The 72,089-nt window shown below is 33.4% G+C and overlaps 3 protein-coding genes across 3 annotated transcripts in view; all 3 read right to left on the bottom strand.

The window, feature by feature from the left end:
- Positions 1 to 28,101: 28,101 nt before the first annotated feature.
- LOC134839380 (gamma-aminobutyric acid receptor subunit pi-like) lies at positions 28,102 to 49,025 on the bottom strand. Its single transcript, XM_063854910.1, has 10 exons — positions 47,975 to 49,025; positions 44,960 to 45,165; positions 34,174 to 34,241; positions 33,641 to 33,858; positions 31,983 to 32,065; positions 31,523 to 31,657; positions 29,851 to 30,003; positions 29,325 to 29,467; positions 28,819 to 28,968; positions 28,102 to 28,512 (listed from the first exon to the last, which is right to left on the bottom strand). The coding sequence occupies exons 1-10, from the start codon at positions 48,031 to 48,033 to the stop codon at positions 28,198 to 28,200; spliced, it is 1,530 nt and encodes a 509-aa protein (XP_063710980.1). The 5' UTR covers positions 48,034 to 49,025; the 3' UTR covers positions 28,102 to 28,197.
- A 682-nt stretch (positions 49,026 to 49,707) lies between these two features.
- LOC134839234 (innexin unc-9-like) lies at positions 49,708 to 53,995 on the bottom strand. The gene is made up of 6 exons (XM_063854718.1): positions 53,497 to 53,995; positions 52,862 to 53,005; positions 52,528 to 52,627; positions 51,301 to 51,791; positions 50,593 to 51,003; positions 49,708 to 50,124 (listed from the first exon to the last, which is right to left on the bottom strand). The coding sequence occupies exons 1-6, from the start codon at positions 53,672 to 53,674 to the stop codon at positions 49,892 to 49,894; spliced, it is 1,557 nt and encodes a 518-aa protein (XP_063710788.1). The 5' UTR covers positions 53,675 to 53,995; the 3' UTR covers positions 49,708 to 49,891.
- A 16,564-nt stretch (positions 53,996 to 70,559) lies between these two features.
- Positions 70,560 to 72,089, bottom strand: part of LOC134840748 (COP9 signalosome complex subunit 2-like) — a 545,309-nt gene continuing 543,779 nt past the window's right edge. Inside the window, exons 8-10 of the mRNA XM_063856769.1 lie at positions 71,709 to 71,940; positions 71,138 to 71,377; positions 70,560 to 70,893 (exon numbers count right to left, since the gene is read on the bottom strand). Of these exons, the coding sequence (XP_063712839.1) occupies positions 70,743 to 70,893; positions 71,138 to 71,377; positions 71,709 to 71,940 (623 nt within the window). The 3' untranslated portion in view covers positions 70,560 to 70,742. The remainder of the gene's footprint in view (positions 70,894 to 71,137; positions 71,378 to 71,708; positions 71,941 to 72,089) is intronic.

The following is a 72,089-nucleotide window of genomic DNA, read 5'->3' as shown; positions in this document are numbered from 1 at the left end:
TTTTGTTCCATTAGGGTTTTTTTGTGTGTTTAAAAATATTGAATTCAAACTATTTCCTTTTCTATCATTGAACCGTGTGTTATAAATTAAAGGTGTTGCATCAAACGTAATTGGAGTAACTCTTACATAAGTTTTATGCAGAGAAACAGTGGTAATTGCTGCACTTGAAATATCAGTGGTTATATTAATAAATTATGGATGAGACCATTCAGGGTCCCAAACATAATGTGTTTGGTCGGTTAATACAGTTTCATCGTCTGAGGTTTGTTGTCGAAATTTTTAAATTGATGTTGAAAAGAAATCTTGAAAATGAACAAAATAATCTATTATGAACCATGCTGATTCGTTGATAATCATGTTTTACGTTTTGTGATGTTTCCTTAATAGTGAGGTTTTTGCGTATTAAAAGCGTATTTTCTGTTTCACTATCAATTACTGTAGTTTCACAATGTATGTGATTTAACTGTAATTCCCAGTTTTCTGTATTGTCAATACCGGGAGGTTCTGGTTAGGTAGTTTCTGTTGACTGCACTTGATTAATTTGGCTTTGATGTTTTGGTGCACTACTTCTTTAGTTTTGACTCTGGGAACTTAAATATTGAGCATTGTTTCTAATTTGTGACTGAAAATGATTTCTTTGTCTCTTTGGGTAGTTGTTGTTTGGATTCCTAGAGTTATCTCGTGATCGATTATTGTTATTGTTGTAAAGAGGTCTAATGTTAGAGTAGCTTCGTGATCTTCTATTAGAATAATTTCAATTCGTATCGTTTGAGTTATTTTGGTTCCGATTGTATGATGAATTTCTTGAACGTTCTTTAGAATAGTATCTGTTTCGCGAATTTGAATAAAAACGATTCCTACTATACTTCGAGTATTTACTTCTATTTGAGTTTGATCTTGAGTAACTATTGCGATATTGGTTATTTTGACTACTTGATCCACTATATCTGTCTTGTGATTAATTTCGTGAATTTTTCTGTTCGGAGATCTTTTGCGAAAATCTTTACGATAAGGAGATTGTGATCTGTAATTGTTGTAGCTATATGAATGTGGTTTTCCTGAACTTTTAATTCATTGAAACTTTTTATTTGGTAGATTTAGATCTTTTTACAAGCATTGGTAAAAAGATTTATTTGATTCTCTGTGCTATTGTGGTTTATTTTGGTTGTTCTGCTGTTTTTGTCTGCATTCAGCGATGCTGTGTCCATATCTACGACACTAGGTGCACCATCTTTTGAATGATGGCTCACCTTTACAATTTGGATTCGTTTCATAAATGTTAAGTTTCTGGGTAATTTTTTTGTTAAATTGTTATCAGAGTCTTGAAAATTATTATTTTGTGTGAAGTTTTTCTCGATATTGTTTTCATAATGAAGTTTTAAGTTTTCTGTTTCTTCTAATTTCATAGTGATTTCAGCTTGTTCTACTTTATCTTCTAGCTTTCGAAAATCTATGTCGGGTCCTCGAATTGATGATGGATGTGATGCTCTCTTTTTTATCGCAACGTTGCGTAGTTGTGATGATAGAGCTATCATCAAAATTTCAGTCAATTTCGAAATTTTGTGGTCATGCGTATTGAGGGAGTATGCTTTTCTTAGTAAAATTTCATCATTTACTGCGAGTTGTTTTATTGTTCCGTTGGGGAGTCTACGGATTTGGTTACATAAAGTTCTTTGGTGTTTTTTTTTTTCAGAGTCGAACGTTTTTGAAAAACCTTGTGTGAATATTTTTCCAGTCTTTTTCACTTTATTTCTTGAGTGAATCTTTTCTTGTGTGAAGCTTTCCAGGTCTTAATGTCTTAGGTACAATTTAAAACCATTTTTGAGCTGCACCATCAAATGTGGTTTAGATTACAGCTGTACGTCTATGGATCCAATTTTGATGGAGTGGTGTAATTATTGTTTCTGGGCCTATATTGAGAATTAAGTTTGCTGTGGATGCATTTAAATAATCTTCTACTGAGTATTCAGGGTCTGTCCCTGTGAATACCCTGAGTGTTTTATTTGAAGATATAGATGATCCACCCTTAAGGTAGAGATACATAGTAATTTAAAAAAATTCTGCTGTTTTTGGTGTTTGTGAAAAACTTGTAACTTGAGTCTTTGTAATTTCAAAATGTTGAGGATAATATGGCAAAGATATTTCATTTGCATTTGAATTAGTTGATAACCATGTGTATTTGTAGGATTTTGTGATTGTAATTCATTATTATAAGATGCTGAATTTTTTTGTTCTTGAAATAATCAAAAATACAGAAGCGGCTACAGAGGCGGCTACAGAAGCTGCTACTCCTAATTTATTTTAAAAATTTCATGCATTTTGGTGCATTGCAATTTCTCAAAAAATTTCACTGTTTTGATTTATTTCAGCTGAGAAACAGTTTTAGGCAAATTCCAATTTTTGAAATTGCCCATTTCAGCACGCATTAACGTAATGAATTCAAAAAACTTGAAATAGCTACCTCCGGCGTCAGCACCTTGTTAGTTTTTATCGCATTTTGAAACTCCGTTTTGAAAAACCCCGCTTTTTATTTTCTGCTTATTGGAATTGGTCAAACAAACGAATGGGAGAAAGTGATTGTGGCGGATTGTTGTAGATAATATGGTAATCGAAATTCGTTTTGCATTTGAGTTTGTTGATAACTTTGTGTTTTTATAGGATTTTGTGATTGTAAATTATGATTATAAGATGCTGAATTTCTTCTTGAAAGGTTCAAAAACATCTGGTTGCTAAAAAAAATCTGGTTAATCAGTCTTCCAGTTGTTATTTCGTATAATGATATTTCTGATTAAAATAATCTTCTTCTACTGAATAGTGTGGTTGATTCCTTGTAAATTGCTTGTTTGTTATAATTTGTTTTGTTGAAAAAATTGATAATTTTACTACGATCTGTTGTAGTTCATTGTTGGTCATTAAAAAACTGAGCAGCGGGCTTGTTACGGTACTTTACCGGTTGTAATTTTGTTCTTGTGATAGAATTTGATGACGTGTGTAAGTGTTTTGTTGTTGGTTTGTTTATAATGTTATTGCCAAAAAAAATCATAAATGCAATTTGAAAAACTGTTTTGCTTTGGAGGCTTTTGCTTGTTTGATTGTCGTGTTTTGGTTGTTGGTTTATATGTTTGATAATCTTTTTTTGGATATTTTGGGACAGCAGTTGGTTATAGTGTTGATTGAATGGTTGTTTGCGGGAATGGAGTAATTTTATTATGTGCTGTAGGATGAATAGGATAAATGCTTTGTTGTGTTGTTGTTGGCCTTGTTTCAACTATTTCCTCGTTAACAATTGTGATGGGGTTTGAATATTTTGTTGTCTAACATTTTTTGTTCCATTAGGGTTTTTTTGTGTGTTTAAAAATGTTGAATTCAAACTATTTCCTTTTCTATCATTGAACCGTGTGTTATAAATTAAAGGTGTTGCATCAAACGTAATTGGAGTAACTCTTACATAAGTTTTATGCAGAGAAACAGTGGTAATTGCTGCACTTGAAATATCAGTGGTTATATTAATAAATTATGGATGAGACCATTCAGGGTCCCAACCATAATGCATAATGTGTTTGGTCAGCTAATACAGTTTCATCGTCTGAGGTTTGTTGTCAAAATTTTTAAGATGATGTTGAAAAGAAATCTTGAAAATGAACAAAATAATCTATTATGAACCATGCTGATTCGTTGATAATCATGTTTTACGTTTTGTGATGTTTCCTTAATAGTGAGGTTTTCGCGGATTGTATCCAGAAATTTTGAGTAAAGATGAATTTCTTGTCTTACAAATGAGTGTCGAGATGTCTGCGCTGGTGATTAGTTTGGGTTTTCTTTTAGTTCTGAAAGAGATAACTACAAATAACAGCGAAAAATTTGTTTGTAAAGATTGAATTTGCTCTTTGTGAAATTTGATGTTAAATATTTTTTATTTAACTTGTGAAGATTTTTGAAAATTATTGGTCTATGTTATCTGTTTGTATTTGATGCGTTGTTTGACTTGGTTGTGATGGTAAACTTTCAATTGTGAATATTCCGTAATATGAAGCAATATTAAAAATGCCTTTTACATAGTGATCAAGTGTTTGTCTTTTAATTTTTATTTCGGGAAATTCCTGTGTGCACGGACTATTTCCTTTGTCGAATATATTTGCAATTAAGTTTACAATTCGGGCCGAATCACTTTGTGGATGAAAAACCAAGAAAAGTATAGAGTCATCATCAAAAATTTTGTCGTATTGCATCATTTTTGTATCTTAAAACTGTTAATGCGTAACTTTCAATGTGTCTTATTGGCTGATTCCATTTATATAGTCGTCCCGGTTTTTTAATGTATGGTTTTTTACTTCTTCGCTTATTTTTTATTGATGATGGTGACGGAGATTCTGAGTCAGAGAAATATATCTGTTAGTGGATTATTTTTATCTATCGAATCCTTTAGGTCCTGAAGTTCTTGTACTGTAGTTGTGTCTGTTTCCGAAACTGCTTTAGGTTTTATTAAAAAACTTGTTTTTGTTTTGCTATAATTGCCTTTTTCCGTGTTTGTCTTTTTGATTTTATGCATTCTAAAGTTTGTTTATGTGGTGTAATTACAAGATCGTATCTTTCGACTTTGATTAAACAACTGTGTAATTATAGTATTTGCTTACTGCCTAAATTATATTGTTTTGTATTTTCTTGGTAATTAATTTTAAATTTGAGAAAAACTTACTTAATCTTACTTAAGGTTTTGTTTTGTGATCGAGCGTTGGAGAATTATAAATCATTCCACTGTTTTAAGGGTTTTAGTCTAGGTCAACTAAGAGGGGGGGCTCAAATGAAGGATGGATAACCGAAGTTCTTCACTGTTTTTCTTAATTATACTGGTTGGTTTTCCTAAAATATTCTATTAGTCCTGGTTGTTTGATAAGGGTTGGAGGGTGGAGAGAGTGAATTGACGTTTGAGATCGTTAGACACTTTAAATTATGAGGTGATTCCTTGTAAATTGCTTGTTTGTTATAAATTGTTTTGTTGAAAAAATGGATAATTTTACTACGATTTGTTGTAGTTCATTGTTGGTCATTAAAAAAAACTGAGTGGCGGGCTTGTTACGGTACTTGATGGTTGTAATTTTGTTCTTGTGATTGATTTTGATGACGTGTGTAAGTGTTTTGTTGTTGGTTTGTTTATATTGTTATTGCCAAAAAAATCATAATTGCGATTTGAAAAACTATTTCGCTTTGGAGGCTTTTGCTTGTTTGATTGTCGTGTTTTGGTTGATGGTTTATATGTTTGAAAATCATTTTGTGGATATTTTGGGACATCAGATGGTTATAGTGTTGATTGAATGGTTGTTTGCGGGAATGGAGTAATTTTGTTATGTGCTGATGTAAGTGAAGGATGAATTGGATAAATGCTTGGTTGTGTTGTTGTTGGCCTTGTTTCAACTATTTCCTCGTTAACAATTGTGATGGGGTTTGAATATTTTGTTGTCTACTATTTTTTGTTCCATTAGGGTTTTTTGTGTGTTTAAAAATGTTGAATTCAAACTATTTCCTTTTCTATCATTGAACCTTGTGTTATAAATTAAAGGTGTTGCATCAAAAGTAATTGGAAAAACTCTTACGTAATTTTTGTGCACAGAAACAGTGGTAATTGCTGCACTTGAAATATCAGTGGTTATATTAATAAATAATGGATGATACCATTCAGGGTCCCAAACATAATGTGTTTGGTCGGTTAATACAGTTTCATCGTCTGAGGTTTGTGGTCAAAACTTTTTAATTGATGTTGAGAAGAAATCTTGAAAATCAACAAAATAATCTATTATGAACCATAATGATTCGTTGATAATCATGTTTTACGTTTTGTGATGTTTCCTTAATAGTGAGGTTTTCGCGGATTGTATCCAAAAAATTTGAGTAAAGATGAATTTCTTGTCTTACAAATGAGTGTCGAGATGTCTGCGCTGGTGATTAGTTTGGGTTTTCTTTTAGTTCTGAAAGAGATAACTACAAATAACAGCGAAAAATTTGTTTGTAAAGATTGAATTTGCTCTTTGTGAATTTTGATGTTAAATATTTTTTATATAACTTGTGAAGATTTTTGAAAATTATTGGTCTATGTTATCTGTTTGTATTTGATGCGTTGTTTGACTTGGTTGTGATGGTAAACTTTCAATTGTGAATTTTCTGTAATATGAAGTAATATTACAAATTGCTTTTACATAGTGATCAAGTGTTTGTCTTTTAATTTTTATTTCGGGAAATTCCTGTGTGCACGGACTATTTCCTTTGTCGAATACATTTGCAATTAAATTTGCAATTCGGGCGGAATCACTTTGTGGATGAATAACCAAGAAAAGTATAAAGTCATCATCAAAAATTTTGTCGTATTGCATCATTTTTGTATCTTAAAACTGTTAATGCGTAACTTTCAATGTGTCTTATTGGCTGATTCCATTTATATAGTCGTAACTGTTTTTTAATGTATGGTTTTTTACTTCTTCGCTTATTTTTTATTGATGATGGTGACGTAGATTCTGAGTCAGAGAAATATATCTGTTAGTGGATTATTTTTATCTATCGAATCTTTTAGGTCCTGAAGTTCTTTTACTGTAGTTGTGTCTGTTTCCGAAACTGCGTTAGGTTTTATTAAAAAACTTGTTTTTGTTTTGCTATTATTGCCTTTTTCCGTGTTTGTCTTTTTGATTTAATGTATTCTAAAGTTTGTTTATGTGGTGTAATTACAAGATCGTATCTTTCGACTTTGATTAAACAACTGTGTAATTTTAGTATTTGCTTACTGCCTAAATTATATTGTTTTGTATTTTCTTGGTAATTAATTTTAAATTTGACAAAAACTTACTTAATCTTACTTAAGGTTTTGTTTTGTGATGGAGCGTTGGAGAATTATAAATCATTCCACTGTTTTAAGGGTTTTTGTCTAGGTCAACTAAGAAGGGTGGGGGCTCAAATGAAGGATGGATAACCGAAGTTCTTCACTGTTTTTCTTAATTATACTGGTTGGTTTTCCTAAAATATTCTATTAGTCCTGGTTGTTTGATAAGGGTTGGAGGGTGGAGAGAATGAATCGACGCTTGAGGTCGTTAGACACTTTAAATTTTGAGGTGATTCCTTGTAAATTGTTTGTGTGTTATAAATTGTTTTGTTGAAAAAATGGATAATTTTACTACGATTTGTTGTAGTTCATTGTTGGTCATTAAAAAAAACTGAGTGGCGGGCTTGTTACGGTACTTGATGGTTGTAATTTTGTTCTTGTGATTGATTTTGATAACGTGTGTAAGTGTTTTGTTGTTGGTTTGTTTTGATTGTTATTGCCAAAAAAATCATAATTGTGATTTGAAAAACTATTTCGCTTTGGAGGCTTTTGCTTGTTTGATTGTCGTGTTTTGGTTGATGATTTATATGTTTGAAAATCCATTTGTGGATATTTTGGGACATCATATGGTTATAATGTTGATTTAATGGTTGTTTGCGGGAATGGACTAATTTTGTTATGTGCTGTTGTATGTGAAGGATGAATTGGATAAATGCTTGGTTGTGTTGTTGTTGGCCTTGTTTCAACTATTTCCTCGTTAACAATTGTGATGGGGTGTGAATATTTTGTTGTCTAACAATTTTTGTTCCATTAGGGTTTTTTTGTGTGTTTAAAAATGTTGAATTCAAACTATTTCCTTTTCTATCATTGAACTTTGTGTTATAAATTAAAGTTGTTGCATCAAAAGTAATTGAAAAAACTCTTACGTAATTTTTGTGCACAGAAACAGTGGTAATTGCTGCACTTGAAATATCAGTGGTTATATTAATAAATAATGGATGAGACCATTCAGGGTCCCAAACATAATGTGTTTGGTCGGTTAATACAGTTTCATCGTCTGAGGTTTGTGGTCAAAACTTTTTAATTGATGTTGAGAAGAAATCTTGAAAATCAACAAAATAATCTATTATGAACCATAATGATTCGTTGATAATCATGTTTTACGTTTTGTGATGTTTCCTTAATAGTGAGGTTTTCGCGGATTGTATCCAAAAAATTTGAGTAAAGATGAATTTCTTGTCTTACAAATGAGTGTCGAGATGTCTGCGCTGGTGATTAGTTTGGGTTTTCTTTTAGTTCTGAAAGAGATAACTACAAATAACAGCGAAAAATTTGTTTGTAAAGATTGAATTTGCTCTTTGTGAATTTTGATGTTAAATATTTTTTATATAACTTGTGAAGATTTTTGAAAATTATTGGTCTATGTTATCTGTTTGTATTTGATGCGTTGTTTGACTTGGTTGTGATGGTAAACTTTCAATTGTGAATTTTCTGTAATATGAAGTAATATTACAAATTGCTTTTACATAGTGATCAAGTGTTTGTCTTTTAATTTTTATTTCGGGAAATTCCTGTGTGCACGGACTATTTCCTTTGTCGAATACATTTGCAATTAAATTTGCAATTCGGGCGGAATCACTTTGTGGATGAATAACCAAGAAAAGTATAAAGTCATCATCAAAAATTTTGTCGTATTGCATCATTTTTGTATCTTAAAACTGTTAATGCGTAACTTTCAATGTGTCTTATTGGCTGATTCCATTTATATAGTCGTAACTGTTTTTTAATGTATGGTTTTTTACTTCTTCGCTTATTTTTTATTGATGATGGTGACGTAGATTCTGAGTCAGAGAAATATATCTGTTAGTGGATTATTTTTGTCTATCGATTCTTTTAGGTCCTGAAGTTCTTTTACTGTAGTTGTGTCTGTTTCCGAAACTGCGTTAGGTTTTATTAAAAAACTTGTTTTTGTTTTGCTATTATTGCCTTTTTCCGTGTTTGTCTTTTTGATTTAATGTATTCTAAAGTTTGTTTATGTGGTGTAATTACAAGATCGTATCTTTCGACTTTGATTAAACAACTGTGTAATTTTAGTATTTGCTTACTGCCTAAATTATATTGTTTTGTATTTTCTTGGTAATTAATTTTAAATTTGACAAAAACTTACTTAATCTTACTTAAGGTTTTGTTTTGTGATGGAGCGTTGGAGAATTATAAATCATTCCACTGTTTTAAGGGTTTTTGTCTAGGTCAACTAAGAAGGGTGGGGGCTCAAATGAAGGATGGATAACCGAAGTTCTTCACTGTTTTTCTTAATTATACTGGTTGGTTTTCCTAAAATATTCTATTAGTCCTGGTTGTTTGATAAGGGTTGGAGGGTGGAGAGAATGAATCGACGCTTGAGGTCGTTAGACACTTTAAATTTTGAGGTGATTCCTTGTAAATTGTTTGTGTGTTATAAATTGTTTTGTTGAAAAAATGGATAATTTTACTACGATTTGTTGTAGTTCATTGTTGGTCATTAAAAAAAACTGAGTGGCGGGCTTGTTACGGTACTTGATGGTTGTAATTTTGTTCTTGTGATTGATTTTGATAACGTGTGTAAGTGTTTTGTTGTTGGTTTGTTTTGATTGTTATTGCCAAAAAAATCATAATTGTGATTTGAAAAACTATTTCGCTTTGGAGGCTTTTGCTTGTTTGATTGTCGTGTTTTGGTTGATGATTTATATGTTTGAAAATCCATTTGTGGAAATTTTGGGACATCATATGGTTATAATGTTGATTTAATGGTTGTTTGCGGGAATGGACTAATTTTGTTATGTGCTGTTGTATGTGAAGGATGAATTGGATAAATGCTTGGTTGTGTTGTTGTTGGCCTTGTTTCAACTATTTCCTCGTTAACAATTGTGATGGGGTGTGAATATTTTGTTGTCTAACAATTTTTGTTCCATTAGGGTTTTTTTGTGTGTTTAAAAATGTTGAATTCAAACTATTTCCTTTTCTATCATTGAACTTTGTGTTATAAATTAAAGTTGTTGCATCAAAAGTAATTGAAAAAACTCTTACGTAATTTTTGTGCACAGAAACAGTGGTAATTGCTGCACTTGAAATATCAGTGGTTATATTAATAAATAATGGATGAGACCATTCAGGGTCCCAAACATAATGTGTTTGGTCGGTTAATACAGTTTCATCGTCTGAGGTTTGTGGTCAAAACTTTTTAATTGATGTTGAGAAGAAATCTTGAAAATCAACAAAATAATCTATTATGAACCATAATGATTCGTTGATAATCATGTTTTACGTTTTGTGATGTTTCCTTAATAGTGAGGTTTTCGCGGATTGTATCCAAAAAATTTGAGTAAAGATGAATTTCTTGTCTTACAAATGAGTGTCGAGATGTCTGCGCTGGTGATTAGTTTGGGTTTTCTTTTAGTTCTGAAAGAGATAACTACAAATAACAGCGAAAAATTTGTTTGTAAAGATTGAATTTGCTCTTTGTGAATTTTGATGTTAAATATTTTTTATATAACTTGTGAAGATTTTTGAAAATTATTGGTCTATGTTATCTGTTTGTATTTGATGCGTTGTTTGACTTGGTTGTGATGGTAAACTTTCAATTGTGAATATTCCGTAATATGAAGTAATATTACAAATTGCTTTTACATAGTGATCAAGTGTTTGTCTTTTAATTTTTATTTCGGGAAATTCCTGTGTGCACGGACTATTTCCTTTGTCGAATACATTTGCAATTAAATTTGCAATTCGGGCGGAATCACTTTGTGGATGAATAACCAAGAAAAGTATAAAGTCATCATCAAAAATTTTGTCGTATTGCATCATTTTTGTATCTTAAAACTGTTAATGCGTAACTTTCAATGTGTCTTATTGGCTGATTCCATTTATATAGTCGTACCTGTTTTTTAATGTATGGTTTTTTACTTCTTCGCTTATTTTTTATTGATGATGGTGACGTAGATTCTGAGTCAGAGAAATATATCTGTTAGTGGATTATTTTTATCTATCGAATCTTTTAGGTCCTGAAGTTCTTTTACTGTAGTTGTGTCTGTTTCCGAAACTGCGTTAGGTTTTATTAAAAAACTTGTTTTTGTTTTGCTATTATTGCCTTTTTCCGTGTTTGTCTTTTTGATTTAATGTATTCTAAAGTTTGTTTATGTGGTGTAATTACAAGATCGTATCTTTCGACTTTGATTAAACAACTGTGTAATTTTAGTATTTGCTTACTGCCTAAATTATATTGTTTTGTATTTTCTTGGTAATTAATTTTAAATTTGACAAAAACTTACTTAATCTTACTTAAGGTTTTGTTTTGTGATGGAGCGTTGGAGAATTATAAATCATTCCACTGTTTTAAGGGTTTTTGTCTAGGTCAACTAAGAAGGGGGGGGGCTCAAATGAAGGATGGATAACCGAAGTTCTTCACTGTTTTTCTTAATTATACTGGTTGGTTTTCCTAAAATATTCTATTAGTCCTGGTTGTTTGATAAGGGTTGGAGGGTGGAGAGAATGAATTGACGCTTGAGGTCGTTAGACACTTTAAATTCTGAGGTGATTCCTTGTAAATTGTTTGTGTGTTATAAATTGTTTTGTTGAAAAAATGGATAATTTTACTACGATTTGTTGTAGTTCATTGTTGGTCATTAAAAAAAACTGAGTGGCGGGCTTGTTACGGTACTTGATGGTTGTAATTTTGTTCTTGTGATTGATTTTGATGACGTGTGTAAGTGTTTTGTTGTTGGTTTGTTTTGATTGTTATTGCCAAAAAAATCATAATTGTGATTTGAAAAACTATTTCGCTTTGGAGGCTTTTGCTTGTTTGATTGTCGTGTTTTGGTTGATGATTTATATGTTTGAAAATCCATTTGTGGATATTTTGGGACATCATATGGTTATAATGTTGATTGAATGGTTGTTTGCGGGAATGGACTAATTTTGTTATGTGCTGTTGTATGTGAAGGATGAATTGGATAAATGCTTGGTTGTGTTGTTGTTGGCCTTGTTTCAACTATTTCCTCGTTAACAATTGTGATGGGGTGTGAATATTTTGTTGTCTAACAATTTTTGTTCCATTAGGGTTTTTTTGTGTGTTTAAAAATGTTGAATTCAAACTATTTCCTTTTCTATCATTGAACTTTGTGTTATAAATTAAAGGTGTTGCATCAAAAGTAATTAGAGTAACTCTTACGTAACTTTTGTGCACAGAAATAGTGGTAACTGCTGCACTTGAAATATCAGTGGTTATATTAATAAATTATGGATGAGACCATTCAGGGTCCCAAACATAATGTGTTTGGTCGGTTAATACAGTTTCATCGTCTGAGGTTTGTGGTCAAAATTTTTTATTTGATGATGAGAAGAAATCTTGAAAATGAACAAAATAATCTATTATGAACCATGATGATTCGTTGATAATCATGTTTTACGTTTTGTGATGTTTCCTCAATAGTGAGGTTTTCGCGGATTGTATCCAAAAAATTTGAGTAAAGATGAATTTCTTGTCTTACAAATGAGTGTCGAGATGTCTGCGCTGGTGATTAGTTTGGATTTTGTTCTAGTTCTGAAAGAGATAACTACAAATAACAGCGAAAAATTTGTTTGTAAAGCTTGAATTTGCTCTTTGTGAATTTTGATGTTAAATATTTTTTATATAACTTGTGAAGATGTTTGTATTTGATGCGTTGTTTGACTTGGTTGTGATGGTAAACTTTCAATTGTGAATATTCCGTAATATGAAGCAATATTACAAATTGCTTTTACATAGTGATCAAGTGTTTGTCTTTTAAATTTTATTTCGGGAAATTCCTGTGTGCACGGACTATTTCCTTTGTCGAATACATTTGCAATTAAATTTGCAATTCGGGCGGAATCACTTTGTGGATGGATAACCAAGAAAAGTGTAGAGTAATCATCAAAATTTTTGTCGTATTGCATCATTTTTGTATCTTAAAACTGTTAATGCGTAACTTTCAATGAGTCTTATTGGCTGATTCCATTTATATAGTCGTACCGGTTTTTCAATGTATGGTTTTTACTTCTTCGCTTATTTTTTATTGATGATGGTGACGTAGATTCTGAGTCAGAGAAATATATCTGTTAGTGGATTATTTTTATCTATCGAATCTTTTAGGTCCTGAAGTTCTTGTACTGTAGTTGTGTCTGTTTCCGAAACTGCGTTAGATTTTGTGGAAAAACTTGTTTTTGTTTTGCTATTTTTTCCTTTTTCCGTGTTTGTCTTTTTGATTTAATGTATTCTATAGTTTGTTTATGTGGTGTAATTACAAGATCGTATCTTTCGACTTTGATTAAACAACTGTGTAATTTTAGTATTTGCTTACTGCCTAAATTATATTGTTTTGTATTTTCTTGGTAATTAAATTTAAATTTGAGAAAAACTTACTTAATCTTACTTAAGGTTTTGTTTTGTGATCGAGCGTTGGAGAATTATAAATCATTCCACAATTTTAAGGGTCTTAGTCTGGGTCAACTAAGAGGGGGGCTCAAATGAAGGATGGATAACTGAAGTTCTTCACTGTTTATCTTAATTATACTGGTTGTTTTTCCTAAAATATTCTATTAGTCCTGGTTGTTTGATAAGGGTTGGAGGGTGGCGAGAATGAATCGACGTTTGAGGTCGTTACACACTTTAAATTATGAGGTGGAGAGAACAAAGTTGTTCTCATTGATCCAAGGGCAGCCTTGATGATCAGTTGATTTAAGTGAAAAAAAAGTTCATCTAAAGTACAAATAAAGATCCAAGGAAAGCCTTGATAATCTGTTTTAAAGAGAAATTTAAATTATCAAGGGGTAAGAATGAGCATTGAGAAAAAAAATTTAATAAAAAATTTAAGTTTAAGAAAAGTTATAGATTTAAAATTATTTTTACGGTTGAAGTTTTGATTGACGTTAGTTTTTGAATAAATTTGGTTATGTTTTAGGTGTAGAAGCGGGTACGAAGAAAAAATGGTTCCCTGAGAAGCAATAAATTTGTTTATAATTTAAAATAAACTCGACGTTAAAAGTCCCTACTAAATATTTTTGTATTTTTTGTTCAATAAAATTCAGGTATAAATAGAAGGCAAAAAGATTTTCAATAAAATTTTAGATCCTACTAAATCTAGGTATTTTTAAGCCTATGTCAATTAAGAAGAGGGGCATAAAAGAAGGATGAGTAAACGAAGTTCTTCATTCTTTATCTTACTTAAAATAGTTAGTTATTCAAAAATTTCCATTAGTCTTGGGTCGTTGATAAGGCTGGAGAGTGAATCGACGTTTGATGTCGTTACACACTTTTATCAAGAGGAGGGCAGAATAAAATTGTTCTAAATGATCCAAGGGAAGCCTTGATGATCAAATGTTTTCAAATGAATTAAAATTTAGTTTTAAGATTGAAACTAAAGATCCAAGGATAGCCTTGATGATCTGGTTTGAAGAAAGTTTAGTTTCTTACAAAACAAGGATAGGCCTTGACAAAATTTTAGGCTAAGGTGTATGTTTTTTAGAAAAAGGTCATAAAATTAAGAAAGGGTTGATTTGAAAATTAGTGATTTGAAGTATATTATTTTTTGAGCGACTATGATTATGTTTTAGATGGAAGAAAAAGGAAGCTGGATTGTGCGAAGATGAAAATCTGAGTACTTTAGAAACAAGAATTTTTTTTCTAAAGTTTTTTAAAACTAACTTTAAGTTATTTTACTAAGTAATTTGTGTTTTTTTTGTTCAACCAATTTTGTTTTTGGAAATTTTCAAAAATTTTGCAGAATTGTTGAAAATGAACGATATTATTAAATTTTCATCAGTCGTTATTATGTTATATAAAATGGTTAAACATCATTGAGAGGTATATGGCTTGAAAATGAATTTTACTGCTCCACGTAATTTTTATTTCATAATTGTCAATGAAAATCTACTGCATTGAGAACTTTGTAGATAAAAAATTTGTTGCAGCCTGCGTGTTTTCACGATATACGGGCTCAGTTTGTTGTTTTGATTTTGACCTGCTGTCAGCTGTATCGTTTTGTTGATATGGTTAGACTTATCGAGACATAGAGATATACTCATTAAATTTCTAATACAATCGAACATTTTGTGGTGTGCTTTTGATCTTAATTATATTTAGAATTTGCTAAATCTAAAGCTGTTGAGGTCTTGTTCGAGACTCTTGGTCACACCAGATGAGTTTAAGTCCGGTGTGGCTCAATCATAAAGTATTTTCAGAAAATAATCACCGTCTGTTCGTCACGCTATCTTATTTTTGGCCGGACAGACTCGTCCAACTTCTTAGTCTAATGCCAATTTTAATCTTACTCTTATATCTCCTAGTCTTAATAGATCCAGTGTATACTGGTATTTGCGATGTTGTTTATCTGGTTTCGAAAAAATGCCTATTGAGTGCAGGTCTATGTTTGGCTTACGAGCGATTGCGCGTATGCTTTCAGGTGAGAATTTCCTTAAAGGCAGTATTAAAGTAGGGTATGGAACGAGAAGATAAATTTTTTCGTCATTTGGGTTAATATGTACTAAAATGTGGCTATTTTCAGATCCACATGGAACAATTGTATCCTATGAGTATGTTCGGCGTGATAGGATATTTATAAAATGTACTTTATTTTTTAAAGAGTATTGGTATGCCTTGGTAGCATCTTTTGTCTTCAAAAACGTAAAGTGGTGAAATACTTAGCGCAGGTAATTTACTAAAAAATGTTTCCTTCATAATCAATGAAGTTAAGGCGGCTACCTGATAATAGATATCCTGCGTAAGGTAATTTGAGGACTGATAATGCCACAGATTTTAATATTTGAACTCTTTCTAATTCACATAGGTGATTGAGTTTTGATGGCTTGTGGTGCCAAATTTTAGTTTCAATAAGGGTTTACTGTGTATTGACGAATGATGAAGTTAAGCTGTTATTGCTTGCTCTATCAGTAAACTCTCTTTTATAATTTACAGGTGTAGTGTTAGTTGTGGGTGGCGGTACTCTTAAATAGTCTTTGTGTACATAAAAACTAGCGATTGCTGTACTTGGAAACTATTAGGGATATTAAAAAACAATATGTGAGACCAGTCTGGGTCCATACATAATCTGTTCTATCTGCTAATATTGTTTCATCTTCTGTTTTTGGTCGAAAAATTTTTCTGGCTAGTAAGATTAAATTTGAATTGTGTTGAAAATATTGTATTATGAACCATGTTAGGATTTTTTGTAGATCAATTTGTATTATTTGTGATATTTCACTATCAGTGAGTGGGTCACACTTAAAATTGTGAGAAAAGATTTCTTTCAAGTCCTGATATTGCCGAGATGTTTGCGGTGAAGATACATAAAATGTGCCGTTTGCTTCAAATATAGAAACATAGCTATAATTGATGAAAAAAACAATGTTTGTTAAGATAGATTTTGATCTTTGTGAACTTGGGTGTTCTATATTTGTTATATATTTTGTGAAAACCTTGGAAAAATCTAATTCTGTATCATCTGTTTGTATTCGGTGTGGTGGATGATTTGTTGATTGTGGTGGTAGAACTGCGTTGGTAATTAAACCGTAATGTGAAGTGATATTACTAAGGCCTGGTATATAGTGATCGAGTACTTGTCTTTTGATTTTTACTTCAGGATATTTTTGTTTACATAGGCTATTTTCTTTATCGAACAACTTTGCGATTAGATTAAGGCAAAGTTGCACTTGTCCTCCAGCGGGATCGCTTTGTGGGTGGATGAAAAGGGGAGGAATAGAATTATCGTCAAAATTTTCAACTTATTTAATAATTTTTTGCGGAGAATTACAATATGCCTTATTGGTTGATTCCAATTATAGAATCTGACTGGTTTAGGAAGTTATGAACTTTCAATTCTGCTTTATCTTTCATAGATGATGGTGTTGTGGATTCTGATTCCGAAAACTAAATTTGGCTGATTATTGGTTTACTTTGATCTGCAGTCAAATCTCGAAGATTTTGAAGTTCTTGTTTTGTGGCTGAGTCAGATTTGAAACTGCGTTTCGTGTTTTAGAAAAATTTTCTTCGAAAATTTGTTTTTGTTTCGTGATTTTTGCCTTCGTACTTGTTTGTTTTTCGATCTGATGAATCCTTTTTTGTTTATGTGGTGTAATTACAAGACGGTATCTTTCATTTCTGATTAGTCAATTATTGAGTACTATAGTTTGCTTGCTTCCTAGATTATCTCTTGAAAAAAGTGTTAGAAAATTGGTTGCAAAATCCAGGGGTTAGATTTTTATATTTTCTAAACCGTTAGTTGTTACAATTTTTGGGTAGTTATCCTAATCTTTGGGAAAAAATTGTCAACATTAGACGGATAGGAGAGAGAGTATACCAGGAGGGTTGGAGAATTGTAAATCAATCCACGAGGTTCAGGTGTAATTAGAACATAAGTAGATCGTTAGAAACTATTTTAAAGCTTACTAATATTTTAAGTGTTTTAGTCTGGGTCAACTAAGAGGGGGGGCTCAAATGAAGGATGGATAACCGAAGTTTTTCACTGTTTATCTTAATTATACTGGTAGGCTTTACTTAAATATTCTATTAGTCCCGGTTGTTTGATAAGGGTTGGAGGGTGGAGAGAATGAATCGACGTTTGATGTCGTTATACACATTTATCAAGAGGAGGGCAGAATAAAATTGTTCTAAATGATCCAAGGGAAGCCTTGATGATCAAATGATTTTAAATGAATTAAAATTTAGTTTTAAGATTAAAACTAAAGATCCAAGGATAGCCTTGATGATCTGGTTTGAAGAAAGTTTAGTTTCTTACAAAACAAGGATAGGCTTTGACAAAATTTTAGGCTAAGGTGTATGTTTTTTAGAAAAAGGTCATAAAATTAAGAAAGGGTTGATTTGAAAATTAGTGATTTGAATTATATTATTTTATGAGCGATTATGATGATGTTTTAGATGGAAGAAAAAGGAAGCTGGATTGTGCGAAGATGAAGATCTGAGTACTTTAGAAACAAGAATTTTTTTTCTAAAGTTTTTTAAAACTAACTTTAAGTTATTTTACTAAGTAATTTGTGTTTTTTTTGTTCAACCAATTTTGTTTTTGGAAATTTTCAAAAATTTTGCAGAATTGTTGAAAAAATGAACGACATTAGTAAATTTTCATCAGTCGTTATTATGTTATATAAAATGGTTAAACATCATTGAGAGGTATATGGCTTGAAAATGAATTTTACTGCTCCACGTAATTTTTATTTCATAATTGTCAATGAAAATCTACTGCATTGAGAACTTTGTAGATAAAAAATTTGTTGCAGCCTGCGTGTTTTCACGATATACGGGCTCAGTTTGTTGTTTTGATTTTGACCTGCTGTCAGCTGTATCGTTTTGTTGAAATGGTTAGACTTATCGAGACATAGAGATATACTCAATAAATTTGCAACACAATCGAACATTTTGTGGTGTGTTTTTGATCTTAATTATATTTCGAATTTGCTAAATCTAAAACTTTTGAGGTCTTGTTCGAGACTCTTGGTCACACCAGATGAAATTAAGTCCGGTGTGGCTCGATCATAGAGTATTTTCAGATAATGTTCACCGTCTGTTCGTCACGCTATCTTATTTTTGGCCGGACAGATTCATCCAACTTCTTAGTCTAAAGCCAATTTTAATCTTACTCCTTTATCTCCTAGTCTCAATAGATCCAGTGTATACTGGTATTTGCGATGTTTTTTATCTGGTTTTGAAAAAATGCTTTTTGAGTGCAGATCTATGTTTGGCTTACGAGCGATTGTGCGTATGCTTTCAGGTGAGAATTTCCTTAAAGGCGGTATTAAAGTAGGGTATGGAACGAGAAGATAAATTTTTTCGTCATTTGGGTTAATATGTACTAAAATGTGGCTATTTTCAGATCCATATGGAGCAGCTGTATCCTATGAGTATGTTCGGCGTGATAGGATATCTATAAAATGTACTTTATTTTTTAAAGAATATTGGTATGCCTTGGTAGCATCTTTTGTCTTCAAAAACGTAAAGTGGTGAAAAACTTAGCGCAGGTAATTTACTTAAGAATGTTTCCTTTATAATCAATGAAGTTAAGGCGACTACCTGATAATAGATATCCTGCGTAAGGTAATTTGAGGACTGATAATGCCACAGATTTTAATATTTGAACTCTTTCTAATTCACATAGGTGATTGAGTTTTGATGTCTTGTGGTGCCAAATTTCTAGTTTCAATAAGGGTTTACTGTGTATTGACGAATGATGAAGTTAAGCTGTTATTGCTTGCTCTATCAGTAAACTCTCTTTTATAATTTACAGGTGTAGTGTTAGTTGTGGGTGGCGGTACTCTTAAATAGTCTTTGTGTACATAAAAACTAGCGATTGCTGTACTTGGAAACTATTAGGGATATTAAAAAACAATATGTGAGACCAGTCTGGGTCCATACATAATCTGTTCTATCTGCTAATTTTGTTTCATCTTCTGTTTTTGGTCGAAAAGTTTTTCTGGCTAGTAAGATTAAATTTGAATTGTGTTGAAAATAATGTCTTGTGAACCATGTTAGGATTTTTTGTAGATCAATTTGTATTATTTGTGATATTTCACTATCAGTGAGTGGGTCACACTTAAAATTGTGAGAAAAGATTTCTTTCATGTCCTATTATTGCCGAGATGTTTGCGGTGAAGATACAAAAAATGTGCCGTTTGCTTCTAATATAGAAACATAGCTATAAATGATGAAAAAAACAATGTTTGTTAAGATCGATTTTGCTCTTTGTGAACTTGGGTGTTCTATATTTGTTATATATTTTTGTGAAAACCTTGGAAAAATCTAATTCTGTATCATCTCTTTGTAATTCGGTGTGGTGGATGATTTGGTGATTGTGGTGGTAGAACTGCATTGGTAAATAAACCGTAATGTGAAGTGATATTACTAAGGCCTGGTATATTGTGATCGAGTACTTGTCTTTTGATTTTTACTTCAGGATTTTTTTGTTTACATGGGCTTTTTTCTTTATCGAACAAATTTCCGATTAGATTATGGCAAAGTTGCACTTGTCCTCCAGCGGGATCGCTTTGTGGGTGGATGAAAAGGGGAGGAATAGAATTATCGTCAAAATTTTCACTTATTTTATAATTTTTTGCGGGGAATTACGATATGACTTATTGGTTGATTCCAATTATAGAGTCTTATTGGTTAAGGAAGGTATGAACTTTCAATTCTGCTTTCCCTTTTATAGATGATGGTGTTGTGGATTCTGATTCCGAAAACTAATTTTGGCTGATTATTGGTTTACTTTGATCTGCAGTCAAATCTCGAAGATTTTGAAATTCTTGTTTTGTGGCTGAGTCAGATTTGAAACTGCGTTTCGTGTTTTAGAAAAACTTTCTTCGAAAATTTGTTTTTGTTTCGTGATTTTTGCCTTCTTACTTGTTTGTTTTTTGATCTGATGAATCCTTTTTTGTTTATGTGGTGTAATTACAAGACGGTATCTTTCGTTTCTGATTAGTCAATTAATGAGTACTATAGTTTGCTTGCTTCCTAGATTATCTCTTGCAAAAATTGTTAGAAAATTATTTGCAAAATCCAGGGGTTAGATTTTTAAATTTTCTAAACTGTTAGTTGTTACAATTTTTGTGTAGTTATACTATCCTTTGGGAAAACATTGTCGAGTTTAGACGGGTAGGAGAGAGAGTATACCAAATCTTTAGAATGTTTTGCATCTTCTCGGTAATTTAGTTTTGCTTTAAGAAAACGGTTTTAATCTTAGTTAGGGTTTTAATTTGTGATGGAGGGTCGGAGAGTTGTAAATCAATCCACAAGGTTCAGGTATAATTAGAACATAAGTAGATCGTTAGAAACTATTTTAAAGCTTACTAATAATTTAAGGGTTTTAGCCTGGATCAACTAAGAGGTGGGAATCAAGTGAAGTATGGATGACCGAAGTTCTCCACTGTTTATCTTAATTATTTCAAAAACTATCTTTAAGGTAATTAACTAACTAATTTGTGTGTTTTTTGTTCGATTAACTTTATTTTTGAAAAATCTTAAAGTTTTTTTTAGATTTCTTGAAAACGAACGACATTTGTATCTTTTTATCAGTCGTTTTAATGTTATACAGTATGGTAAAACATCATTGACAGAAATATGACTTGAAGACAAATCTTACTGCTCCACGTAGTTTTTATTTCATAATTGTGATCGAAAATTTACTGCATCGAGAACTTTGTAGATAAATAATAGTTGCAGCCTGCGTGCTTTCACGATATAGGGGCTCGGCTTGTTGTTTGGATTTTGACCTGGTATCACCCGTATCAATTTTTTCAATTGGTTAGACTTATTGAGATGTAGAGATATACTCATTAGTTTTGCAATACTAGCGAACATTTTGTGGTGTGTTTTTGATCTTGTTTCTATTTCGAAATTACTAAATCTAAAATTGTTGAGGTCTTGTTCGAGACGCTTGTTTGCACCAGATCAGATTAAGTCCGGGGTGGCTCACTCATAGAGTAATTTCAGATGAGGTACACTGTCTGTTCGTCACGCTATCTTATTTTTGGCCGGATAGATTTGCGCAAATTCTTAGTCTAATACCGAATTTAGTCTAGTCTTATATCTCCTAGTCTCAATAGATCTAGTGTATATTGGTATTTGCGAGTTAGTTATCAGAGACTGCTCTGAAGTAGAACGACTGTTTGCTAATTTATATCCATTTCGTTCTGTTGCTGAAACTATGAATAGTTTCTGCTATACAATTTATAGAAAGTGTTTGTTATGGATCATGATTCGTTAGTTAGAAATACTTTACAGAGATAGCTTTATCAATAATATAAATGGATATAATTACTAGTTTTAAACTGGTTCCAACTTTAAGTAGCGGTTTCCGAAACCTTTTCAGAAGTTTTGTTGACCTTTAATCAGGTTGATCAAATTGTTTTTTTTTAGCTGTCTCAAAAAACTATGAAAACTCGATTTAGGTAATTTGAAGACAAAAACAAGCCGAAATACCGTTTTAGGAATTTTTGAACGTTTCCATTTGCGTTTTCATGAAGGGTTTCCCCTCAAAATTAGCTTCAATTGGCACTAAAGGCGCCTTTATAAACGTTTTTTGGTCCCTCAGCCATGGCTTTCTGCAAAAAAAAAAAGAATCAAATGGGGTACTTTTAGAAAAATGTTGGCAACCAGAGTTGGAGGGGTTTGCAGGGAGATAGGTCGCCCCTCAAATCCGGAGCCTCTTCCCTTAAATGTTTTGGTCCGTGCTTAAAAGTGTGTTCATCCTTTTCTCAATCTTATGAGTTAAGCGAATATCAATTTTTTTTTACCATATACAACTAAGAATCAATTTTACTAAGTTCAATAATTACATCAAAATCTAAAATCAGTGGTCATATTGAGTCAGCTCAAACTAAACAAGGTGTGATAGACTTAGTTTCATCCTTTTAGTTAATTAATTCATTACGAGGCCAAACTGTGCACTGGATAGGCGCACAGTTTTGTGTCTGTGGGTTCCTGGATTCCAGAGACAAGTCTTTAAAAATGTTCTAATATGTAAGTGAATTCCACTGAAAAAGTATCTATGTTCCTGGATTCCAGAGTCTGTATGTTCCTGGATTCGAGAGACAAGTCTTTAAAAATATTCTAATATGTAAGTGAATTCCACTGACAAATATCTATAAAATGTACTTTATTTTTTAAAGAATATTGGTATGCCTTGGTAGCATCTTTTATCTTCAAAACGTAAAGTTGTGAAAATTTTAGCGCAGGTAACATACTAAAGAATGTTATCAATGAAATTAAGGCGGCTGCCTGATACTAGACATCCTGCGTAAGGTATTTTGAGTACTGATAATGCCACAGATTGTAATATTTGAACTCTTTCTAATTCACATAGGTTATTGAGTTTTGATGTCCTGTGGTGCCAATTTTCTAGTTCCAATAAGGGTTTCCTGGGTATTGATGGATGATAAAGTTAAGCTGTTTTTGCTTGCTCTATCAAAAAACTTTGTTTTATTAATTACAGTTGTAGTGTTAGTTGTGGGTGGCGGTACTCTTAAATAGTCTTTGTGTACATACAAAGTAGCAATTGCTGTACTTGGAATTTTATTTGGGATTTTAAAAAACAAAATGTGAGACCAGTCTGGGTCCATACACAATCTGTTCCGTCTGCTAATGTTGTTTCATCTGGCTAGTGAGATTAATTTTAAATTGTGTTGAAAATAATCTATTATGAACCATGTTAGGATTTTTTGTAGATTAATTTGTATTATTTGTGACATTTCATTATCAGTGAGTGGGTCACACTTAAAATTGTGAGAAAAGATTTCTTTCATGTCCTACTATTGCCGAGATGTTTGCGGTGAAGATACATAAAATGTGCCGTTTGCTTCTAATATAGAAACATAGCTATAAATGATGAAAAAAACATTGTTTGTTAAGATCGATTTTGCTCTTTGTGAACTTGGGTGCTCTATTTTTGTTATATTTTATGTGAAAACCTTTGAAAAATCTAATTCTGTATCATCTGTTTGTATTCGGCGTGGTTGATGATTTGATGATTGTGGTGGTAGAACTTCGATGGTAAATATACCGTAATGTGAAGTGATATTACTAAGGCCTGGTATATAGTGATCGGTTACTTGTTTTTTGATTTTTACTTCAGGACATTTTTGTTTACATGGGCTATTTTTTTATCGAACAAATTTGCGATTAGATTATGGCAAAGTTGCACTTGTCCTCCAGCGGGATCGCTTTGTGGGTGGATGAAAAGGGGAGGAATAGATTTATCGTCAAAATTTTCAACTTATTTAATCAATTTTTGCCGGGAATTACGATATGCTTTTTTGGTTGATTCCAATTATAGAGTCTTACTGGTTTAGGAAGGTATGAACTTTCAATTCTGCTTTACATTTTATAGATGATGCTGTTGTGGATTCTGATTCCGAAAATTATTTTTGGTTGATAATTGGTTTACTTTGATCTGCAGTCAAATCTCGAAGACTTTGAAGTTCTTGTTTTGTGGTTGAGTCAGATTTGAAACTACGTTTCGTGTTTTAGAAAAACTTCCTTCGAAAATTTGTTTTAGTTTCGTGATTTTTGCCTTCTTACATGTTTGTTTTTCGTTCTGATGAATCATATTTTGTTTATGTGACGTAATTACAAGATCGTATCCATCTGGATAGGCGCACAGTTTTGTGTCTGTGTGTTCCTGGATTTCAGAGACAAGTCTTTAAAACTGTTCTAATATGTAAGTGAATTCCAGTGACAAAATTTCAGTGGATTCCGCATTCAAATACCTGTTACGGAAATTTTGTCGGCATATTTGTTTTGTTGCGGATTCCGCAAACGTAAGTTGGTTTCTTTCTGTAAACTTCTTTCTCTTTTTTGCTCTACATTTTGAGGGTCAATGAAGGAAGTGAAGGCATCAATATAGGTCAAAAACCCTTTTCCAGAAAAAGTTCTGGGACCAGTTCTGGACTAGTATTTATGAACCAGTTTTATTATTGATAAAAATATCCCTATCAAATATTACTAACTAACCAATCACATTCCATCACCAACACTGACAATTAATTGTAGTGCTGAAACTACTTGTAGTTTCAGCACCAGAACTATTTTAATCTTAGACTACAGTTGTTTTCATTTTGGACAGGCTGCAAGACTAACTCGCAAATACCAGTATACACTAGATCTATTGAAGCTAGGAGATATAAGAGTAAGATTAAGATTGGTATTGAACTAAGAAGTTGCACGAATCTATCCGGCCGAAAATAAGATCAGACGGTGTAAAATAAGTTCAGCATGACGAACAGACGGTGTACCTTATCTAAAATTAATTTATGAGTATGCTACCTCAGCATAAACTCGTCTGGTGCGACCAAAATTCTCGAACGAGAACTTAACTAACTTAGATTCAGCAAATTAGAACTAGGAAAAGACCAAAATTGCGAAATTGCAAAATGTTAGATGAAATAGACAATTTAATAGATATGACTCTACGTCGCAATGAATCTACGCCAATACTCAAACAAAACGAGAACTATCAGGTATTGAACGGCGAACAAGATCACAGCGTGAATATCGATTGAGCAACAAATCAAAATACTATATGGTAGTACGAACCGCAAAGAGTATTTGTCTTCAGAATACTCTATGCAGTAAATTTATATTTTCAATTATTGACAAGAATATTATTTTATTTGAAGAATAGTTTGACTGATTGCTATAAATTAAAACGACACTAACGACTGATAAAAAGATACACAAATTTTCAGTGTTCAATTTTGAAAATTTTGTAAAATCACATTCTATTGTATAAAAATACAAAATTAGTTACTAGGGAATTTTGACGTTAAAGTTATTTAAAATTATAAAAAAACTTATTGCTTCTCAAGAAACCGTTTTTCTTCTTCATACCCGCTTCATCACCCAAAACATAACCAAATTTATTCAAAAACTAACTTAAATCAAAACTTCAACTGTAAAAATAATTTTAATTCTATAACTTCTTCTTAAAATTAATTTTTTATTGAATTTTTTTTCTCAAGGCATGTTCTTGCCCTTTGATAATTGAAATTCATTTTAAAAACAGATCATGAAGGCTTTCCTTGGATCTTTAATTAAACTTTAATTAATTTTTTTTCACTCAAATCAGCTGATCATCAAGGCTTCCCTTGGATCAATGAGAAGAACTTTGTTCTCCCCACCTCATATTTTAAAGTGTCTAACAACCTCAAACGTCGATTCCTTCTCTCTACTCTCCAACCCTTATCAAACAACCAGGACTTATAGAATTTTTTAGGAAAACTAACCAGTATAATTAAGATAAACAGTGAAGAACTTCGGTTATCCATCCTTCACTTGAGCCCCACCTCTTCGTTGACCCAGACGAAAACCCTTAAAATTTTAGGAAGCTCTGAAATAGTAACTAACGATCTAATTGTGTTTTAATTATACCTGAAATTTGTGGGTTGATTTACAATTCTCCAACGCTCGATCACAAATCAAAACCCTAAGTAAGATTAACTATGTTTTTCTTAAATTTAACTTTAAATTTCAACAAAATACAAAACATTCTTAAGATTTGATATTTTCTCTCTCCTACTCATCTACCCTCGACAAATTTTCCCAAAGATTAGGATAGCCACTCAAAAATTGTAAAAACTAACAGTTTAGGAAATATAAAAATCTAACCCCTGGATTTTGCAACTAATTTTCTAACACTTATTTCAACAGATAATCTAGGAAGCAAATAAAGTATAGTACTCAAAAATTGTTTAATCAAAAACGAAAGACACGATCTTGTAATTACACTACTTAAACAAAAAAAGGATACATCAGATCGAAAAACAAACAATTCGGAGGGCAAAAATCACGAAACAAATGCAAATTATGGAACATAAATTTTCTAAAACACGAAACGCAGTTTCAGAATCTGACTCAACCACAATACAAGAACTTCACAATCTTCGGGATTTGATTGCAGATAAAATTATACCAATAATCAACCAAAAATAGTCTTTGAAATCGGAATCCAGAACAGCATCATCTATAAAGCAGAGTTGAAATTTCATAACTTCCTAAACTAGTAAGACTCTAGGTTTTCACAAAATATATCCCAAATACACAACACCCAAATTCACAAAGAGCAAATTCAATCTTCCCAAACAATCATTTTTTCAACATTTATAGCTATGATTCTAAATTAGAAACAAACGACACATTTTGTGTATCTCCACCGCAAAAATCTTGACACGCAATAGTAGGACAAGAAAAAATTATTTTCTCACATTTTCAAGACACAATCCGTGAACCACTCACTGATAATGAAATATCACAAATAATAAAAGTTGATCTTGAAAAAATCCTAGCATGATTCATTATAGTTCACGCATCAAAAATGAACTCCTTGCATTTCTAGGATGGCCTTACTATATCTTAGAAAGATTGACTATATTATACGCAATGCTTAATGTTACAAATATTTTTTCCATTTTTAAAAAGAATTCATACTACATACGAAAAACATACACAACTCAATAGACAAGCTAGTGTAGCAAGCATTATATTTGCAGGATTTTTCCGAATATTTTCAACTTCTAATAATAAAAAATTTCTTGATGCACAAATCAGTGAAAACAATGAAAAATATTTCTACAAAAGCAAACTCATGCGACATTCCACCAGAAAATAAATATATAAAATCCACAGGACCATCATATTAATATAGGTTACACAATAACCATCCATTATCATTAGTATCACAAAGCTATAGAAATAACCTTCGACCTCTGAAGGACCAAATCATATTAATAACTTAAAACGTATCCCCATATCTCATATAGCACACCAACAACCAACTATAGACGACACATACGAACAGTATGTAGAACAACCACATAACTCAAATCTTCGTTCTTAAAACAATCTTTTTTTTAACACACGATGAGCCGACAAGTTGGACCCCTCAACTGTTCCCTTTCTTATCCATTCAATCTTCAACGCCACGACTCCCTCATTTCAACTTCGGGCCTCACCTCTTCCCCCTGCCCAGTTTTTTTTAACTCACCACGCATGGACTTAGATGACTCAGTTTTTTTAATGTCATCTCTAAATATTACTAACACAAATATAAAAAACACTCACCAATTCTACACGTGTGTTTCACCTTTCCTTTTTAGTTTTCTCCCGGCGATCATGTAAGAAGACAACTACTCCGCAACACGAGCAACTGTAACTTTCTTTTCTTTCACGTAGTCACTGCTTCAAACGAGTCTACTCTAGGAATCAAAGAATCTCGCCATCCGTCCTTCTTTAAAATAAAAATTAAAACTTATAACTCTCTAAGCCCCGGATGGGTGGAACCAATTTAAAACTAGTATTCATATCCAATTATTTTATTGATAAAACTATCTCTGTAAAGTATTTCTAATTAACCAATCTTGATCCATAACTAACACTTACTATAAATTGTATAGCTGAAACTATTCATAGTTTCAGCAACAGAACAAGTTGAATATAACTTAGCAAACAGCCGTTCTATTTCAGAACAGTTTCTGATACCTATCTCGCAAGTACCAGTATACAGTGGATCTATTCAGACTAGGAGATATAAGAGTAAGGTTAAAATCGGTATTAGACTAAGAATTTGCCTTGATCATCCGGCCGAAAATAAGATAGCGTGACAAACAGTACCTTATCTGAAAATACTCTATGAGTGAGCCACCCGGACTTAAACTCAAAGTTCTGGCTCCAAAAAAGTGGTTTTTAAACTCTTGATTATTCATTTGCACATAAATAATAAAAGTGAATTTAAACATTGGTCGGAACATCTGAGCAACTGTTTAGTATCTGACAGCATCAGAAAAAAAATTGCCTAGCATTTGTGTTCTGAGCTTTTAAAACAACATCATCGTTTTAATGTTTAAGTTATGCAATATTTATAAAAGTACCAGTACATTAGGTTTAGAATTAAGTACGAGAGAGGGAAAAGGTATCGTGAGTAGGTGTCAATCAAATCCACATTATGCGACAGACAGTTCTCCGAAGCCTGATTGTCACTGGAGTTGCGACAGGAGCAAAGGAGGGTAAACAAGTTGAAACTGAAATATTTTTCAGACTTTTTGGGACTGATGACCTTGGCATTACTTTCGGCAGAATCGACCGAAGGTTTTCTGTGCAGAGAAGAACTGCTGTTTCTGAAGCTAGGCTTCTCGGATACCAACGAGTTTCTCTTTTTCTAAAAAAAAAAAAACAAACAAAATGTTCTGACAATTTTTTCTCGACATTCAGATATCATTTAAAAAACAAAATTGCAGCTGAAAAAGCTTCAAAATAATATCACACCAGATCAACCACGAGCTTGCTTTCTGGTAGGTACATGAATTTTACCCTAATCCATTGGTCCTTCATGAGATGTCAAAGTTACAAGAGTTGTCTGTTTCATTCGAGTGTATGGGGAGGTTTTGGTTCGACATCGGAAGGCAACGGAGTGGTTATTTCTGATTTATCACAAACTTCAAGTTCACGAACTATTTTATCTGACCTTGGATGCTAGTTTGTATGGACTTCTCTCCTCCCCGTAAGAGTGAGGTAGAGTGACGAAGTCGTCGTCTGAGTTGTTGTGGTAGAGGTAGTTGTAGGCAGCCGCCTGCTCCGGGTCATAGATGCCCCTCTGCACGTTCAAGTAGCACACCTGGGGAGGGAAATGGTTTAAAAAGAATGGTTTGCAACAAAAAAGAATATCCGATACATGGTAGTTTTGTTGATTATACTTTACTGACTGCGTCTATCGCGAGGAATTAGAGAAAAAAAAACATTGCAGTTATCAGTTTACATATCATATCTTTTGGTTATTTTCAGTTTCAGACAGTTCTGGGCGCCATGATCTTTGAAAAACTGTTTCAAAAGTAATGTTTCGACAAAACCGCAAACAAATCCTAATGCAGTTACGCTCTTCCAAATTTGCATTATCCCTGAGAAATTTTACGACCAGTAGACTTTTTGGTTTGAACAATCCTCTAACAAGTGCATTTGTGCCACTATGGTTACCATGGCGAATTCGATGAGTGAGCAGAACACGAAGAAGAAGCATCCGGCGAAGTAGACATCTATGGCCTTCATGTAGGATATCTTGGGCATGTTGTTGTTGCTTCCTGTGATGATAGTCAACAGGGTCAATACTGTTGTGATGCCTGAAATAACGTGAACATTGAACTTGTTCAAGTGGCGTGCATTATAACTGAGCAGAATCAGAAAGCAATCAGGTACGTATTTCCACCATTGATTTCTTGGCCTATTGACCAGTTTAAAGCTTTTTAAATCACATTCCACTAGTAAAGAATTGTCAAACTTTGGAATCTTTATACAACCAGTCTTGAAATTAGAAGTATGAAGCCCACCGGTCCCAAGTTTTTTTGCATTGCGATAATTCGAGGGCTTTCTAAGGTCCGGAAGAACACAAAAACTTGTTTGTAGGTCTTTCGAGTGGTCAAAAGCGGAAAACTGCAAAAAGTATCTAAAAACTGCACATAGAAATAGTCTGGTTCTACTCCTAATTCTAACAATAATGACTGACCTAGAGCTGCGCGTGCAGGTACAGACGAGGTGCCGACCCAGAAGGAGACCCACGAGACCATGACTATGAGTGCAGAGGGAGCATACATCTGGATGAAGAAGTAGAGCGTGTTCCTCACAAATGTAAACTGCACCGCCAGAGTGGACCAGCTGCCTAAATTAACTCTGTTTGATTACTTTTTTCCACCGCTGTAGTCTACTTTCAGAAACGTCTTTTAAAGCCAGCCAAGTGGAATGTTTTTCAAGAGTTGGATGAATCGTGAACCATATAGGGCTACTCCAGTTTTTCCAGCAATTTCAGTTGTCATTTTTTTACGCAAATATTAATTTCATGATATATTACCAGGGGCGGATCTAGGATTTTCTCGAGAGGGGGGGGGGGGCGGTTTTCAAAAAAATAGAAAAATTTGTCTACCTTTTTTTTTATTTAGCTTGACCAAATTGATTTTCCGAGCTCTCCCAAAGCACTAAAAAGAGCCTGTTTCGACCAAATTTTGTGCTCGGCAGGGAACTTTATGAAAAAGCAGGCCGAAAAAGCCGTTTTAGGCACTTTTTTGAAAACTTTGACCAAAAAATCGCGTTTTTTGGTGCACGCTTCCCCTTCAAAATTAGTTTATATTGGCGCCTTTAGAAAAAAATTGGGGTCTGTCAGCCAAAAATTGATTTCTCAAAGTAGTACAAAGGGGGGACCCTTTGGGTCGGCAGGTGGCCGAATTCCTGAGGGAAATCCTTAAGTGGCCCATGGGAAATCCTTAAGTGGCAAAGATATCCAATAATTTTTAACAGCTCTTTTCCCCTCCCCCCTCACATTTCAAAATATACATTTCTATAGTTGTTTTACGTGTTATTATGCTTAAGCAGGGGCGGATCTAAGATTTTCTCGAGGGGGGCGGATTTTCAAAAAAATTTCGAAATTTTGTCGACCTATTTTTAAGGTCGACCAAATTGATTTTCCGAGCTCTCCCAAAGCATTACAAAGACCGTTTCGTCCAATTTTTATGCGCGGCAGGCAAAATTTTGAAAAAGAACAGGCCTAAAAAGGCGTTTTTAGACACTTTTTGGAAAATTTCTACCAAAAAATTGCGTTTTTTTTGGCGCGCGCTCCCTCCTTTAAATAAGCATATATTGGCGCCGAAGGCGAGCTCTTTTTCCTTTTCTCCCCACTTGCAGTTTTTTACCAGTAAACTTACTGTTCACATTGTCCGATCGTTATGAAAATTGACATGCGGTCTAATTAAGCTGAGCCAACATATTTTGCCCTTATAATTAACCTTGTAAAACCACTCGTTACAACATAAAATTGATGGTCGTGTCAGGTGAGAGGGAAGGAAAAAGAGCCCGAAGGCGTCTTTAGAAAATTTTAGGGTCCGTCAGCCAAAATTGGATACCTCAAAATAGTTCAAAGGGGGACCCTTTGGGTCGGTAGGGGGTTGAATCCCTGAGGGAAGTAGAGTGTCCGCCCCCGCTCCCCCCCCCCCCCCCCTAAATCCGCCCCTGTGCTTAAGTGAGTGATGTTACGATATAAAGTATGAAGAACAAACATGTTCACAATAATGAAATTGTTCTCTATGCAAATTTTTGTTACGTTAAGACAATGTCAAAATAGTTTTTCAAAGCTGAAATTCAAATGTGGGGGGGGGGGGGGGGAATCGGCAACTTGTTCTTCAATGTACCTGTGCTGAGTGATCGGTTGAAATTTGTGAGGGTGTAGTTGATCATGCGGAAGTTTGCCAGGGTGGTGTCATTCTCCACTGCAATGATGTCCCGCCAATGCCACTGGTAGATCACGTCCTTACACGTGTAGCCATCTAAGAACCACCCAGTCATTGAATCAACTCGTAAGAACAAAAAAAACACTTCACTGGCAAAAAACTTCTATGAAAGGGATGTTTGAACATTTACGGGAAAATTTTCTATCAACTTACTCGTCGATAGATATTTGCAGTTGTCACTAATTTTCTTCGCCATGTTATATTTAATCTTTTTTTCTCTTCTTAGAGCAAAGTTTTTAGCTATTTAAATTAATTGTGGTGAGAAACATGGGATACCTAAATTGTGGTTGGGAAATGGGATACTTCTATGGGCAAGGGGATTTTCATAATTACAGGCAGGTTTAAGGAAAACGTGACTCACAGCTGGCTATTCTGAGTTCGCACACCTGGGTGTCCATAGGGAAGTACCTCAGATTCATTGGACATCGAGACGTCACAGTGGCCCTAAAGGGATGATATGGGCGTAATATTTGGAGTTTTGCAAAAAATAATTGTTATTTTAGCCAGTAACAAAATAGTGACAGATTGCAAAAAAAATCTTTAGAGTTTTTCACATTTCCCAAAATAGGGTCCTTATTGTATTTTCGGAGAACTCGTAAAATTTTCAAACTTTTTCGATGAAGGATAACGAGCATCAAATATCTGTTGGCATCCCTTCCAACCTATATCGACAAAAAACGTCTCTACTCACTTTTTGATGTACATACAAAAGTTCGATAGGAAAGTGCAACCCGCAGCGGAGCATATGGATAACTATTTTTGTCATTTCACAGTTAGTTTTTTCAACATTCTTAAAAAATCGAATATAATCGATTTACAACAGTACGAGGCCAAACTGTGCATCCTGTGCTTTGGAAGCGGATTCCGCAACAGGACAAAATCAGATCTGTCGCGGAGTCCGCAACTTTGCTACTTTGCTTTGCTCTTCTTCGCTGTTTTGGATTCCACAAACAAATAGCTAAAACATTCTACCGCTCAAGATTGCTCCAAAAATAGACGGATTTGCGGAATCCGCAAACATATTGCAATACTGACCTAGTTTTGCGATATGCTGTGTGTAATGTTTCCAAACACTCTCAACCCAATGACTCCAAATATTGATTTTATTCGGTGTTGTGTTTCCAAAATACTAAAAGGTGACATCCACCGACTTAGTTAACAAATGTTTTGAGACTTGTTCGTGGTTTCCACTGACAATGGTTAAGTCCTTGCCTTTAAATTCCGCATTGCTATAGATAAGAATTCCAGCTCTAGCTTTTAATTGTTTATATGCAAGTTCAGTAATAAATAAAATTCCGAGTCCACTTACAGTTTGCGGATTCCGCTTACAGATTTTGCGGATTCCACTTACATTTGCAGATTCCACTTACATTTTGTGGAATCCACTTACAGTTGCGGAATCCAGAACAACTAGCTACATTCGCTTGCTGCGGAATCCGCGACACAAAAAATGTGCTGACAAATGGCAAAATTACGTAGCAGGTATTTGTACGCGGAATCCACGGTAGTTTTGTAAGTGGAATCCTCTTGCATTTTGGAACATGTTTAAAGGTTTGTCTTTGGAATCCAGGAACATACAGACATAAAATTGTGCGCCTATCCAAGTGCACAGTTTGGCCTCGTAATGAACGAAATTTAATTGCTACTATCATAAAAGCAAAAATCTATTTTAAATCGGTTTTAGTCGATTTTAATTGATTTTTTTCTGCAATTTTTTCCAGCAAATTTAATATAATTTTAATGATTCTCGTCGATTATACAAGATTATAACGGACTATAATCAGCAAAACAGTAAAAAAAATTACATTTGGCTGTTAAAACAATGAAAACCTCGACCTAAAAATCAACACGCAATTTTTTCTCTCCATTGCAAAACTCTTAGCACCGTTGAATGCATTGGGCGAAGTGGGGTTTAAAAGGCGGAACCGACAAACAACCTAATGCAAAAAATCCGAGCCATTTTATTTACAATAAAAAAACTTTTTGAAAAAAAAACTGTCTTTATGAGCGATTACACACCGTATACTCATAAGTATCTCTCCATTTGGTTCTATTCTGAAGAACACATTCTCCTTTGTCACCTTGTGCACATTGCTCACTATCTCACTGTGGAAGAATGAGTCAGGCAGCCACAGGGCGTCTAACAGGTCCTCCGAAAGAGTGACGCTCTTGTTGCCGTTGAACTGCAGGCGGGAGTCGACCCAGAATTGACGGAAGTACACGCCCAGTTTGAAAGTCTAAGTGAAAATCACAAAAAATCAGAGCTCGTTTCAAATTAATTTCAGATGTAGGATGTTTTTCGAAGCAGAGACTACAAATTTAATGAAATATTTTTTTTCGTAATCAAATTTCGAAAACAATCTTTAATTGTAGCTTGAATTTTGTAAGCCTCTCCGCAAAGATTTATTCCCATTTTTCAAGGGAGAAAATTACGGCAATTAACGGAGCTAAAAATCTTGAAGCAATAATTAAGTTCAAATATAGGAGTCCTCTTTCTAAATTCTTTCATCAAAATAATTTGTGAGAATTGTAGATGATAAAATTTTACCCACCATGTCGAACTCGGAGACAGGTCCTATGTTGACAATATGCAGAGAGACGTTTACCTTCAGAGGTCCACCTGAAACAAGATAATCGTGCTAATATTTATTATCATTTCTCCCTCAATTTTTATCATCACTCCCAATCTCAACTTTACTGTGAGGGTACCTTTGGCGCCAATATATACCAATTCTGGGGAGCAACGCACCAAATATGATGATGATACATCGTTTTAAATTTGGGCTTACGATAACATAATATTTATGCAGAACTTTAAATAAATAAATAAATACAGTGAAAAGAAATACGACAACAATTTCGCCTTTACATCATGTTCTCAGCCACAACCATCTAAGACAAAATCATCCTACATGCTTTGATCCATTAAATTTATATAACTTTGCTGACAAAATCATCCCCTACCAGTCATTAACTTCTAAAAACAAGTCAAATCATCCACAGGCTAGACATTTTATTGCTGCTGAGGCTTTGGTAGCTTAATAGTACTTTCACTAGGCTCCTCAACTATCAAAGTAAAACGACTGATCGTATCAGGGCGATGCCCTGAATGTTCCGGCTGCCTTTTAAGATCTATGGAGCAGTAATAACATGGAAAATTTAAATGTAATAAAGTAGAATTAAAAATTTTTTTTCTAAAAAGTTCAAGATTTTTTTGTGAAAACATCCCCCCACACGCCATATTAAGTACAAAGTGATAGATTTTGCTCCTATTAACAAATCAATTATGGCAAATAAGCTTCTTTCAACCATTTTTGAACGATTTCTAAGACGGATTAAATCTCCGCTTACGCGTTAATAGCGCGAAATATATCGCGCGTTAATTGTCCCAAATTGGCCAAAATGGCCAAAATGGCAATCTTTAAAGCCTCATAACTTTACGAAAAACAATCACACGTAAAATATTTTTTCAAATTTAAGCCCAGGACAACATAGCTTTCGAATGATGTAAAAATTTTCCATCAAAAATGGCTAGTTAAAAAGCCAAAGTTTATGTCTAAAGAAAACAAAACCCAACCCGAGCACAAATATTCCGTTACTTTCGTATCGAAAGTCGGAACAATAATACGTTGCATGACCTCCTCAATCACAGAAATAAGCCAAAGAAAAAAAAATAATTTCACTCAAATCAAACCAGCGACTTAGAGACTAGTAAGGTTTGATAAAGGCAAACTAATTGTTCATTGCCAGTTGACAGATGTGATCTTCATTTATTGTTTTTTTCTCATTTGCGTTGAATTTTTTTCACTTTCACGCACTTGTCTAATTTAAAATGGCAGTAAAAACGAAATATTGTCTGTCTAGAAAAAAAATACCGTATTCAGTTTTGCTTTTTGCGTCTACTTTCGAAGAAAGTGACGGAATATTTGAGCTCGGGGTAGTATGTTCTCCGAGCAAAGTTCGACTTTTTGACAAGCGATTTTTGACGGACGTTACGACGCCAAGCTAAGGTACTTTGATAGTGGTTTGGATTACGCACTAGCAGTCCCTGGAATTCGCATAAAATGCGTTGGTTTCCGCATCATCTCGATAAGAAAATCTGATAAGAAAGTCTTAAACACTAGACGCTAAAGCTGAAACATTGTTAGCAAGAAAAAAATTTGGAATCCAGTGACAATGCGCATTTCGGAGACAAATGCTCTTTTGCATTTAGCGTACATTGAAGCTGAATGTCGTTGGATTCCAACTTTTTTCAGTAGATTCTACAATGGATTTGTTCTTTTTGTCGCTGGATTCCACTTTTTGTCACCGGATTCTTCAATAGATTTGTACTTTTTGTTGCTGGACTCCACTTTTTGTCACCGGATTCTTCAATAGATTTGTACTTTTTGTTGCTGGATTCCACAATTTGTCAGTGAATTCCGCTGTCATTTTTGATCTTTTTGTCGCTGAAAACGTATCTGACCCATTTTTTTTATCAGCTCATTTTTGCAGATGATTTTGTGATGAACGTATTGCCTCCATTCTCAATTATTGCTGTTTCCTAATTTCATTTATCTGGACAATCATCAAATGAGACAGTTGACACCGTCAAATTTTCCGCAATTGGGACAAGTTCCTAAATTTTGATAACCCCTCTCATTCTATCTTTTTTGCAAGTGAGAATGGTTCATTCATGTTGCCCCCATCCCTTGTCAATTAAAAGTTAAATACAATATTGATCGAGAACAGCAAAAATTCATCCAATCAAAAACATAATTATGGAAAAACCAATTGACAATTTAATAAAACTCCCTGGAACCCAATTGCAATTTTTCTGTCGTTTCAGAACGCAAAATGGATTTGACGAATATCCCATGATGTGATCCGCCATTTTGGGTTTGCGGTAACGGCCGAAGTCAAAACAATTAATTTATTTTCCAAAACTTAAAACTGCAAAAAATATTCTGAAAAAGATTGAAAGACAATATTACTTAGTGTTATCTTCAACACAATAGTTCATCTTCAACATTAAATATCATAAACAATTAAAACTAAAAAACGTTTACTAGCCGCACTATTTTTAACGCTTAAAAGGAACCATTTTTTTTACTCCACAGGAGAAAATTAATCTTGAGTAGATCCGGATTCGAACCAACTACCTGCGTTATTTGGGCGACAAGACCGTTTTGCCTTAATATGAAGCATGTGAGTCTTGCTAAACGTTTCAGCCCAAATAGCTGTACAGATGAAGCAGCAGACAAGAGCAACCATATAGACAAGTAGGAGTCGTTTGAATAATTAACAATAATTTCATTAAAACCAGTAATATTTTGTATGTGAATAAGCACAGCTGGTTAGACAAAAAATCTTAGGTATGGTTCTACTTGCAACCTCCATGACTTCTGCATCCAAAGCCACAACCTCGTCTCTTCCAACTGAGGATTTGGATGCCCCCTCAACCGGGGTCCAGCTTTAACAAAATTGCAGCGTTCGAAAAGCCCAAAGATCATTGATCATAGAGTTGAAAGCTTACCAACTAGGCAGATCCACTTTATGTTCTTTTTTGCTAGTTTTTTAATATTATGTTCAGTTATTTATTATCTTTAGTTGTTATTGTTTTCAAGCATCTGAACTGTTTTTCTACCAAACAAAGACATTTTTGAGCAATAAAAAAATCAAGTCTAACTAAAATGCTTAATTTAAGGTACGCTTGTGTAAACCTTTCTGAATTGCAGACAACGGAAAATTCTAAATGTGCTTTACCCGGGTCTTTATTTTGGATTTAGTATTACAAACAGATTGTTGAATTAATTTTTTGACGATTTTTGAACGTAAAATAGAAAAGATCCAGAGGGAAATTAAACACAAGCCAACATCATGGTAGAAAAAGAGTGAAGAGAACCACAAAACGTATGATCGCAATTTGTGAACGTCTTACAACTTCCAAAAAAAATGTAGGCCAAAAAATTGCCTTAATAGATGTTGATACTCGTGACACCATTTTTCTAAATTTTAACCAACATCTTTAAGCGATATTTGCACCGACTGAAATTATGATCAATCAATTTAAGATCTGAAAGCAAAAAATAAAAGAAATTGAAGAAAGTAATTAAAATTGTCCAGACCCCAGTAATCAGGACTTTTTTGTCATTTTTTGACCTCAGGGCAGTACTTCTGTGCCTCTAGATTCGATATCTTTTGGGGAACAATCTAAATCCGCAACAAAAAGCAAAAAAGAATGTTGTTGAATTAGATTTTGCAGACGACTATTCAGTTGACGCTTAGTGTTCAGTTGCTTTATTTTTTAACCAAAGTTTTTGTGGGGGCACTTGTCCCAAGTCATAAACAAAATCAGCAAAACTGAATTTAGTTTTGAATCCGAATATTTAATTTGCTGTTAGTGACGGGTGTGTTTTGACGTGGAGGAATGTTTTCATGGTCTTTGCTTCCAGTTTGCTCCAAAAATGTTCCAAATTCATGGCCAGATTTGCGGGCTGGTGACCTTCAGTTTGGCGAGAATTCCATTGAGGAGAGTTCCTATTCTTATACAAAGATGCCATGACCGGTTTTGTTAAATTGTCAAAACAAATATTGGTACAGGGTGTAAAGAGGCCACGTCAGTAATTGACTGTTCCTTAGTTGCATGAAACGTGAAGATGGCATCATGTTGTCCGGCGCTGTTGGGACCAATGACATAAAAATAATTTTTTCATAAAGTTATATCCCCGCTACCGTCCAATTTTTGTTAAGTTAGGATACGTGGAATTGGAAACGACTGCCCTTGCAACTGACCATAGTTTTCGAATTTTTGGACCTGATTGGTCAAACAAAACTGAAAAAAAAAACCATCAAATTGAAAAAAAATTGATAGTAAAACTGTTGAAAATGATTTGATTTAAAAATTACTCTCGATTCCATAAAAATCCAATCCGGGAAAATGCATAGAGTTACAATCTGGCTAGAAACAACATCTTATTCAGAGATTTTGACCTTTTCAATTTAAAAAGAACTTAGCTCAATGACAAAGCTGCGTCAAAAGTTCGGAGAGATTTGACCTAAGTGAAAGTCCTAGGTGAAACAAGTAACATTTGATTATCTGTAAGTTCCTCGTGTTTTGTAATTGAATGAATTTTCCGAGCCAAATCGGCAAAACCGAACTAGAAACTATTTAATTTTGTTATCCTCGAAAAAATCAGGGTTCTGAAGTCAAGTGATTGATTCGAAACAAAAGGAGGAAAGACGAAGAAACTGGACGAAGAAAATCAAGAAAAAAGGATAAAAACTTCCTGATAAACAGTCCTTTCAAACGTCCGCTTTTTGTGAGAACGGCACATTTCGAAGACGAGCCATATTTCGAGATATACGTATCATATGTTGACTTAGAAAACAAGCCTATGGAAAAAACAGCAATTGAAACAGAAACTTTATGTAATGAAGTCATTCCCTCTTTGATTGCAGAAACTGAGCAAGGAAATCATAATCAGTCAGTTACTAGTCAAACCATGTAACCTAGTTAAAGAAATTTTTTTTAAAAATGCGAATAAAAGGAGAATTTCGAGAGAGACGTTCTAACTCTGGTACCAATATAGGACGAAATCGTGTCTCTGAAAAATGTACCATCTATCAAAGGTGTGCTCAAATTAAAAACTAAATTTGCTTGAAAAAGTTCAAACTTGCTGTTTAAACGGTAATTGTTTTCCAATCGCGATGGCACCCAATATTTCGAGAAGGGCAGCTGTAGGCAATAACAAAACCTCATGTAACATGGGGAAGGGGAAAGCGGAAGTGTGTGTATGCGTTTGTCTTGAATCCTGGGGTTTCGTTCTTGGTCACAATGATCAAAACTCTCCGCTTTAACGAACACTCCGTTTCACCGAAATTTCAAGATCAAACGCCGCGTATTTTAGGCATTTGTTTGTGGAATCCAAAACAGCAAAGAAGATCAAAGAAATGTAGCAAAGATCCGATTTGTAACTGTTGCGGAATCCGCTTACAATGTGCAGACCGCACAGTTTGGCCTCGTAATGGCTTGCTGCCAATTTGCTGTTCGAGATAGTCTAGTCTATACGCCAGAGAGAATAATTATCGAGATTTCTATATAGCAACAGAGAAACAAAGAGCAGCAAATCAAGGCTACCTCTATTATGATGATAACTCTGAGAACTGTAATGAAAGACTTTTCCGTAAATTTATTGTTCCGACTTTCGATACGAAAGTAACGGAATATTTATGCTCGGGTGGGTTTTTTTTCTTCAGACAAACTTCGACTTTTTAACTAGCCGTTTTTGACGGAATTTTTTTAAAATCATTCAAAATGTATTGTTGTCCTGAGCTCAAATTTGAAAAGATATTTTACTTGTGATCATTTTGTGTAAAGTTATGAGGCTTTAAAGATTGCCATTTTGACCAATTTGGGACAATTAAAGCGCGATATAATTCGCGCTATTAACGCGTAAGCGGAGATTTAATCCGTCTCATAAATCGTTCCAAATTGGTTGAAAGAAGCTTATTTGCCCTAATTGATTTGTTACAGAAGCGAAATTCATTCTTTTGTACTTTAAATGGCGTGTGGCGGGATGATTTTCATAGAAAAATTTTCAAATTTAAGATAAAAAAATTCATTATATTTTATTTCATTTAAATTTTTTATGTTGTTTATGTTATTAGTGCTCCATAAACCTTAAAGGCAGTCGGAATATTCAGGGCTTCGCCCTGATACGAGTAGTCTTGTTATGAGTTTATGTATTTCTATTTTTCATCTAGAGCTGCACTTTAATTTTTTTACCTAATCGAGTCTGTATTTTTTGTTCCGAAAGCCATGGAAGTATTTTTACAAACTAAAACACTGGAGAATTTGAATTGTTTAAAGCAAACTCTCCAAATTTTGTTTGTCAGAAAAAATTTTTTGATCATAGATTTTTTATACTTCTTACCGGCTGAGAGCAATTAAAACGAGCATGAAGTCTGAGTTTTTTAGTTTTGTTCACATTAGGTATTGTTGATGGTTTTGCATTTGGTTTGCTTATTGTAGGCTTTTGACTCTTTCATGGCAACATGCATTTGTTAAATCAAGTAATAATTGTTCTTTATATCCTTTCATATCATGTAGAATGTTTCTTTTTCAAAGGATAAATTTTAAGAAGATAAAACAAAAAAACTCAGGTTGTAGCTTTTGAAAATTATTGACTCACATCATTTTTTCTTTTGAGCCATTAGTGTTTCGTTTTTTCTCGCGCATAGAAGTTTCAGTCTAATAGTTCATCGTCGGCGATTTTTTTAAGAGTTAATGTTTTGAACTAGAAAAAAAGGTCTTTCAGCCTCATTCGAACACTGTAGCCGAACGCAAAAGCCAAAAACTATGTTCGATTGAGTAATTGTTAAGTTGAAATCGTGTAAGGTTTCTGAGAAAGTACAAAATAAAAAGTCTTGTGAACACTAATTCTTGAAATTGTCCCAGGTAAAAAAGTCTTCTGTAGAGTAAGTTTTGAAAGATGTTGAAATAGTAGATCATATGTTTATATGTTTATTATCCCAATAGAAACCTATACTTATTTAGCGGCACAGGCTGTAATAATAATGGATTTAATAGTAGGTTCTAGCCAAACGCTAGAGCCACTGTGCCACACCCTGTTCTTGTTTGAACAATTATGCTTTAAGTTTTCTGCAGCAAAAGAAATATATCAACAGTAGCTGCTTTAGTAGAGGCAGCAGAAGAAATAAAAAGAACAAGGATAGCCGGTTACTGTGCAAGTGGCACAGATTGTTCCGACCATAGTCTTTAAAACACATTCAGTTTTGTTTTCAAGTAAGTGTAGTTTCTTCTGCGTGGTGTGATGAGGGTATTTAACGTAAGACTATAATTTAGGCTTATTTAACAGTAGGTCAATTGGACAAATTTTTAAAAGAAAAAAAGACAGGAAAAAAATAAAAAACAGTTTTTTATTAAATTTTTTGCCGGCTTTCTCGACACTGTGCACTTTTTGGAGCTTTTCGAATCACGACTGATAATTTATGACTTACCCCAGTCTGATGATTATTTGTGGTACCTAATTTTGCGTGACAAAAAGAAAAAACTAAAACACACTCAAACACGAAGTTCTTCCCCGTTTTTCAAATTGTCGGAACGGCAACACGTATTGTTTGACAGCAGAACTTTAACCTTGTCACGAAAGACGAACTATCTTGCAAAATAATTATTATCTTCAACATCTTGCAAAAATGTAGCTTGCTAGATAAACATCCTCTAAGTTTTTTCAGAAAAACTCTTTTTGAACTCCAGAAAATATCATAGATCTTTTTTTGACTTTTAGTTTTTAATATATTTTATAATCCTTCTTCCAGTTTTACATATCTAGCGACATATTTTTTTTAGATTTGAGATATTCTGTATTTTTTGTTGTAAAAACACAATTCAATGCGCTACTCTTCAACCGACCTAACATCCATCATTAATTTTTTCTTGCTCTCTTGGGGCGATTGCTGAGCTGGCTGTATGTGTGTATGGTTATCGTAAAAATATCTGTGTTTGCGACAATTCATAACAAGCGATAGTTCTTAACAGTAGATAAAGCCGGAAACACTGGTTTCAGGAGAGTATTAATCACCCAGCGGAGAATCTAAGCGTAAAAGGTGAGCGCAGAGCTTTCATTGGAAAATGTAAGGGAAGCTGAGTGAAGCAGAGCAAACCTTGTTAAGAATTGTTGCCTTATTAAGAATTGTCTCCTTGTTAAGAGTTGTCGCCTTATTCGAATTGTCGCACTGGAGTTCCTTGGATGAAAATGGAATATATTTGAGCTTCCTTGACAGTGTCTATAAAAAGGAAAAATAATCACTCATTAACAATTAACTATGAAATAAATTGCTAATAATTAATAAAGCATTAAAATTGATTGCTAATCATTTACAAGACTGCTCGTATTATTACTGTTTTTTCCGACTGAATATTCCGACTGTCTTTTAAGATTTATGGAGCAGCAGTAATAACATAAAAAAATAAATGAAATAAAACAAAATGAAATTTTTGTTTAATAAATTTGAAGTTTTTTATGAAAATCATCCCCCGCACGCCATATAAAGTAAAAAAAGATAGATTTCGTTCCTTGTAACAAATCAATTAAGGCAAATAAGCTTCGTTCAAACAATTTGGAACGATTTATAAGACGGATTAAATCTCCGCTTACGCGTTAATAGCGCGAATTATATCGCGCTTTAATTGTCCCAAATTGGTCAAAATGGCCAAAATGGCAATCTTTAAACCCTCATAACTTTACACAAAATAATCACAGGTAAAATATCTTTTCAAATTTGAGCTCAGGACAACAATACATTTTGAATGATATAAAAAAAATTCCGTCGAAAATGGCTAGTTAAAAAGTCGAAATTTGTCTCAAGAAAAAAAACCCACCCCGAGCACAAATATTCCGTTATTTTCGTATCGAAAGTCGGAACAATGAGGCAAGAGTTTTAGAATAAATAACTTATTCATTAACTCATTTTATATTTATTTGTTCTTTAAATAGCGTTTGGCGAGACTTTTAGACAAAAAATCTGAAAAATGGAAAAAAAAATTGAAAAATTAATCAATTTTGAGATCAAAAAAAATTACAGTTTTTCTCATTGCAGTTGAAAATTAGCTAAAACGTTTGGGGCTTTACCATTATACGACCAGTCTTGTTTCACTTTACACAAAATTAAGTCTGGGATGACTTTTTACTGGGATGATTTTGACTCACCACCTTTTTAAATTTGTTTTGGATTATGGGGCTGTGACTATCAACGCTAGCTAAAAACTGCCACGAAACTGATAGAGCAGAAAACAGTAATTGCTCAATACCCGGCTTGAGAAAAAATGGTTATCATACATTTTTCATTTATGAAAAAAATGCTTATTATACTCTTTCATACAATTTCTTAGAGTAAAAGTATATGTATGGAAATAGCAAAATAAGCATTTTTTCCATAAATGAAATTGTATGATAAGCATTTTTTTCATACTGTGAAATTGTATGATAAGCATTTTTTTTCATAAATGAATGATCAAAAAACTTTTCTTCGAAATTTCGTGTTTCAACCGAAACACTAACAAAGGATTTTTTGTCATGAGAAAACACAGAGAGTAACTGCATTTGGTGGTTTCAGCCATAAAAATTAATTTTAACGTTTTCACATAAAAAAGATATACCAAAAAGTAACTTTTTGAATATTTCTAGATAATTTTTAGCTTGAAAATTATGATGGTTGAGAAAAAGGGCCTGTTTTTTATACAAATTCATTTTTATTTTAGCAAATGAAACAAACGATAATAATCTTGCTTACAGAAAAAAAAAACATTTTAATGAGATTTGTGGGTTTTTTGGGGTGAGAAACTCATCCTGAACTACGTTATAAACAAAAAAATGTCAAATTTTGCATGCAATTTTTTTTTCTTCGTAAAATTATACTTTAGCACAAAAAAAAATTGCAGCCAAAAAAAGGATTAAAAATTTTTCACCTCAAATTTTTATTTTGTTTATGATAAAAATGCATATCATACAGTTTTTATAAATAAAAACTTTTTGATAAGCATTTTTCTGACCGAAATTTAAATAATGTTTTTGATTGTCAATATGCCCTCTATCATATGTAAATCTATTTAAAGTAAATCTATGTAACTTATGTAAATCTATTTAAAGTTACCCAGACACGTTTTTTGATGATTTTTGAAAATTTTGTTTTTTCTATGACAAAATGACTATTTTATAATTTTCATACATAAAAATTTATGATAAGCATTTTCTATAGAAAACTTTACATCATTTTTTTAATGGCCAGAAAGCTTCAAAAGAGGCAATTAGACCAAAAAAATGTTCATTAAAAACTTTTAAAACACTTTTTAAATTTTGTATGAATTTTCTATGATAAGCATTTTTTCCATAGACTTCATATATGAAACTGTATGTTAAGCATTTTTTTTCTATGGACGTCAACCCGGGTAAGGTATTCACACATTTCGCCCCTCACACGTTTCGCCCCTCTTAAATCTATTGGCACATTTCGACCCTCACACATTTCGCCCCTCATAAATTACTGGCACATTTCGCCCCTCATAAATTGCTGGCACATTTCGCCCCTAAAATGTACAATAAGAAAGCGGCGTTAGTTAACTGTGTAATAAGTTAGGGGCGAAAAGTGCGAGGACGAAATGTGTGAAATTATTAGGGGCGAAATGTGTGAGGGGCGAAATGTGCCACTAGATTTAAGAGGGGCGAACTGTGTGTGGGGCGAAACGTGGGACATTCGTTCAATAATACCTAAAACCCTTAAACATTAGTTTGGACTGATGGTAAAGCACAAGATAAGACTTTATTTAGAACTAACGGGGATTTCCCTTGGGTCCCGGCCTCAATCTGTTTTCATAATTATTTGCCACCAGCAGTCTCAACAGCATATCTTCATCCTGCTGGGGGGAGTATTTGCTCTTCTGTTGCGGTGGCCCCGATAACATGTCATGCGATGGGGGCAACGCATCTGACATTGGCACAGTGCTCTGTTGTAGCTGTGTGGTAATTGATACGCCATAAGAGCTGAAAAAAAGTAAGTGTTCTGTAACCTTTGAAGAAAAGAATTGCAAGAACGTTTCTTCATGCTGTTTCCTTGCATGAAGTTTCTCCGACATCATAAGTAATTGAGCAAACTATATACATAAACGAGTTTCTGAATAGTAGGTCAATGAAAGCTGTTTCACAGCAGGGACCAATCTAGGGTTAGTGGGAGGGATTGCGTTGTTTTTTGAGACTGACAAAGTGGATTATTTTCGAGCTTCCTCGAATTGTTGTTTAAATCATGGGAAACGAAAACTTGAAAATTTGTGCCAAAAATGACGGTTTTCTTTGTACCACTCAAATTTAATGGCTAAGAGCCGAGGAAAAAACGCACAGTATTGGTGAAGTAAAAACAGCGTGAGCAGTTGAAATAAACGTTCTAAAATTCTGTAAGAAACGCTATAAACCCTCCGTGCCCGAAATCAATCAAGAATTCAGCGCTCATATTATTTTAAATTTAAGGTTTCTTGAAAAAAAAATCAGATAGCAAAAAGGCGAGCTTTTGATTGACACTGTTTTTCCCGTATTAAAACCTTGATGTTCTTGTCATTCTTATGCGTTAATTATTATCCCTTATTCAAACTGGAATGTATTAATTTGCCTCTTACGCGTAATTAAAAACGCTATACAGTTCCGATTCCAATCATCCAGTCGAAATTGGAAACTATAAACGCGTTTTTGTTCCGACTTTCGTAACGAAAGTAAGGGAATATTTGTGCTCGGGGTGGGTTTTATTTTCTTCAGACAAATTACGACTTTTTAACTAGCCATTTTCGAAGGAAATTTTTTTTATCATTCAAAAAATATTATTGTTTTGGACTTAAATTCTTAAAATTTTTTGCCCTATAGACCTTAAAAGGCAGTCGAAACATTCAGGGCTTCGCGCTGATACGAGCAGTCTTGCTCTACAATTAATTGACATTAGAAGAAAAGGAACAAGGGCGAAATCTGCTTTAAAAAATAATGAGGCAACTCGTTTTCTAAAATAAAGATCTAAAATTTTGCCCCAAAAACGGGTCACTTTTGGCCCATTTTATTCCGTTTTTTGAAAAAAATTGACAGCATACTTGTGCTCGGAATGATTTTTTTCTCCAGACAAATGTCGACTTTTAAACTAACAATTTTTGACATAGTTTATTGAATTCATTCACAAAGTTTTTTGTTCTCTGAAAAAATATTTCACTTCCGGTCGTATTTTTAAGGTTATGGGGCTAAGGGATTGCCAATTTGGCCTATTTGGGATAATTAATGCGAGATATATTTCGTGCTAAAACGCGTGAGCCGAGATTTATTACATCTGCGAAATCGTTCCAAACAGAATTAGGGCAAACTATTTGGTGTATTCAATAATTGTCTATATGCTAAAAATTTCACTTCGGACTTCACATGTGAGGGATGATTTTCAAAATAAACTTAAAAAAAAATGTTTCTTTATTTTGAAAATTTTATTCTTTTTATAAATGCAAAACTACTCCGTAGACCTTAAATTGCAGTCGGAACAACCAGAGCTTTGTCCTAACAGGAGCTATTCAAATAAAAATGAAATTAAAATGAACCGAACAACTGTTTACTCAACTTTATAACGCATGTCTCTTATGTATCCCAACAAATTTAAACGAGGGTTTTGTTCCGCGTATTATTCCGAAAACTTACTGTTCCGTTCCAACCTATTTTGTGAAAAAACGTGAACGTTTTTGGGCAAATTGACTATCACATAAAAATCAGACAGGTTTCAGTCAATTTAAAGTTCTGTCATGGGTGATTCGTAGAATAAAAAATTTTCTCTTAGTACCAAAAAAACTTTACTATGGTTTTTTTTCTGCTATTCAGATCATTGAGTCTTCTTTTAAAAAACTCATTAATCGTCTTCTTTTTAGAATTAAAAAAAATTGATTACCTTATATATTACAGCAAAAGCTCCATATTGCTTGAAAAAAAAACATTCTGAAAAAACATTGAGATTTATGACAAAACACGAAATTGATTATTTCTTCTTATTTCGTTTTGTTTTGCAAGTATGACTGTGGCCGGTGCTATTTGCAGATTGAGCAGTTAATTTTGCGAGCAAACAAAACTTTTGTGAGCAAACAAAACTGCTAGTATCAAGGTGAAACCCTAAATGTTTCCCTTGAACATCTATGAACATCTTGTTCGGTACAATTGATGAAAAATGATTAAAAAACGAATTTTTTTTGAATATTTTTTGTCCGTCATACGCAATGTACTGTGCAAGTTGATGTTTTTAGTGTCAATTGAGGTACTATTAAGACCAAACAACTCTCTGCATTTCAATTTATTTTAATTTCTGAGCTTAAAAACTCGCCAAAAAAAATTAACGGGATATATATTGCGCGTTAATTAGCCCGATTTGACAATTGGCTTTTTCGAAACTCATATAACCTAAAAAATGATCACAAGTGAATTGTCTTTTTTAAACGGAGCTTAGGACATTGAGACCTTTATGATGCAGAAAAACCTGCACCAAAAATGGCTTATTAATGTCGAGTCGAAATTAAATTTTGTTTGAAGAACTTGGTTGAGTTCAAATCTCAGTCAACAGTATAAAAACAAATTAGCAAGAAGAAGTGACAGGGCCAAAAAACACTATAAAAAGTTCTGTGCTTATCGTTTTTCTATTTCAAGTTTTCAAAAAAAAATCAAGCAGGGTTGCTTGCAAGTATAATGGCGACTTTGCTTCGAACAATTGCAAAGCAGCACATTTAGTGTGCTTGTTTAGTTTAAGGGCTTAACAAGCAAGTTAATCAATAGTTATCTATGTGAAAAAACTTACCCAGTACAGATCCACGGGAAAAGAAAGATTATTCTGACCAGAATATAACGAGTTGACATAATAAGTGACCAGAAGTTAACAAAAATAACTTAATTGGATCGGTCACATGTCTTTTTAACCTTGTGATATTTTGAACTAGAAGCAGTTTATCTGATTCCCTTTATCATTTATTTGATTAAACTGGGATATTTGCAAGATTATTGAATATGAAGAGAAAAATTGAGAGTAAAGTTGGGTTGATGGTGAAATAATCACCTTCGGAAAAATACTAGAAGCTAATTGGATTTAAAAATTCCCAACTGAGACTAAAATTTGACGCTTTCTGATATTCAACACCGGAAAACTTTCTGGGGTATAATTTCAAAGTTCAATGCCGATCTAGAACAAGAAACTGCAAAATATGTTTGAAAATGGATATCCTGATACATTCGAGTTATCGCTATCAGTTCCAGATGCATTAGCTGCAAAATGATGTGTTAAATGACTTCATTTCGTTATCTTTATAGGTTCGTTTCCGGGAACTCAGCTTGAATTCTAACCTATGCCCAGAAATCAACGGACGGAATCAGCTGATTTTGAGCTAAGTTCAATTAATCATTTGTAACAGACCAATTTAACCATATTTTAATCCAGCAAATTACAAATATCATTGAAATTGAAATTAGCTTTGAGATGTTTGTAAGTTTTTTTAAGTAAAATTTCAAAAGTTGAATTACGTTTGAAATATGTATCAAAAGTTTCTTTTGAAAATAGGCTTAAGCATTATGTGAAAATAAATAGTTCAAAAAAGTCTAGTTTTATAACAACAAATAATTGAATTTGTTTCTTTGTTTTTTTTTTCGGGAAACGGATATAAAGAGGATACAGATTGAAACTGAGCGGATAGAAAATTGAAAGGTAGAGTCTCCTGACCAATCCTTCACGTCAACCTCATTGGTTAGAATTTGTGGGATCTGGGACTGGAATAGGGAGGGGGTGAGATGAGTAGGATGGGGGTGACGCCTGGGTGGTTAGTTCATTACCAGATTTCATTACTGCACTTCCTCAGGCAGTCAACTATAGTCAGAAAAGTGCCTCTTATAAATTTCATCAACTTAAATCATCATTTTCAAACCCCCTTTTCAACACAGTCACCCTTTTAAACCGTCCTAAAGACAATCTACCTCTTAGTATCTCTCCTTTTATCTTTCCATTAAAAGAGAAGAAAAACACGGAAAATGAGAGAAAATGCAAAAAAGTACTCCCAAATTTTGCCAAATTTGAATGAACCTCTGTACTAGATTTGGGTCGTCTTAATAATTGGGAAAATCCGGCTAGTAACTGGAAGCGATTTTCTTTCAAGATTGATTTTTACTCTTCTTTTCCTCAATTGCTATTTGGTGGCAGCTTCTAATCAGCGCAATTGGTCGTCACACCTCATTAACTGGCCCGAAAATCAATCAATGCGAAAAGAAAATCTTATCGTCGAAACCTGGTGATACAAAACTGCTTTCATCACCAAAATCAAAATTCCCATAAAAATGGTTAAGACACAATTTCCGAAATAGATTGCAGTCGCCAACACAATCTAAATAAGTTACATCTTCTGGTCTGTAAAATATCGAGAAAGCGCGTTCATTTTCATAATGTGCTTCGATTTTTCTACAAACTCGTTGCAATTCATAAATCAACAAATCCGTATTATCATGTTTTTCATGCAAGGGTTCTCTTTCAAGATTTTTTTTTTGGTTAAGTTTAAATTGTATGGTGGTAACTACAGCATCAGCTTAATTCGACAATATCAATTAACATTTTTGGGTATTTTGGGTAATTGGGTGGATTTTTGATGAAGCTTTCTAATAGCTTATATATGTGATAAGGTCTCTTAATCGGCTTTGGCTGTGATTCGTTTGGTCGACTCAGAGATCTCAGAGTGGGTTATTTTGGGTAATTGGGTGGATTTTCGATGAAGCTTTCTAATAGCTTGTATCTGTTATCAGGTCTCTTAGTCGGCCTAGGCTTTGATTCGTGTGGTCGACTCAGAGATCTGTTTCGTCCATATGTTCCAGGCTGGAAAATCATAGTCGACATTGGAGATCCAATAACTGGTGCTTTATCCGGCTCATCGGAAGCGCCGTTGTGCGATGATATAGTTCCATTTCTAGAGAAGTCTAAAAAAAACTTGATTAGAATAGAATGCTTCAATTTCAGAAAAACGGCTGGTAGTCGAGAAATAGCTAGTATACAAATTTTTCGAATCAAAATCTCAGCAAAGAGTTGAAGCTGAACTGTTCAAAATATTCAATTGCAAATTTTGTTAGAAATGTTGCAAAAATCACTTCGATTGATTAATGAGATAATTTACCAATGAACTTTTCAAATTTTCAACACATTTGAGGAGATAAATAAAGTAATGCGGTTCCTGCGAATCGCAGAGGAGCTATCAGTAGGCCTTAACAGTCCTGTCGAGGATAGTCCATTTGTATTATCTCCTAACATTCCAGACTGTGTAATTTTTTTGCGACTCAAGGCCGTTTTTTGCGTCTAGAACTCTCACGTGGTACCTCTATTGCAGCTGAAATTGACCTAGTTTCTCAATTACGATAGAAATAAATATAGAACTACTTCTGAAAACAGACCTCTAGAGTTGGCCGCAAGATAAGAAGGTGGTGGTTTGATATGCTTCGTGAGAGGACCCAGACTATTAGTCCTGTTGAACGACACGCTTGGCTGTATCACCCGATTAACTCCGAAATTAGGTTTCTGAGGCTGTCTCAATTTCTCCATAGTTTTCTCCTCCTCCTCCATAAATTTAGCATACACCCATCGAGTGAACGCACAGCCGAATGTTCGACTCGTGTTTATCTCCACCATTCGCAGAATCAGGACTCCATCCGGTCGCAAGTATTCGTTCACGAACTTCTCCAGACTCGTCCTGTGATCGGCCAGTTTATAGTATTCCACTCCAAAACGTCTGCTGGCTCGCTTGACTGCCGTGATTGTGTAATTAATGCGGTTGCAGGGTATGGCCAGACGCCAAAGCCACATGACTAAAAACGAAAAAAAATATCAAAATTGAAGAGTTTTGCTGGAAAAGATGATCATTATAATAACATAAAAAAAACTTTGTTAGGTCGCATTTACGATTTATCGCAGTAGTTTGATTTGCCTCTGGTTGTTTCAATTTGGATAAAATTTGGCTGATGTTTAAAGAAATCGAGGGGGGAGCGGAATTTTTTGACAAATAATATGACCTTCCCTTTCTGCGAGGCTGCAAAAAACACTAACACGATTTCACTGTCAAAAAGATTTCAATGCCCGGATGCTAATAAAAAGTTAAAACTTACTTAGATTCAACGAAGTCAGCACAATATTCAAAACCAAAATAGTCCACACAATCAGAAATATCTTCTCCGTGAACAAATTGATTGTCAGCACGCACATCACAGTATAAGTTTTCACGTATCCGGTTTCCCTCACATGAAAGTCACAAAGGGTTATCTTGGGAAAGAGTGATGTAACCATTCTCTCACTTGCACCATTTTCGATGAAAAGTTTCGAAACTGTGACTCCAAAATAAAAAAAGTCATTTCCGAAGAATATAGTCAAAAACCAGAGGTCAACCAGAGCAACCATGATGTATATGAGTTTAATGATCAAATAAATTACAGACACTCTGTTATGATGGTAAACTCGGAAAAGATTGAAACTGTGACAACTTGAAGGTCGTAAGCCCAGATGTTCGTTTTGCAATTGTCTCTGCCTTAGGTAGTGGTCTAAGGTTTTGGAAGCCGCGTCGAAAGTTTCGTACAGTTTCCAAACATTTGTCTCATTTTCCCTAAAAAAATGTTACTAAATTTATCAACGGTTCTTAAACTAATTTTAGCGTCTCTTTCCCGAATTGTAGAGGACCTATTTTCAAACTTGTCCAAGAAGGATAGTCTTTTTTTTTAAAGTATTTTGATCATTTTGTTTCTGAAGAACTTGCATTTTTGATGCTAGTTTTTTAAATTGATATTGAGTTCAAATTAACTTCAACTTTTTGCAAAACAGGACTGCTCGTATCAGGGCGAAGCCCTGAATGTTTCGACTGCCTTTTAAGGTCTATGGAACAGTAATCACATGAAAAAATTAAATGTAATAAAAAGAAAATGAATTTTTTCTAAATCTGAGATTTTTTGGCATACAAACTACAAGGTGATAGGTTTTGATCCTAGTAAAAAATCAATTATGGCATAAAAGCTTCTTTCTACCAATTTGGAACGATTTCAAGACGGATTAAATCTCCGCTTACGCGTTAATAGCGCGAAATATATCGCGCGTTAATTGTCCCAAATTGGGCAAAATGGCAATCTTTAAACCTCCATAACTTTACGAAAAATGATCACAGGTGAAATATCTTTTCAAGTTTAAGCTCGAGACAACAATACCTTTTGAATGATTTTTAAAAAGTTCCGTCAAAAATGGTTAGTTACAAAGTCGAAGTTTGTCTGAAGTAAAAAAAAAAACCCACCCCGAGCACAAATATTCCGTCACTTTCCTTAGGAAAGTCGGAACAATAACAAAATACTTACGTTTCTGTGAACCTCTCGACGTATGCATTGATGTTAATTGTGTGTTTCATTGTCGCATGCCAAAAGAAATTCGGGAGATAAAAGCTGAACGAAAGCATTCCTGAAGCAGATAAATATATTCGAAAAACTCATATAGATCAAATAGATGTGACATTATTAGGAACTTTTTGAATTGCTGGTTTTGGAAAACTATTTCGAACTTTATGAGATCAACGAGCAAGAGTTTCAGACGTCATTGGGCTCCTTTTTGATTAATTTTGTACCTCAACAAGAGTGCGGTGGTGAATTATGGTACGAATAAAAGTGTTCTTTATCTGGTTTGATTTGTTCTCACCTAATATGATTGGCACCCACTGGTAGTAGGCTAGTTCCCAGTCTATGTTCAGTTCATCCCTCGCCTCCCCCACTGACATGTGGTCTGGGATGTAGTAAGTATTCCTCATCCAGCAGATATTGTCCACATACTGGATCCATTGAGCTAAAAATTACAAAAACCTATACAAAAAACACTTATGCTAGATAAATATACACTAAAATAAAACTATTTTAGGTGTTCGGAAAAACGTCTTTGGATAAATCAGCCATGTAATTCACTATTTTAAACTCAGCAAAATATGCAAATATGTCTCAGAGTATTTCAGAATCAATCACCAGCTATTTTTCGTACTATTGTTAGATATCCATTTTTGGCTGACTGGCCCTAAAATTTTTCTACACCTAAATAATTTCCTAGAGGGTAGGACTCTATATGAAAATTACATTACAGCTGGTTACCACCGCGACCATAAATCGAGATAGTCGGCAAAGTAGTCTTTAACCAATTGAACACTTTTTCCTATGAAAGCGACCGATTTTTCGTTTTGGTAATTGCGAAATCCCACCCTCGAAGTGAGCATTGAGAGGGAATTATACGTGAATAAAAAGTGAATTTGCTCAAAAATATCCAATTCGGAAAATTTGGACGCTCACTTGTGAAGTACTCTGGTGTCCAGCAGTCGATTGGGTCTCCCACGTAGGACTTGAGGGTGCTGAGGAGGGCGAGGGAGAAGAAGGTGATGGTGGTTAGCTGGAAATTGAGCTTGTCAATCACATTCGTCGCCTTAGTCGACCCCGGGTGCTTCAAATTCTCAATGAACGAATCCAACATAATGTTGATAAAATTATCAAACCAATTTTTAAGAACTTCAGAGCAATATACGTTGTGCCGCTGAAAACTTTCCGAGGAAAAAAAGGCCAAATTTTTGTGAAAAGTCTATGGAAACAGAGATTTTTTACCTTTTGTCAGTCTTTTTAGTCATTTCTACGGTTTCTATTGTTGTTTCTAAAAACGATAAGTTATTAATATCAGATGAAAACGAATGAATTTTTCATTCGTATGGTATCAATACAATTCGTGTAATTCTGGTATTTTATAGCTGCGTACTTTCACAATTGTTAAAATGCTTTTTCGTTTACATATATAAAGTTAAATACTATAAGTGTTTTGACTAAATGAACAACACAGCAGTCATCTTGGTTTAACCTTTTGCGAGTCGAATAAGTTTTCGAAGCTTTGAAAACAAACTTTCAAACTTGAGCATAATCTGAGCCAGCTTAAGGACCGAGCGAAGTGCTATATTTGCAAATTCCATCGCGTCCAATTTGCGATAACGTTTTTTTCCAATTGCAACACGCAATTTTTGAAGTGATATTATTATACCCTGACGAGTAAAAAAGAATTGCAACTGGTCAGCAAGTCACCCATCAGTACCTAGTCGAGTGGTGCAAACTTTTCCATAACTCGAATTAAGTTCACTTTTGAAGAAAGGGATGCAATAATTATGCTTGGAGTGGTTTTTATTTCAATATCTCTAGAAAGTGACTGATTATATGTGCTCGTGGTGGTTTTTTCTTCATTTTTTTGACTAGCCATTTTAACGGAACTTTTAAAAAACTATCTGAAATCTTTTGATAGTCTGAGCTCAATATTACGAGGCCAAACTGTGCACTAGATAGGCGCACAATTTTGTGTCTCTATAAACCCGGATTCCAGAGGCAAATCTTTAAAATTTTGTCGGAACGATCAAAGAAAATAAAAGAACAAAAGAAGAACAAAAGGGAGCGTCCTTGTTGCGGAATCAGCTTACAATTCACATATTACACAGTTTGGCGGCGTAATGAAAAAAAACATTAAAAAAAGGTTTTTTGACTGTGATTATTTTTCGAAAAGTTATGAGGATTTTAAAGTTGAATATTTGACCAACTTGGGATAAAAATTGGGCGAAATTTTCTCAATAATTTTATCATTGCTTCAAAATTTTTTTGGGTGACGCAACGCAGTATTTTCGCGTGACGAATTATACTCTACTACAAAATCGTTCCAAATTGAATTGAGGAAAATTAATTGGTCGTATCAATTTCATACTTCTCAATTTTTTTCACTTGATAATTGATATTGTCCAGTAACTATGTTTCTTAAAAAATTCTTCAGCAACTATTCAATACCTGGAAGGGCGATCGAAACACTCAGGACTTTGCTTTGATTTACCAGCAGACTTGCTTGTTTTCTAGAATCTTTTTCCCCTTTTTCAAAAATCAATCGCTTCTGAATTTGAGAAGGTTTGTTTTGTAAGTCGTATTTTTTTGAATAGAAAACAGCTGATCATCGCGTTTACGCTTGAGTAGTTGGTTTGAGCATATCGTTTGGTAACTTTTGTATATACATTTTCAAAGATTTTACTGAATCATTCTAGATTTTATTACGTCTTCAAAAGGCCTCAAAATTCTTCAATTACATGCAGAAGATTGAACATGTCACAGAAAGGGTTACTAGTCAGAGACAAAGATTAAACGGTTTATTCGTTCTGCATTATTTGAATAACCAATTCTGAAACTATTTTATGTAAAAGGAAAAGGAGAGATTACTCGACAAAATCAATGATTTTTGTTTAGTTTTAATGGCTTAAAATAAAGTCACTAAGACAAACTAGATAAGGATAAAAATTTGCTCTAAGAAATTGGTTGCTCCCAGTCACGGACAATTTTGAACTTCCAATAAACGTCACAGATGCATTATATTTACTTTTTTAGTTTCATTTTTGTTCCGAATTTCGATACGAAAATGACGGAATATTTGTGATCGGGGTGGGTTTTTTTTCTTCAGACAAATTTCGACTTTTTAACTAGCCATTTTTGACGGAATTTTTAATTTTTTTTTATATCATTCAAAAGGTATTGTAGTCTTGAGCTTAAATTTGAAAAAATATTTCACCTGTGATTGTTTTCTGTAATGTTATGGGGGTTTAAAGATTGCCATTTTGGCCATATAGGGACAATTAACGCGCGATATAATTCGCGCTATTAACGCGTAGCGGAGATTTAATCCGTCTTAGAAATCGCTCCAAATTAGTTGAAAGAAGCTTAATTGCCATAATTGATTTGTTGAAAGGATTGAAATTTAGTGTTTTGTTTTTTATATGGCGTACTTTCAAATGTTAAATGTTAAAAATTCAAATGTTAGAAAAAAAAATTTCGTATTATTATAATTTAATTTTTTAATGTTGTTTATGATTTACTACTCCATAAACTTTAAAGGCATTCGGAACATTCAGGGCTGCGCCCTGATACAAGCAGTCCTGTTACATTTTAGCCTTGCCGTAATGGGGTTCTGGTTGTTAGTTTTGGACAAGACTGAAACAATACGCTGTAACAAGATTGTCAATCCAATAGACAGCCCAGAAACATTTGAAAAAATTAATGAGCTAGTGCAAAACCAAAAAAACTGACTAAATTTAAACTTTTTTTACGTTTAATAAAACCTAAAGCAAATCAAGCTCCTTAAATTCAAATTAAATTTATGCTTGAGCATTTTTGAAAAAATTCTATAAATATTATTGTAATTGGCAACACGTATGAAAAACACACAAAAACAGTTTTAGATTAAATTCAGAAATTGAATTAGGTTTTTTGAGTGGCTTCTTTTTTTTACTTGAAAATAAAGTTCGTCATCTAATTAGTCAAAAAAAAATTATAAAAAAAATTCCAATCATTTTAATAGGAAATTGGCTACACAGAGGTGAAGTTGAGCTTCGCATCATTTGCGATGCAAATATAAACATTATGATTACATCAAAAAAAATGAAAACCAAAAAAAGGAATGAAAGTCTGTTTTGTTATATTACAAATCGCCAAAAGTCGAATAAAATTAGCCAACAAGTCACAAATACCTGCAACAATTTTATATGCATTATAAAAATCTAAGAATTTTCTGGAAAGCCAAAAAAGAAACCAAACGTTCAAAAAAGTCCGCAAAAAAATGCAAAAAAAAGGTCTCAATTGAAATTGAACTCCCAGGCTTTATCACCTCAAGCATCAGAGTTGTAGTATTGGAGAAAAAATTGAAGCTTCAAAAAAATGGACTCCGACAATTGAGCCAACAAAATTAAGCAGACGTACATGAGACTAAAAAAGTACAAAAACTAGTTTGCGAAGTAAAACCAGATTTCGGTTTGATTCAAACCATAATTCGTTGCCATCGCAGGGGTTATACCTATACGCCAGATGAGCCAGAATGTTGATTAAAGTTAAAACTATAAAGAAAAACTAGATAAATAAATCCAGGGAATAAGTCATGTTTAAAAAAAACTTGAAACATAATATTTAAACAAACTATTGAAATTTCCTGCATTAGAAGATTTTGTAATTCATTCAGTAAAACCCAAAAAATGAAGCAAATGCCATATCAAAATCTCACATTAGCAAAGTATCTTTTTATCTTACCTTTAGCCTTCTGAACATTGGTAAACTATTAAAAATAAACTTTAAAAAGTTCAAACTCAACCTGTTTAATAGGATTTTCCAAATACCACACATCAACTACCACACATCAACTACCACAAATGAACACCGGAGAGTTTTTCAGAGCATAAAATGTTATCACAGATTTGCTGACCTCGAAGATGATCGACACTTCTGTTCTACTGACGCAATCAACTCATAGTCCTAATTTGAAAATGATTTTTTTAACACGTCAAGTGCGTTAAAAAACGGCAAAAAAACGCAATTCAGAGAATCCGTTAATTTTAAAAAAGTAAAAGCATTTTAATTTAAAAAAATAGCAATTACATATGCAAAATATTTAATTTTTCAGCTTCAATTTTACGTTTTAACTTTCGCAGTAATAGAGTTCTTCTTACTTAGTTTTTGACCACGCTGAATTATTACGCTGAAACAAGACCTTCCATCCGCTATACAGCCTGGAGACATTTGAAAATGTTTTTGAGTTAAAGCGAAACAAAAAAATGACCAAATTTTGAGTTTTTCTTTTATGTTTTATAAAACTAACATCAATTCAATTTCCTTAAATTCAAGAACAGTTTATGATCGAATCTTTTTGAACGATTTATAATGTCATTTTTTCTAATTGACTACAAATCCAAAAAAACTGCTTTAGATTGAACTTTGAAACTGTATTAGTTTTTTGGTTGTTGTTTAAAATTATAAAAACATATTCAAACAATTATAATAAAAAATTGAGAACACAGAGAAGAATTTGAGCTTTTTATTATTTGTGAAATAATACTGAAAAAAGGTAATTACAATCAAGTAAGAGGAAAAACCAAAAATAGATAAAAAATCGTTCTTGTCATAAAAGAAAGTTAAAAATTGCTACAGAGCCAATAATACCTAGAAAAAAATGATCTGCAAAAACAAAATAAAAATGGAAGAAAATTGGGAGCTAAAAAAAGCTAAATTTTCAACAAATCTTTAATACGGGAACTAATCTGGCAAAAAGAAGCAGACAGACTAAAAAAAGTTACCCGAAAACTTTTACTTTGCAAAAAAATTAAATGCCAACTGATATTGAAAGCCGCGCTGTTTCATCTCAAGCATAAATTTTAAAGTAACTTGGAAAAACTGAAGCCTCGGAAATTTCGGCTCCAGAATTTAAGCCGATAAAAATAAGCAGACGGACGTAAGTCCGAAAAAGCACAAAAACTACTTTGCAAAATATAAACAGGCCCGGTTGGTTTCAAACCACAAGCCTTTGCCGTCTCAAGCAGATGTAATAACTCTATGCCAGATGAACCAGATGGTTGATTGAAATTGAAATTTTACATGAAAAAGTAGTTGAAAAAAATGAGGTTATGGTTCCTGCGAACGAAGTTGCTTACGGCAAAAAAGTCCAGTTCATGATTGCAACACCCTTGCTTATCGCAAGGGTAAGGAACAATACTCATGTTTTCATACCAAAAAAAGCGACGTAAATCATTCAAAAGTCAAGACCTTCAGTAAAAAATTTTAAAAACTCGAATAAAAAGTTTGAAACAAAGTTTTGAAACTTCCTGCATTAGAAGAGTTTGTACTTCATTCAGTAAATCCCCAAACATGAAGCAAAATATCATATCTTTTGCTGACATTCTGACCTAAGCCGAGTATCTTTTAATGTTATTTTTAGCGCTCAAAATGCTCTAAATTATTTGAAAAAAGGACAAAAATTTGTTTTCGCGTGTTTTCAAGTTTTTTTTTCTTTTGTTTTCCCCGCAAAACTTTTTTGTTTTCTCACACAAAAAATCATTAGAAGGGATTGGGTGAAGTATCATATTAAAACATTTTCAGTCGTGATTCGAACAGCATTGTTAAAATTTTTAACAAAATTTCCAGTAACGATATTTGAAGTTTTTGGTTTTTCATCCACATTCGAGCAAGTAAAGCGAGCGAGCTCGCTTGTTCATGTTTACTTAGACCGTCTCCAATAGCTTATTTTTGCCTATTTTAAACTTAGCTTGAGAAAAATTGGTTTTTGCATATTCTTAAAGCCATTGTGGGAATCAAAAACATCAAAAAACAAAAAAGTTTCTGAGGAGAAGACAAAATTTGTTTGTATTTATCGTGTTTTTTCTTTTAGTCAAAAAGTGTTGTTTTTTTTTGCTTATATTGCTATGACTGTCAAATATGCCTAAATTACAGTTTTAAATCAGATGTTTTTATCACACCACGCAGAAAACTCTACACCAATTTCAGAAAGAAACTTGTTTTTTTGTACCGTTTTAAAGACTATGGTGGAAAAATCTGTGCTATTTGCCTCGCTACCTGGCTACTGGCTATCCTTGTTTTTGAAACAAAATTGAAAAATTGAAAAAACTGACTAATTTTTGACGTTTTTTTAACGTTTCATAAAACTAACATCAAATCAAGCTTTTTAAATTCGAAAAAAATATGGCTGAGCATTTTTGAAAAAAAATTCAAGGGACGTTATTGAAATTTTTAATGACGTAGTGCAAAACCCAAAAAAATTGACTGAATTTTGTTGTGTTTTTCTTATACGTTGCTTAATACTAACATCAAATCAAACTCGTTAATTGCAAAAAAACATATGGTTGAGTTTTTGTAACTGGCTAACACTGTTTTAAATTGAAGTTAGAAATGGAATTAGGTTTTTTAGTGTCTTCTACACTTGTTACTTAAGGACTAAGTTCGGCATCTGTTTAGTTAAAAGATATAGAGAAAAAACACATTCAAACCTTTTTACAAGAAAAAATGACAATACAGAGGTTAGAAATTGATCGTCGCATAATTAAATAACTATTATTACAATCAAGTAAGAAAACCAAAAATTGAAAAAATTATTTTAGTCATAAGAAATTTGTACAAATTGTCAAAAACTCAAAAAAAACTTGCAACCAAATTATCTGCATCATCAAAAAAAGCTAGAAAGAAGGCTTGAAAGAAGCCAATTTTCAAAAAAATCATTTATGCAGGAAATAATTCGGCAAAAATAAGCAGATAGATCTATAAAATACCAAAAAATCGTTTCGTTACCAAAAAAGCGAAAAAAGGTCTCGACTGCAATCGTACTGCTGCGCTTTGTCATCTCAAACATAAGTGCTAAAGTTACTTGGAAGAATGCTAAAACCTCAAAAAAAATGGGCTCGGGAAATTAAGCCGACAAAAGTAAGCTGAGGGCGTGAGTCCGAAAAAGCAAAAAAAAAAACTACTCCCAACTGGATTGAAACCACAAGCCTTAACCGTCTCAAGCAATTGTTACTTCTCCGCCAGATGAGCCAGATGGCTGATTGAAATTGAAAATATAATAGAAGGGGTAATGAACAATATTCAAGTTTGTTAACTGAAAACAACACGAACTAAGTCTTTCAAAAACCTGAACCTTAGAAAAAATAAGAAAAGTTAAGCAAAATATTGAAACAAAATTTTTAAGCTTCCTGCATTAGAAGATTCTGCAATTCGTTCAGTAAGTCCTAAAATATGGAGCAAGTGCCATATCCTTTTCTGACATAAACAAATTTTTTTACTTATTATTAGCTAGAGAAAATTACCAGATCGACAGAATACCAAATCGAATTCAGCCTGCTTATTTGAGATGTTTGTTCCGACTAACTGAAAAATGGGGAAAGACTTTTTAAATTTAATTTTTTAAATGTAATAATGTGTTTTAATTTGTTCTTTTTTTGTCTCACCAGCAAAATCAGCGTCCATAAAATAACATTGGAGAGGATTGAAAATTTTTATATCAAATTAAAGCCCTTTCAGTCGTGATTCGAACGAAAATAAAAAAATTCTGAAAATTTTTCATTCAGTGTCGAAAAAAAACTTTTCCTCATTTACTTATTTATGCTTAGTTGAGGCCATTTACAAAAAACTTTTGCCTAATTTTAATTTAATTCTAGTAAGATAAGTTTTGGGGTATTTCAATGCCAATTTGCGAATCAAAAACTTCAAAAAATCAAAAAAAAATATCGGAAAATTAAACTAAAATTTTGTGATTTGTTTTTTTTTCTAGTGGATTCTCTTCTGTTCAAAAACTGTTTTTTTTTTGCACATCCTACTATGACTTTCGAAAATGCCTAAATAATAGTTTAATGTCAGATCTTTTATCACACCACGCAGAAAAAGTCACACCAATTTAAAAAAACTTTTTTCTTGTATTTTTTTCAAAAAATTTTAGAAAGACAAAATTGAGTTACTTGCACAGTATCCCGGCTGTTCTTGTTTTACTACCAATTGTGATTGATAATTCATCATAAATCATTTATTAGAAAGAATTGATAAGTAAAAAAAAATTGGAAAAAAACATAAACTCCAAAATTTGGGTTAATTCCTCATTGAATGTCAGAGAGCCCATTGTGTACGCTTTTTTATCGTTATAATTGATACACACTTCAACCACGTCTAAGATTGAACTGCGAAAAAAATCAAAGCTTTTGACCAACCAAAATTTTTGACGACCCAAATTTCAACCCTCCATTGATCGGATTCTTGTTACTTAGTTTTTGACAAAAGTGAAAAAAGACCGCCAGTTTAGAAATTTAATGATTTTGTACAAAAATCTGAAAAATTTGTCTGAAAAATTTAATGATTTTGTACAAAACCCAAAAAATTGACTAATTTGTGAAGTTTTTCTATACGTTTTTTAAAACTAAAATCAAATCAAAATCAAAAATTTAAAATATTTTATGATTGAGTCTGTTTGAGCGCATTTGCTTGGGTGTTTTTTCAATTGTCTTCAAATTTCAATAAAAAACTGTTTCGAATTGGATTTGGAATTTAAATATGTTTTTGAGTTATTTCTTTGGTTTCCGCCTATTTTGTCTTCCATTTAGTCAAGAGAATTAGAAAAAAACACAATCAACTTTTCTTACTAAAAAAATCTAGCAACATAGAGGTGAAACTGAACTTCCCATCGTTTGCAATACAAAAAGAAATAACTATGATATTAATCAAGTAAGAAAAACTGAAAAATGAAAAAAAAAATCGTTGTTGTCATTAAAAAGTTTTAAAAACCAATAAAAAGCCAAAAATACCTACAACAGACTTATCTGCAGCTGTATAAATTCTTCAAAAGTTTTCAAAAAGCTAGAAAAAAGCTCATAAGGTAGAGCTAATTTGGCAAACATAAGCAGAAAGACCAATAAGAAGAAGAGCCAAACATTTTTACTTCACGATAATTGCATAGAAAACAGGTCCAGACTAGAATCGGTCTCCCGGACTTTCTCATCTCAAAGTGTGTTGCAGTAACTTGGAAAAAAGCTAAAAAATAAAAAAAATTGCTTCGAGAATTAGGCCGACAACAAAAACCAGACGGAAGTGAGTCCGAAAAAGCAGAAAAATTACTTTGCAAAAAACAGGTACCGGCCGGATTCAAACCACAAATTTTTGTCGTCTCAAGCAGGTGTTACTTCTACGCCAAATAAGCCAGATGGTTGATTGAAATTGAAAAGATAAAAGAAAAGTAGACAAAAAAACCCAGGGGATGAGTCCTGTGAACAAAGTCATATGCAGGAAAAAAGTCTATGACCCGATTGCAATACCCTTGCTTGTCGCAAAGGTAATGAAGGTTTTTCATATTTGTTAACTGAAAATAACACAAACTTTCAAAAATCTGCTACTTTGTAAATTTAAGAAAAATTGATTAAAACCAAATATTGAAAACTCTTGCATTAGAAGACTCTGCATTTTTTCAGTAAATCCTCAAATATAAAGCAAATGCCATATCATTTTCTGACACAAACAAACATCTTTTAATTTAAAATTTCAACCGCAAGAAAACTACTAAAACGTTAAATATATTTAAAAAAAACTTAACTGAACCCGTTTTTTTGAGATTTTTGTTCTGACTATTTGACTAATGGGGAGATTTTTTGTATTCGGGTGTGTTTTAGTAGTATTTCTTTTTCTGTTTTTTGTCTCACCCGCAAAACAGCTACCATAAAACATCATCGGAGATGAATCAGTCATTCATCAAAAAAAGCTCTTTCATTCGTGTTTGAACGAAATTTAAAAATTTTTTAAACGTTTTCCCAGTGTCGAGAATTACTTGTTTGTAATTTTTGATTGTTCGTCGATGTTTGTCGTAATTTTTGACATTGAGCCAGTAAAGCGAGCGAGCACGTTAAATTATGCTTAATCAAGGCAATTTACAGAAGTAAATTTAATTCTGGTAAACTTAATTTGGTGATTTTTAGTGCCCTTTTTGGAATCAAAAATATCAAAAAAATTTGAAAAAACCTGCGAAAACAAACGATTTGTGTTGTTTTTCTAACAAAATTTGAGAATTTTGAGTAAAATTAAATTTTCTATTCAAAAATTTTTGTCTGGCTTGCCTATCTTACTATGACTGTCGACAATGCCTAAATTATGGTTCTACGACAGATCTTTTATCACACCACGCATTTGTATTCTTATTTTTTTGAAGACGTTGGTCGGAAAAATTTGTGCTACTTGCACCGTAGATTAACTATTTTTGTTTTACTACCATTTTGTATTGATATTTCATCATAAATTGTTTATTCGAAAGAATCAATTTGTAAAAAAAAATTGAAAAAAAAAAAAAACAATTTAAACTCCAAACTTTGCGATTTTACCTTTTTAAATGTCAGAGACTCTACTAAGTACACCTCTTAATCAAAGTATTTGATACAAATTTTAAGTATGTCTCAGAACAAATTGCGAAAAAATCAAATTGATTGATTAAATTTTTTGACCAACCTAAATTTTTTGACCACCTAAATTTCAACCTTGCAGTGATGGGGTTCTTATTAAAAATTTTTGACAAGGCTGAAACAAGACAGTCAATACATTTGACTGAATTCTGATTTTTTCATATACGTTTCTTAAAACTAACATCAAATCAAGCTCGTTAGATAAAAAAATGTCACTTCTGCGCCAGATGAGCTACCTGAAACGGTCAGGAAGACCAATAAAAAAAGCCAGATGAGCTATTGGAACAAGTCCAGGTGAACAAAGCCGTATACAGAAAAAAGACCAGATGAGCTATCGGAACAAGTGTAGGTGAACAAAGTCATATAAAGAAAATTGTTAACCCAATTGCATACTCTTGCCTATCGCAAAAGTAATGAAAAAATTCAGGTTTATTAACTGAAAATAACACGACCTAAGATGTTCGAAATTCTCAAGTTGTTCGAAAAAACATTCATTTTATTGAGTGTTTTTGAACAAATTTCTTAGGGCGTTTTTTTAATTGGCATCAATTTTGAACAAAAAACAAGAATTAGTTTATTTTGAACTTAGAAATCGAATTGGGGCTTCTCAGTCATTTTTTCTATTGTTAGTGAAAAGTCTATTTTGTCATCTTTTTAGTCAAAAGAAATAGAAAAAAAACACGTTCAAATCATTTTACTAAAAACTTGACAACACCGAGGTGAAACTGAGCTTCGCATTATCTGCAATACAGAAATAAATAAATATGATGACAATAAAGTAAGAAGAAAACCAAAAATAGATAAAAAATGTTTTTTTTGTCATAAAAAAAATTTAAAAATCGCTAAACAGCCAAAAAATAAAAAAAAACTAAATTAGCATACAGGCCAAAAAAAATTAGCCGAAAACTTTTAGTTTGCAAAAAAGCAAAAATAAACAGGTCCCGACTGAAATCGATCTGCCGCGTTTTGTCATCCCAAGCAGCATAAGTGTTAAAGTAACTTAGAAGAAAGCTGAAACCTCAAAAAAAATGGGCTCGGGAAATTAAGCCGACAAAAGTAAGCTTACGGGCGTGAGTCCGAAGGAGCAAAAAATAAACAATTCCCATTTGGATTGAAACCACAAGCCTTTACCGTCTCAAGCTATTTTTACCTCTCCGCCAGATTAGCCAGATGGTTGATTGAAATTGAAAATATAATAGAAAGGGTATTGATCAATATTCAGGTTTGTTAACTGAAAACAAAACGAACTAAGTCTTTCAAAAATTTGAACGAGAGTAATTTCAAGAAAATGTGAAACAAGAGTTTGACACAAAATAATGAATTTTCCTGCATTAGAAACTTTGCCTTTTTTCAGAAAAGTAACTAAATATGAAACACATGCAATATCATTTTCTGACATAAAAAAAATATCTTGTAATCCTAATTTTAGCCCTCAGAAGTTTTTTAAACTGTCGAATACATTATAAGAAAATCGAACTGAACCTGCTTCTTCAAGATTTATCTTCTGACTATTTAAAAATGGGCAGAATGTTTGTATTCGGGTATGTTTTAGTTTTTTCTGTTTTGTTTCTTTTTGTTTTCCTCGCAAATTCTTTTTGTTTCTACCAATAATGATCATTGGAGAGTGCTGATTGAAATATCATACTAAAAAATTATCAGTCGTGATTCGAGCAGCTTTAATAAAAATTTTTAAAATTCCCAGTAACGATATTTGACATTTTTGGATTTTCGTACACGTTATTGCCACATTTCATATCAGAGAGCCTACTCTGTACTGATCTTAATCCATTTATTGAAACAAACCTTAACAAAAATTAAGCCGATTGACCAAAATTTTCGACTAGCCTAAGAAACGACACAAAAAAATTAGAGATGAAATACAAATAATTTGCTTAAAAGCTATACATTGCTAAATTTCTTTTCAATTATTAATCTTGGTTCCCAGGTTGAAGTATTTGACTCAAGATTTGACCAAAGCGGTCGAACTATTTCCGTTTTTTGTTTCTAACTAAGACTGCTGAACGAAGGCTAGAGTCAAATAAAGTCTAATCATGGGTCGACTGAAATCGAATCATGTGTCAAATAAGGTCGAGTCATGGAGTCATGGGTCAAAAATCATAGGCGAAACTTCAACAACCACTTAAACGGTAGAACTACACATGTTATGATTAGTATTACGATTTAAAAAATTAATTTTATTATTATTATCAAATTACAGACTAGATAAACGAATCTGAAAGGGTTGCTCCCATTTAGATTTGGTTTAACGTTTCCATATGTTTGTTGCTGTCTCAGAATTGCCGGAGTCGAAATGAGTCTTAAGTTATCTTAAGTTTCGAGATTTGAGACCATGGCTGTTGAAAAAGTCGACAGGGTTATGCATAAACAATTATGGGCAGAATCAGATTTTCGTAGATTTCTAGCTTGCATTTCGGGGAGTTTATTTTCATCATAGCTAGCAGTCCACAAGCTTTGTGGCATTTTCCGCTCACGTGACCCATCCAATTGAGATCTTTATCAATCACGACCCCAAGATCTACGTGATCTGGGACTTGTTCTACAACATGAAGACCCATGAAGAGCTCACTCGATCCTCTGAATTTCAAGTGTTTGCATTTTCCCGCAATAGGAGTCATCCAATTTTCGAAGCATTACACGGATATGTTTTCAAGGTCGCTCTGCACTAATTGGATTTTGATATTGACGGCAACAATTTTCGCATCATCCGCACACAAGTAGCATTTTGTATATTCACAGCAGTGCAGAAAATCATTAAATACCACAAGAAAAACGAGAGGACCAAGAATCGAGCCTTGCGGCGCTCCACTTGATATTGTTCGCTGGCTAGACAGGATGTCATTAATTTTGACGCGAAACGGTCGTTCTTCTAAATTTGACGACATCAGTTTTAACAATATGTCACGCACGCCAAGACGAAAAAGGTTAGACAAATGAGCACCGTGATCGGCCTTATCGAACGCTTTTTAAACTTCTGTATAAATTACATCAAATCATTTTGGCTTTTTATTCCTTGGAAGATGTCATCAAGAAAGCACAGATATTGAGTCAAACAAGATCGATTTTTTCTGAACCGAGCTGGGCTTCATTCAGTTTACATCGCAGAAATTCATAAAGTTCGAGAAAGATACAACTTAGACCACCGAATTGAATCTTCAATTCCCTTATCGATCTGTATTGTAGTCAGTCACGATGGTAACTGTCACAACGATTCACAACTTCAGCACCGAGGCGAAACGGAGCGGAATGAAATGGATAAACTCAAAACTTTGTCTTTGCTCAAAACTTTAGTTCTTTATCTGTTACAATAAATGAGAGCAGTTAAAGTTTTTGAGAAGCTGGAACCTTTCCAAAATCAAAAGAAGCTATTACTATTATATCATCATTTTTAAGTGATCATAATACAATTTTTTGAGAAAAAAGAAAAAATCAAAAAACGGTCAAAAAACGAAATATTGATTTTTCTGAAGGTCATAACTTTTCGCGTAAAAAAAATTGGGCCTTCAGTTTGTTCAGAAAAACTTCCACAACACGTGGTATCCATTGGCCAAACGTTGAGATTTGACCGGTTCATTTTTGAGGGAAAATGCTCAAAAATATGGGTCGAAAATTAGCCTCACAGACAATTTTGAAGGCTTTAGACATTGGGGTAAAATAGAAAGAGACTAAGGGATAATGCACAAGGTAATAAGCGGCCTTGCCATTGATACACCTTTGTTTGAAATTCAGCAATGCAGTTAGAGAGGAAAAATATAATTTGTGCAAAAAGTGAAAAAAAAATGCGAAAGCGTCAAAAAAATAAAATAATAAAAAACCAATCCCATGAGTTTTAGTAAAACCATTTATTAGCAAACATGAAATCTGTTTTAACATGCCAAGTCGGACATTTAAATTAGCAATAGAACCCAACTTACGAAGCGGAAACAAACAATAAAGGAAACACCAGTTGAGCCGGAAAAAAATGATTTTATCAAAAACGTTTGAAGTTTTGATTTCATCTGAATTTTTTTGATCAACACTTTACCTTGATGCTTGCTTACAACACAAAAATCATTCGTGATATGGGACCTAAGCCAACAAAATTTGAGCAGACAAACAAAAATCCGAAAATTCAGTTTTTACCGGAAAAAAATAGCAATTTCACGCAAACTGAAAAAAAAATAAAGTCTTCCCGGGTTTCAAATCCCAAACCTTGGGCTACAAAAAGCAACGAGGTTCCTTCCGGGTTAAATGAACAGGAATCTAGAAGTTAAAAGGGTTGAATAATAAAGTAAGTTCGTTTCTTGTAAGAGCTCCAATTTCAAGTACTACAACCGAAAATTTCACAAAGTACACCTCTATCAATGATTCAATCACAGTTAACAAGACTGAACTTCCTAATCTGATATATTTGTCATCAATTGCACCTGATAGTCCAAAATTGCGCAAAAATCTAGTTAGTTGCATACCTACGCAATGCTCGCGCGTCAAAAAAGTCGTAGAGTTGACACCTTAGAACAGCTACATCAAGTTATCTGAATCACGTCTCTTTGCTGAGCCTACTCAACGTGATATAAACAAAACATCGAAACAAGTAAGGACGAGGTTCTAAGAAGAGACAAAAATTTGGTTCATGGAGCAGCTACATGCGTTTGATCATAGATATCAAATTTTAGCTGTCTTTGTACGCCTTTTCTTTGCGACAAATACTGTCAATCAAACAGAAAACTGTCTGATGTTCATTTTTTGAGTTCAAAAAAGCTTTCAAAAACTTTACATGAATCGTTCAAATTTCAAAATGAAACGAACAACTTCTATTCCCAAGTACATCCAATCCTCAACAGTCCATACTTTAACTTCGTTACTCAGACAAAAACAAGCACAACCTCAAAACGTACATCAGGAGCCAAGAACAACTAACTCAACAAAGTATTAAATATCATAACCAATAGACAGTTGGAAAAAAGTCAATAAACGCAAGTATACACAAAAAAGATTGACTTGACTTTTAAAAACGCAGCCAACAGACAGTTGGGAAAGAGTCAATGAACGCAAGTAAACAAAAAAAATACAGACGTTTTTTTTAAATTCAACTCTCGAAATTCCAAGAAAAACAAGATGCCCTTAAAACTCTTTGAATTTCTGCAACAATTTATGATTAAGACTTTTTCGATTTTGTTAGCCGAAATTGAGAAAACTGGATCATTAAGTAAAACGTTTATTTACTGGGAAATCTGAAAATTAAATTCAACGTTCGAAACTGTGAGTCGATCTCGTTTTTCGTGACCTTTACACTTTTGCTGTTTAATAGGAGAGTTCAGCTTCCTCTAAAAAAAAATAAATTGAATTTGAAAAGAAATCGAAAGTCAAACTCGCAAAAAAAATAAATTTGAGCCCGAAAAAACTAACATTTTTCCTAAGAAACCATTAAAAAAAAATTAAACCTATATATTTGTCTGAACTACATTCATCGACAGTTTGAAACCTCAATTTATGAGTTTTCAATTGGAAAAAAAAGGATAAGCTCTTTGACTTTTTAGAACAGTTTATGTTTGTTGCTAAATAGAATTTGTGGTTTTTGCTAAATAGAATCTTCTTTGAGAAAACTAAATCAATCGGTAGAATTAGTTCAATGGGTAACTGGATAAACACACTTTCGCTTTTAAGAAACCCTTAAATAAAGTCAAAAGGAAGTCACTACTAACGACGAATGATTGCTGAAGCTAAAACTAGCAAGCAAAGGAAAACTGGCCGTTTTATACTTGAGATAATGATCGAACAAGCTGGCAATCAACAATGCGGAACAAGCTGGCAATCAACAATGCGGACTTATTCTAGGAGTAATTACAAACATAGCCACTTGATATTTGACACAGAGTTATGATCGCGAAGAGAAAAATCTGATTTCCGTTTTTAGAAAAACAAATTTGCTGATTTTAAAGGAAGTAGTATGTGCTCATAAAGATCTTTGAATCTCTAGAACAATTTATGATAGATGCTTTTCTCATAAAGTTAACCCAATTTGAGAAAACTAGATCAACAGGTAAATTCTCGATTCCGCTGGAAAATTTGAACATTTGAATCCACTTACTATCGAAACCAGAAGTCGATCACGTTCTTCGCGATCTTAACACATTTGTTGTTCGATTGCAGAAATTGTCTTCTTCTTAAAATTGGAAATGAAATTTAAAAAAAAACCACAAACAAAACCGCAAAAAAAATCGAACATGAGCGTGGACAATTTTTGAGACTTTTTCTTGACACAAAATTACCAAGATCTATCTAAGAGTCTTAACTGCGTTCATTACTCTTAATAAGACTATGTTTCTCAAACAAATTTTCATAGATTAGATGCCACACTCCCTCTTCAGCGTTGTCCCGCCTAAAATCTTTATCACTGTGAACACAGGCAAGCGACCGATTCAAACCTGCAAGCAAGAGGTTAAGAATCCCACACCCTCACCTCTCAGCCATGGACGCTTAACAATCAATAAACACTAGCCATAAATAAAGCAGATAACAGATGCTATGAAATATCTAATGCTACAGATTGTTATTATAGCAAAAGTGCCACCAAATGAGAACTTTTATTTGCGAGTTAGGTTGGAAAAAAAGCTTCATAATAATACACTAAGCTCACTAGAGTAGATACACCTCAATCTCAGTGAAACAACACAAATAGTTTTAATCTCAATCTCAGTGAAACAACATAAAATCAGTTCACAGTTCTATCTCATTTCAATAAAATTAAGTTCAGAGTCCAACTCGATTCATTTAAGTTCAGTTCAGTTTGAGGTTTGTGACACTGTCCAGGATGGAGCTCATCTCATTCATCCACTTGTCCACCGCCTCATACCTCTCATTAGTCTCCACCGGCTCTCTCTTCATCTCCAACACCTGATTAACTTGGTCTATCTTGCCATTGATCTTTCTGCAAAGAAAAAAAAAACAAGTTTTCATCTTAAAGTTGCACAGTACGATACAATACTGATTAATCTTCAAAGCTAGAGAAAAAATCGGCAGCCTTGATCAAGTCTCAGACGCTGAAAAGTTTCGTATTGCTGAACTTCGTATTCTGAAAATTAGCGTAAAACTACCAAAAACTTTACAACTTTACCAGAAAAATCGAAATATTGCTAATAACTACTGAATTTGAAAGAGAAAGGTAAAAACACCTGTCTAGAATGCATGATACAAGCAGATTCTCGACGTCTTGGGTTGAGATGTTGAGCCACTTTGCAATGAAGTGTAGCGATATGCTGGTGTACGGCTTGATTAATTTGACCAACACTTGAGTTCGGATATTTCTTAGCAGCTCTTCTATGTGTTCTCTGATGAAAGGGTCCTCCATTATGGTTTGTTTGTTATTTTTCAGGATACTTTCGAATTCTTTGATGTCGTTATTCTGGTATGCACTAAAACATTCCTATTTGAAATTTTAAAAAAAAATTACATTTTAAATGCGCCCTAAGCGCCAAATGGTGATAACGATTTTGTCGTTTCCACTGTATCAGATGTGAAACGCTCAAAACACAAGCGATGAGCTAATTCAGATTCTCTCAAGAAACGCTTTCGCTGCAAACGATGAACCAACCACGTTTCTTTACATGGACATCAGAATGTCTTCTGAGTCCTACTGAGCTATCGGGAAAACTTCTTGTCCGTCATTCAAAACCCTTAGAACTCTCTTAACATTTTTGAAGCCCATAAATGTTTCGATCAGCATGTAATATTATTACAACTTACACAACAAGGTTGGTCATCGCAATGATTTCGACATTGTTCTTGAATGGCTTTGCCTCCTGCGAGTCGAAGGGGTTGATGGCCGACTGGGTCAACATATTGGCAAGGACCAGATACTTCAGACACGTAGTCCTTCGCACACTGCCACTTTCGTCGTAGTTCTTGAATGCTTCGAAGAAATCCGTGTGTGCTTTGTCGAATTCATTCTCGCGCAGGTGCATCTTACCTCCACATTCTACACAGCCAAAAAGTGTGATACCTTTCTTCGATCGCATAAAATCATCCAGCAATTAATCTATGATAGGATGAAGAACAAAACTTTCTGTCTATTGTGGTTCATTTTTCTAACAGAACATTTCAGATATTTCTCTGAATTATTATTTG

This window comes from Symsagittifera roscoffensis, chromosome 2 (genome assembly GCF_963678635.1).
Source record: "Symsagittifera roscoffensis chromosome 2, txSymRosc1.1, whole genome shotgun sequence".
NCBI lineage: Eukaryota > Metazoa > Xenacoelomorpha > Acoela > Convolutidae > Symsagittifera > Symsagittifera roscoffensis.
Note: the sequence above shows the minus strand (reverse complement) of the source record. Positions and strands in the feature narration are given on the sequence as shown.

Coding starts and splice junctions, on each gene's coding strand:
- LOC134839380 (XM_063854910.1), bottom strand. CDS start 48,033: ATGTCAACTCGTTATATTCTGGTCAGAATAATCTTTCTTTTCCCGTGG. Junction 30,004..31,522: donor CAACCGATCACTCAGCACAG/GTACATTGAAGA, acceptor GAGTTAATTTAG/GCAGCTGGTCCACTCTGGCG. Junction 29,468..29,850: donor ACCTGCACGCGCAGCTCTAG/GTCAGTCATTAT, acceptor ACGTTATTTCAG/GCATCACAACAGTATTGACC.
- LOC134839234 (XM_063854718.1), bottom strand. CDS start 53,674: ATGTTGGATTCGTTCATTGAGAATTTGAAGCACCCGGGGTCGACTAAG. Junction 51,792..52,527: donor GTCGAGAGGTTCACAGAAAC/GTAAGTATTTTG, acceptor ACATTTTTTTAG/GGAAAATGAGACAAATGTTT. Junction 51,004..51,300: donor GCTGACTTCGTTGAATCTAA/GTAAGTTTTAAC, acceptor TTTCGTTTTTAG/TCATGTGGCTTTGGCGTCTG.